This window comes from Pistacia vera, unplaced genomic scaffold (genome assembly GCF_008641045.1).
Source record: "Pistacia vera cultivar Batoury unplaced genomic scaffold, PisVer_v2 Contig37, whole genome shotgun sequence".
Classification (NCBI taxonomy): Eukaryota; Viridiplantae; Streptophyta; class Magnoliopsida; order Sapindales; family Anacardiaceae; genus Pistacia; species Pistacia vera.
Genome location: NW_022196190.1, coordinates 439147 through 511235, shown reverse-complemented (window position 1 = coordinate 511235; position 72089 = coordinate 439147). Strand labels below are relative to the sequence as shown.

The window sequence follows — 72089 nt, the reverse complement described above, 5'->3', positions numbered from 1 at the left end:
TGCTAACCTTAATAAAAAATCTGTGCTACCTCAATATTTCAAAAGTTTGTCTCACATGCATTAAATTTGATCCCAATCTGGACTATAGACCAAAATATCATTAAAAAAAACTATTATGAATTTTCGAAGATGGTGTCAAAAGATGGAGTTCATGATAGCTTGGAATGTTGAGGGTGCATTACATAAACCAAATGGCATAACCAAGTATTCGTAATGTCCATTATGTGTTTGAAAATCAGTTTTATGGATATCACCTGGTTTAACCCGCACTTGATGGTACCCCACTCTAAGGTCCAGCTTGGTAAAATAAGAAGCACCATAGAGTTCATCCAGCATATCATCTACGGTGGGGATTGGGAATCGGTCTTTAATGGTTGCGACGTTGAGCACGTGATAATCTTTACAAAAGCGCCAATTCCCGTCCTTTTTTTTACCAGCAATACCGGCGAGGAAAAGGGGCTAACGCTGGGTCGCACCGGTCCAGATTACAGCATATCTTGGACCTGTTTCTCAATCTCGTTCTTTTGATAATGCGCATACCGGTAAGGCCGTACATTAATTGGCTCGGTTCCTTCCTTAAGGTTAATGTCGTGGTCGATTTCTCGCCCTGATGGTAAGGTTGAGGGCTTTGTGAATAATTTTGAGAATTCCTACAGTAGCTCCCGCATGCTTGGATGAAGCTTCTCTAGTGGTTCTGTTTGGCTAACCTGGAAACATAATGCAAACAGTGCTTGGCTTGGGCGCATTTCTTTGGTTAGCCCCTAGAGTGATGCTGCTCGGATGTCTTGCCCATCAATGCCGATCAATTTCTTGGTTTGGTTTTCCCACAAGAATTCCATGGTCAACTGCTTCTAGTTGCAAACTACGGAGCCCAGCAACTCGAGCCATTGAATTCCCAACACCACGTCTAACCCTGTGAGAGGTAAAGAGTAAAGAGTTAAGGAAAAAATAGTGCCCTGTAGATCCACTGGACTTCCTCAAACTGTCCTTGGCATCTGAGATTTTCTCCATTGGCAACGCGAACTGTGAAGGTCTTCGTCGGCACTACCGGTAACCGTAGTAAGTTGGCAATGCACTCACTAATGAAATTGTGAGTTGACCCACTATCAATCAATATAATGATGTCGTGGGAACCGATTCTAGCAGCTATCCGCATAATCTTGGGTGTTGTCCATCCTGTTAATGCATGCAACGTAATTGCTGGTTTGGTAGGCTCCTCATAATTCTCCTGGGCTGGTTGTTCTTCAGGGTCATTATCACCTAAAAGAGTGTCGCTGTCATCGCACCCTTCTAGCATAAGTATCCGCAACCCCTGACATTTGTGCCCTGCAATAAATCGTTCATTATAGTTAAAACATAAATTTTGGGCTCTCCTCCGTTGCATTTCCTCCCAACTAAGTCGTCGGATAGGATTAGCAGGGGTTGGTGGTGCGGCTCGGTTGGCAGGGGGAAGAGCTAGGGAAGCTCGTATCGGAGGTGTAGGTTTGATAAATCTCCTTTGTCTACTAAGTTGATCATCTTTCATCCGTCCTGAGTTGATGGCATCTTTTAATGTTTGAGGCTTAAACATCCGTTTACCATCCAAGATGTCTAACTTTAAGCCACCCATAAAAGTTCCTACAAGAGCTTTTTGCGTCCATCCTTGAACTGCTGCTGGTAATCCCGCAAAGAACCCACCTACTTTATCCTCGAGAGCGCTTCATTACAATCTTCGCACTCCGAAGGCCCAAAACAAGTCGAAAGTTCTCCTTCAAAATTTTCCCATGAGAGAGCTCGTCCTTCCTCTTCGAACGTCCTACGGATCCATTGCCACGATTGGTTAGCCTCTCCTTCCAAGTGATAGGTGGCTAAAGAAACTTTTTGGGCTTCAGGAGTATTCTGAAACTCAAAAAATTGGTTCACACGATTGAACCACTCTGTTAGATCATCCCCTAAAAATCGCGGAAATTCCAGTTTTGCTGTTTTGAAAGATACCACTTGTCGTCCTCCATCGGCGCCTTCTCGGTGTTGGTTGCCTTCTTGATGATGGTTGCTGGGGTTGGAGTTCTCTTTCTTTGTGAGCAATACTTCGGATAAGCGGTTGAGTGTTTCTTCCATTTGACGAAGCCTGTCGTCCACGCTGTGTAACTCAACCTGTACTCCTCCAATTCCAGCTTCCAACTGCTCGATGCACTCTTTATTGATTCCTATAGGTAACCTGGCTCTGATACCAATCGATAGGAACCCACTCCAACAACTCAACAATTTGGGCTGGGCCATAGGTCTTTCATGGGCTTGAGTAGAACTCTCCTTGGAAAACTGGCTTGCCAAAGGAGGGTGCCCAAGCCTTTATAACCCACATGCCCACCCTTTTCCCTTTCAATATGGGATCTTAACATTCCCCCATGCTTCGAGACCCAATGCCCTCGTTGGTCTTCTTTCCAGAGAGCGCTCACCCTCATCGGCTACCCTACCCTCATCGGCCTTTACTGCCCTCCCTTTGGGTCTTACTTCGACTAGAAGCTTGTCAGGCCCTAGAAGCTTGTCAACAACTCTCCTTCTCGACCCCTCGGGAGGCCCACTGAGCCCTATTGTGTGGGCTCCACGTCGACCTCTTTACCCCTTGAGTGACTTTGCGGATCCCTTTTCCTTGGGGTAGCAGCCCAGGCCTAAGGTCAGTCTGCCATGTGTGCACAAGATCATGCTCTAATACCAATTAATAGGTCCCAAATGCAGAGAATGAAATGATCAGATATTTTGTCTTCTCTTCGGGTGAGAAGTGTACCACAGTTTGCATAGAAATAATTACTTGCTTTCATTGACGATTGCAGTTGCTTAAATAAAGCAAAGCCTCGTACAAGTAAACCGAAATAAAGGGAAACTAACTGAACTGCAATCCACGTAAATAGACACGTAAATAACGTAAACAAAACACTTCAGAAGTTAAGCATAACTCATGCACCTAAATTCGTGCGTAATCCTGCAACTGAAACTCGCACGAAATCTTGCAACTACCTTGACCCATTCCTACTCGTCACGACCAGCTTATCTGCTTGACCCATTCCTGCTCGTCACAACCAGCTTATCCCAAGTATTTGGGATTTGTTCACCTATCTCTTACCAATTGTCGTGGCCTAACACCAAGTTAATCCCACCTTGTTGTTTCTCCCTTTTACTTCTAGGTTATAGTCAAGTTCCTTATAGTCATTTTGTATACTTCGTGATCGATTAGGACAGCCCCAATGACATATTAAAAACTTTATTGTATAATTTTAGTATATACATTTGCATTTATTATAGTGTCATGTAGTATTGCTCTAAATCCACATATTAATTTTAACACTTCTTGCTCTACAAGAGATTTTCTTGTTGTACTATATATAATCATGATACGTGTATACTACAGTAGAGATCACGAGACCACCATGCTTAATGAATAGTTGTGATTTATTTTGGAAGTGGATTTGAACTTGTAGAGATATTTAGAAGTCCCATCGCAATATGATTTGAAGATATTTATAAGTGTTCTATTTTTGTCAAAGCTCGGTTGTAAAGTCCGAATATAGGGGAAACTTTGTCGAAATTTGTTATATTATTATGTTTGTAAATGTCTATGTAGAACCCATAATAAATCTTGGCAAACAGTTAAATTAGACTTGGGTATGTCACATATAAACGTAATTTCAAGTTAAATAATCACAATGCTTATCAACTATCTCAATCAAGTAAAACAAACATGAAATTTGTTGGAAGCAAGATGGGCACAAAGCTCACAAGGAAAAAGGAAATAGAAAAATTCTCAAATCAAACTTCTTATTTTTCATGTGTTGAACATAGTTTGAGTACATGGCTATATCTATTACTCAAAAGAAAACTCAAAAGTCCCATTTAGGAAAATATAATGCAATTCACATCCACAGGACGTTTCACACACCAAAAGATACACACTTTATGTTTTATACTCCAAAAGACACATACACTGAATAGTTAGTAAGAAATTGACTATAACTTATTCAATAAAAATTCAATTGATAAACGGTTTACAACTTTGGAAACGAGACAAATAAGGCTTTAATTTGATATAATATAAGCTGAATTTGGATAATTATAAACCCTTCAAATGGTTGTCTAAAGTTACCATTCCAGCAATAAAGTCAAGTTTAATTTTCAACAAAACTAATCAATTTGTTAGTATTATTTAAAAGAATTCAATATTTTCTGTTACTACAACACATTAAGTAAAAAATTAATTGTATTTTTTATTTGTCATGAAAATTCTTACCCTTATTTACGGATAAACAAAATAATGTAAAACTTGTATTATGTTGCAAGACACATTCTTCCGAAGAGATTCATCCAGCATATTTGATTATAGTATAAAGCGCTTATTGTAAACATCGAATTTCCATGAAGATGACAGTAGAGGCCTCTGTACAAATCCAAAAAGAACAATATCACAATTATATCTTAGAAATAATATGTAAGAAAGAATTGGTTTTTAAACAAATTATCCATATCTTTGTAACCTAGCTTAGTTGAATAAACGGGTGGAATTATATATTTATACAACCGAAGTTTCAAACTATTCATTCAATTTAATCATTTTTAATATTTAAAAATAAAAAGTTAAAACTAAGTCAAGTTGATCAATTCGTGTTAATTTCATCTATCCCTTGAGAGATTGTTTAGTATCAAGTATTAAAGTGATTTTCGAAAACTATTAAATAAGCCTAGATGTTTGTAGTGTTTCAAATGCTATTTTTGGTTACTATTTCTTTTTTTCCTTATGTTATCATAAAAAAAGTTGTATTATGAATAAGTGTGAGACTTTGGGTAAGGTAAGCAAGAAACTGGAACGAAGAGAAGAAAACGAGAGAGAGAGAGAGAGTAAGAGCTGAATATTTTGTAATTATTTTACTACTTTCTCTTTTTTGTTAATAGATTTTGTTTTACTGTACACTTTTATAGTGTTTACATGAGTGTAACAATACTCTAACTAATCTTGTTATAGCTTAACTGAAAGCTAACAGAAACGTAACAACTAACAGCATTGACAAATGACACTTTTACCCCTTTACTAACATCTTCACTTAAACTGAACTTAGGAGAATCATTTTTACTTCTTTACTAACATCTTCCCTTAACCTGAACCTGGGAATCTTGAACCATTGCAGGCAGGTCTACTTTTACCACTTTACTAACATCTTCCCTTGCACGCAAGTCTACTTTTACCACTTTACTAACATCTTCCCTTGCAGGCAAGTCTACTTTTACCACTTTACTAACATCTTCCCTTAAACTGAACCTGGGAATCTTGAATTATTTCTGCTCAAAATTCAACTGAATCAAACTATCAGAAATCTTAGAAATCAGCTGAATCAATCCTCTGTTTTCTAAAAAATTAGCTGAATTCATCCTCTGTTTTCCTTCCTCTGTAGCTTCAGTTTTCAGTTCAAGAAAAATTCTGAATAAAAAATTCTGACTCAAACATTCCTTCTTAATGATACTAATGAACTCAACTGAAACACCTAAACTGATACAGGCAACTGAAACAACCAAACTGATACTGAAATACCCTTCTTTCTGTATTTTCCAACACTTCAGTACCACACAAAACATACAACTCCATGCATCACAATACTCATGAAGCAGCTCCTTCATTATACCACAAAACATACAACTCCATACATTACAATACTTCTAAAGCAACTCCTTCATCATACCACAAAACATACAACTCCATGCAGCACAATACTTCTGAATCAGTACTACTGCAGTCAGATCACAGACAGCAACTCAGTCAGATACATAAAAAAAAAAATTCAACAAAACATACAACTCCATGCATCACAATACTTTTGAAGCAACTCCTTCATCATACCACAAAAAGCAAATCAGTCAAAAGAAAAAAAAAACCAAAGAAAACATATTTATCCACAGCTAACTGTGTTGCCAATTTTTGCATTAGCAACAGATTTATCAGCAGCAGTAGCATTATCATTGGCAGATTTAGCATCTATATTACTGGAATGGCAAGTCACAATAGTCAGTTTGTCCCAAAGAGCCTCAAACTTGGTGGTTGATAATGCTTTGGTGAAGATGACAGCTTTTTGGTAATCAGTGGGTACATATTGGATTTTGAGATGGTTGGCTGCAACTTGCTCTTGAACATAATGAGCATCCAATTCTATGTGTTTGGTTTTTGCATGAAACACTGGATTAGAGGCTAAGGATCCAGCACTTTGATTGTCACACCAAATGATGGGTGTAGTGTGAAGAATCAGTCCCATTTCAGAGAAGAGACTTCTAAACCAGGCTATTTCTGTGGCTCCTTATGCAAGGGCATGATATTTAGTTTCTATGGAGGATAAAGCGACAACTTTTTGTTTCCTTGAACTCCACTGAAGCAGATTTGGACCAAGAAATAAACAACAGCCACTTGTGGATCTTCTATCTTGGATACAACCTGCCCAGTCAGCATCTGTAAAACAGTCTAACTGAAATCTATGAATTTTTTTAAATGTAACACCAAAATCCATAGTCCCTTTGATGTATCTAAGGAGTCTCTTGTAGGCCTGCCAGTGAAGCTGAGTAAGGGCCTTAAGAAACTGACTTAGCTTATTTACTGAATAAGCAATGTTAGGCCGAGATAATGTCAAATATTGCAGGGCCCCGATTGTACTTCTATACAGGGTTGGTTTGTCAAAACATTCACTATCTTCAAAAGTAAGCTTGTTGCCTATTGTCATAGGAGTGGAACACTGATTGTAGTCCATCATTCCTGTTTTGACTAAGAGATCTCGAGCATATTTTTCTTGACTCATGTGAATGCTGGAGGCTATTCTATGAACTTCAAAACCCAGAAAATAGTTGAGATATCCTAGGGTTTACAATGCAAATTCAACTTTCAATTTTTGAACCATAGTTTCAACCAACTCAGAATCACTTCCTGTTATTAGTATGTCATCCACATAGACAACAACATACAGTGTCTAACCATTCAGTCTATAAACGAACAGGCTTGAGTCAGCTATAGAAGACACAAAACCCCATTGAAGAAATGCAGTTTTTAGTTTTTCAAACCAGGCTCTAGAGGCCTGTTTTAACCCATATAAAGCTTTAACTAACTTGCATACATGCAGAGGTTTTTGGGTATCAACAAAGCCTGTAGGTTGGGTCATGTAGACTATCTAACTTAACTCACCATTTAAAAATGCATTGTTAATGTCCAACTACTGAATATCCCAACCATAGGTGATAGCTAAGCTCAACACAACTCGAATTGTAGCTGATTTAATAACCAGGCTAAAAGTTTCAAGATAATCAACTCCAGGGGTTTGTTGGAAACCTTTAGCAACTAAGCTTGCTTTATACCTTTGGATGGAACCATCTGAATTCTGTTTGACCCGAAAAACCCACTTACAGCCTACTATGTTCATGTTAGGTTCAGTAAGGACAAGTTCCCAAGTATTGTTTGATTGCAAGGCATCAAACTCACTCTGCATGGCAGCTTTCTAGGAAGGATGATTGAGAGCTTCTAGGACACTAGTAGGTTTAGTTGAATCAGGAGGAGAAGAGGAGACTGTGGAGGAAGCTAACATGGAACTATGGAGTTTGGCATTAGATCTAGTGAGCATAGGGTGAATGTCGAGAGATTGGGAATCAAAAGGAAGTTCAATAGTGAGATTTATACCCGTCAATGAGTCAGCTAAGTGAGATAGATGAGAAGGCTGTGATGGTGAAGACTGAGGGTCAAAAGGTAGGTCTACTATTAGATGGATATTTTTAGAAGCATTGTCTAATGAAGGTGAGGTATTTGGGGACTGATCAGGGTAAGAAGTAGACTTAATGAGGCTTGGATCATAAGCAGAAGGCTAAGTGGATATAGGTGAACTGTGATTTTGATCAGAACAAGGTAAAGACTGGGCAGATTGTGTGACAGTAGGAGGGGACTGAGTAGATACAGACTTGGTATTTACTGACAAAGGGCAAGATGTTGACACAGTTGAATATTGCTGATCACATGTAGGCAAGGCAGTGGGAATAATAAATGCATTAGAAGAAATAGAAGAAGGACATGTTGGTGATGACAAAGGAAGACTATTTTGTGATGAGGAAGAGACATTGTGAGCAAAAGGAAATGTAGACTCATCAAATTTAGCACTTAAACAGACATAAATCTTTCCATTTGAGTCCATACACTTGTTCCCCTTGTGATGCATACTAAATCCAATAAAGGTGCATTGAGTTGTATGAAATGCAAATTTATGAGTTATAAGGTCGAATGAATGGGTAGACTGCAAACCAAAAACTTTTATAACTGAATAATCTGGAATTTGTCTAAATAGAACTTGAAAAAGGCAGGAATTGGACAGAACAAGCGTGGGTGGTCTGTTTGTGAGATAAGTTGCTGTTTGAAAAGCATGCCACTAGTACTTTAGAGGCATGCTGGCTTGAGCTAATAAGGTTAACCCTTGCTCAACTATTTGCCTATGTTTTCGCTCAACCCTTCCATTTTGCTGATGTGTATAAGGACATGGATGTCTTACAACAATACCATGATTAGCAAAATAGGATGTTAGACTTCTAAACTCACCCCTCCAATCTGTTTGGACACTTTTCAGAGGCTTATTAAACTGTCTCTCTACAAGTTTATGAAACTGCTGAAAAACTAGACTTGTTTTAGACTTAGTTTTTAAGGGAAAAATCCAGGTAAATCTATTGTAATCATCTAGAAATTGGATATAATATTTAAAGCCTTCAAGAGATGAAATGGGTACTGGTCCCCAAAGGTCTGAATGAACTAATTCGAAAGGTTGAGAAGCTCTAGAAGCTGATTTGGGAAATGTAGATTGATGAAGTTTTCCAAATTGGCAAGCTGTGCAGAATTCTAAAGAGCCTTGAACTGAGCTATTGATGTTCAAGGAATTCATGACTTTAGTAAGGACAGTAGCATTGGGTTGTCCTAATCGTTTGTGCCACAACATGCAATTGGTTTTTTCTACTGGAAATGATTGAAAAATGTTGTCTTTATTACTATTAGTAACATCATTACAAGCAGATACAAGATTGGACTGACTAGATAGAGCTGAACTAGTATTGACAGAAACTGAATTAGTAGATTGTTTGAAATCATACAAAGAACTAGCAACATTATTTTGACTACAAAATGGTAAAGGTTGCTCAAGATGCAATAGGCTTGAAGTCTTGGCTGTTGTGTTGAAAGTTGAAGATGAAGAAGTTGACTGACCAGGAGACATATTTGAGTTTGAAGAGGATGTATTGGTTGAAGTTTGGAGTTAGTATAGTCCAGCTTTAAGCTTTCCTTGAAAAAGAATAGCTTTGGAGTGCTTGTCCTTAACCACACAGTAATCAGCAAAAAATTCAACAATGACATTATTATCTTTGGTGAATTTGGAAATGCTTAACAGGTTTTTTGTAATAGAAGGCACACATAACACATTTTTCAAATGAAGAAATCTAGATTGACATGAAAATGAAGTAAAACCAGTGTGAGAGATAGGAAGAAGCTCACATTTTCCAACCTGAAGCTGCTCATTGCCAGTGTAGTTTGAGTTCAGTGTGAGTTGAGATACATCAGAGGTCACAAGGTCTGTTGCTCCAGAATCCATGTACCATGAGACATCTTGAATTGTGGTTGGAGTAGCAATGTAATGTGCAGCTACATTAGGATCAGGAGGAGCATGTGGTTGAGACAGAAGTGCTTGATTCTGAGGATTGTGCATAGATGATTGAGACTGCACAGGAACTGACTGAGGACTGCTTGAAAATCCAATTGAATTAGCACTTGAACTGTTGGAGAAGTCAAGCTGTGAATGCATAGGCCCATGTGAAGTGTAGAATTGTGGCTGAAAGTTCTTTGGTGATCTGATATAGTTATGAGAAAACTGATTTCTGCCTGGTATATTATTTGCTCCAGTAAAATTAGCATCAAACCGATGATAGCAGTTTAATGCTAAGTGACCATTTTTTCCACATACCAAACATACCAGCCTGTTTCTTCCAAAACCTCTACCTCTACCTCGGCCACCCCCAAATTGAGGAGTAAGATGGGTTGAAAGCTAATGGGTTAATAGGGTGGTTAGGGTTGGGAATGGATTGTAAAGGGATGTATGGATGAGGTGTGAAACCATGATGAAAGGCTGGACTGGGAATTTGAGACTGTCCAAAACCAGATTGCTCAGAATTGGTTTGTCCAAAACTGAACTTAGATTGTAATTCATTATGATATTTCTTATCAGTTTCATTTGTAAAGACAATAGCAAGATGCACTGACCCCCCACAAAACTCAGTGTTGATGACAGAATTCAGGGCCAGATTTGCTTTTTCTAACCTAAGTTCATATTTCTACAGAATGATTTGTGCTTCCTGAATCGTTAATGGATCTAAACGGGACTCTAATCTGGTGGTTATATTAACTATGGCAGGATCATATTCAGAGTTTAATCCTTCAAGTATATAATTCAAAAGCTCCTAATCAGTAAAAATAATTCCACTACCAGACAACATCTCTACAAATCCTTTCATTTTGACAAAATATTCATGCATATTTAGATTGTCCTTTTTAGTATTTTGCAACAAATTCTTAATATGCAGGGTTTTGGTTCTTGACTCAGTAAGAAATTCTTTTTCTAAGGTAATCCACATATCAGCAGAAAATTGACACTTTGAGACTACATTAAACATAGATTCAGAGATTGAGCTAAGAAGCCAGCTTACAAGTATTTTGCCGGTTTTCTTCCACTGATTATACTCTGGATTGGTTCTTTTCTCCACAGTCCCTTCTGAGTTTTCAGCTTGAATCTTGACAAACGGGGTTGGGCATGAGACTAATCCAGTAAGGTGTTCTTCTAAATCGTGAGATCCAACTGCGAACAGAATTTGGGATTTCCAAAATTTGTAATTATCCCTAGTTAGTTTAGGGGAAATTACTGGAAGAGCTGAGTAGGTCATTGACAATGAATTCGTGCAATCGACTGAACCAGTGGGTATTTTGTGAGCTGAATTAGCTGAATTAGAAGAGAAATGTGTTAGATCTACCATCTTTGATGCTAGTCAATGGCTCTGATACTATGTGAGACTTTGGGTAAGGTAAGCAAGAAACTGGAACAAAGAGTAGAAAATGAGAGAGAGAGAGTAAAAGCTGAATATTTTGTAATTATTTTACTACTTTCTCTTTTTTGTTAATACATTTTGTTTTACTGTACACTTTTATAGTGTTTACATGAGTGTAACAATACTCTAACTAATCTTGTTACAGCTTAACTGAAAGCTAATAGAAACGTAACAACTAATAGCATTGACAAATGACACTTTTACCCCTTTACTAACAAGAAGGAATGACATTAAATTTTAAACCATGGAAAGATAAACTCACCTGCGATAACAGGCCATTAGAGATGCTCCATAAGCAATTTTTCTGAGTAGCACTAATATTATTGTTAATTTCTTCAATCCTTCCATGAATTAAATCAAGTAAATAACCGTATGATAATTGTGGGTGTTGCTTAACAGCCTCCACAAAAAGATAGGTCAAGGCACCATTCATTGTCTTTCCGGCGAAAGCCTGCTCATTTTTATGTCGACAAATTCGTTTAGAACAATCTTTCAATATTAAACATGTTGGTATCAAAATTACTATGAAATTGGTATCTAAAATGATGCGATAATAATCAATTATTTACATTTCCTTCACCATATTATTTAAACTATAAGGTATGCCTATAAATTTACTACGCATTAAAAATATACATAAAAAAGCAACAAAATAGAAAAACCTTACAAAGGTATCAAAAGCTTGCTCATTATCTTCACAAGCACTGAGACAGATTGTCAATCCACTACTTGTGGCTTTGTTAGCACCAGATGCTAGTTTGTTATCCTCCCACGCCCTCCTGTTTAATTTCAAAAGAGAAAAAACAATGTCATCAAGTTGTTTTATTATCTATTTTGTTTTATTTACTTTTTATATTACTAAAGAAATTTAACAAATTGAACTTTTAAATGTGATTGACATACAGAAGCTAATGTATATTGGTTGGGAAAGGAAGTGATATCACTAAGGACGCAGAAATTAAATTCAAAAGAGCAAACGACATGTTCTCATTGACGTTTATCGAAATCCTAAGTTCACACCCTTGGTTGGTTTTACCCATAAACTATCATCGTTTCTTTTAATTTAATGGTAAAAGCGTCAAAACCCCGTTTCTCTCAACTCACCACCATTGTCGGCACCAGCGCTGCTCGTTTTCCGTCGATCCCTACCGGATTTCTCACCCAAACTGTCAGAAATCACCAAACTTCATACCGCATCACCTCCTCCTTCAGCACCACCACCACCACCAATAACACAAACAATTGCCCCTCCTCCTCCCATCTTAATGCAGGCTGCGCATGCAACAGTAAAGGATGGCACTGGGTTGGCTAGGCTAGTTACACAACAAGGATAAAATCACAAATAACACTTCAAAAACAACAAACCCCACCAATTAAACACCGAAACCCAACAAAAAGCAGATGAGAGGGCCCCAAAACCGCAGCTGTCTTGCGGTAGAAAGTGTAGGTCACGAGCAATGGTGATTAGAGAGGGTTAAAGGAGAGATGCGTTTTGAAGAGGAGAGGAAGGGGAGTTGAATGGTGCAAACAAGGCTAATTTTCGGTGTGAGAATCGGTCAGGTTCTGGCCTCAGAGGCTGCGACAGCACTTAGGGGCGGAAACCAAGAAGATGAAGGGTGGTACTTTAAAGGTACCAATCTGGAATAAATAAAACTAGGATACCACTTTGCCACTTCGCTGAACCCCGGGTGGGAACGTGTCACTTACTCAATTCAAAATAAAATAATATAAAATATGGAAAAAACATTACTGCAATCAAATTTGATCAAATTTAAAACGTTAATAAAACACCACCCAATTAAAAGAGAAAAAACAAATTAAATTTTAAAAAAAATAAAAAATTAAGTGGGGTCAGCAGTCCTCACTCATTTTTATGTCGGTTCGTCTGATGATGTGATGCTATTGTGTTTTGTGTTAATATTGTCTATTTTTATTTGAACAATTTATTTTAATTTCATCTTTATACATAGCAAACCAGTTCTTTAGAACAATAGTGATAAGTTAATATTGGATAAGTACACCCATGATGAAGGGGCGTGAGAAGTGGAAACTGCCAAAGGCAGTTTCTCACAAACCGCTCCCATATAAAAAGAAAGTTTTTCCTTTTAGTAAGGGTTACTCACCAATATGCAAAGAAAAACACGCTCTCTCTCTCTAAAATTGAAAAGAAAAATACTCTACGCAGTTTATTCTTCCAGGTTCAATTTTTTGCTTCAGAGATAAGGAGAAGAGATATTTATGCTGTGTAAATTCATTGTAGTTCATTTATATACAAAATGTGATTGCAATAGGTGACTATGATCTTGGGATTAGTTTAGGATATATGTTATTCTATGTTTTTCCAACATTGGTATCAAAGCTTTTGGTTTATATTGTTTTAAATTCGCATTGTTAAAGCATGTTGCTTGTTGATTAATGCAGTTCTGAATTTTGAATTTTTGTACGTAAAAAGTTGTTTTTTTGGCTATAATAATTACACTATTAGATTCCTTATGAAATTATGAAGAAAATTGTTTTTGAATCATAAAAAATGGAGTTAAAATGACTTAGATATGCCTCTTTAAAGTTTCGGGTCTCTGTACGGGTTAATTTGCGGGTCGGGTACCAAGTTGCAGACCCGGATGGAGGTTGAAGATGACTAACGACCGACATGTCATTTTAACTCCAGATTTATATATGACATGTCATTTTTCTGTTTTATTTTTTTTAAAATAAAATGCAAATAAGCGTGGTTGGTGAGACTTGAACCCAAGTCTCCAAGGTTAAAGCCCAACACTCTAACCACTGGGCTACCTGTTTAATTTGTGTTAGCCATATTTTCAAACCATATATATTCAACTCCGGCCCAACCCAAAACCAAAATTAAAATGGGTCAAGTTGACCTGCGGATCTGACCTAGTACATCAAACGGGTTAGTCAAACCCGACCCATAAGGTCAAACGGGTCAGTCAAACCCAGTCAATGCCTAACCCGTAAGACCAAATGGGTCAGTCAAACCCGATCAACACCCGACCCATAAAGTCAAACTAGTCAACAGGTCAAACTCAGGTCAAAATTGACCCAGTTAAATATGAAACGGGTCGACCCGACCCGAATCTGTGTGAGGCACGTGACAAGCATGTGGAATGCCCTGCCGGTTCGTGAGGGTGTCTGGCTTCTCTGGGCGGCGCGTGAAGTATTCTAATTTTTTTTCTTTTGCTGTAAAGAATTAAATGCATACTTGGTATGTTGTTATGAGTCTAATTTTTGTTATTAAGCCATAAACACGTATATATATTATTTATCAAATATAGTAAACCTTTATTTGATAAATAAATGGTTTTTTTTTTGTATTTGTTACAGAAAAATGTTACGTTATAGACGTGCAATGGTTACTAGAACACCCGCTCAAAAGGAAAGGGTTATGAACATGATTAGAACTCTACAAACTCACACATTGATATTAAAAGACACAGAGGATGAGTTGGTGCAACTTGTAAATCATTTCATTCATGTGAATGAAAAGATTCAGGAAATAGTCTGGATAGGGGGATTAAAGGAAGATGAGTCGAAATACAAAGTCCTAAGAGAGACTCTTGATTACCCTAGTCTCGTTGGTTTCCTTGATATGATTTGGAACAAGCTGAAAGTTCAAAACTTTAAAGATGACAATAAAAATTATAGACGTTTAGTCAACAACTACATCAAGGAGTACATAGATTGGGGTGCCAAAAAGACAGCTGGTGCATCTATAGGAGTATCCACTCGTAAAGGACATCACAAGAAACTGGGAGTTCCCCTGCCTAGGGTTAATTACAAGTTAGATAAAGACCTTAGGATAAGGATTATCAGATCTTTCCCAGTTTTAGGAATGTGGCAGTACACTTTAATTTTTTTTTTTCTTGGAAATTGTTTGTTTTAATTTCATTACATGTTGAATTATATTTACATAATGGAATTAGTTTTATTTATTTATTTATTTTTATTAAAATTTAAAATTTTATGTTAAATTATACTTATATGATTGTGTCTTAATATAATTTTAGAATTGTAATTAATTATATCTATAATAATTGGAAATTGGAATTTTGGATGATGATTGTTGACATTGTTAACTTTTGAATTCAAATCTAATATACAATTATTATTGATATAATTAATTAAATGTATATGTATGTTCCAAGCATTGAATAACATGCATTATCCAATATGTAATTTTTTTTTAGAAATGGCATCTGCATCTAAGAACATTGTCGCCGAACTTAATAAAGGAGAAAAATTTAACGGCGACAATTATGAGATATGGAGCATGAAAATCCAATATGTTTTGGATGAACAAGAGGTTCTTGAAGCTCTTACTACAACCATGGAAGAGCCTAAAGAAGGAGTCACGGCTCAACATAGACGAGACCGTGCAGCTTATGACATATGGAAGAAGAAGAATTCCACTGCTCACATCACTTTGTTGAGTAGCATGAACAATGATCTCATGAAAAAGTACCGGGATTACGAATTAGCAAAGGACATGTGGTCTGCCCTTGCTACAAAGTTTGGCGGTACGTCCATTACCAAACTCCGGTCACTCACTTTCAAGTTTGACACATATAAGAAAAAGCCTGAACATACTATGAGAGTACATTTATGGCATTTGTCAAACATGATAAGTGAGTTGAGAGATGCAGGTCATGTCCTAACTGATGAACAACAGGTTCAAGCTGTCATAAGATCATTGCCTCAAAATTGGGAACATATGAAAATACACCTTACCCACAATGAGGGCATCAGAAATTTAGAAGATGCCATATGCCATTTGGAATTGGAAGAAGCTCGCCTTAATGCGAGTAAGGCAAATACTGATGTGTATATGGCTAGTTCCAATTCACATGGTGGGAAGGGAGTTAAACGTAAAATCCAAGGTGGATCCCAAAGAAAAGGCAATACTGATAAGGCTCGAGGGAAGAAGAGAAAGTTTTTTAAACACGGAAAAGGAAAGCATCCTGCCAGGAAGAGAAATATGGCAAAGGTGAAATGCTATAACTGTGGTAACAAGGGACATTTTGCTTGCGATTGTAGCGAGCCGAAGAAGGTAAATTACTTGTTTGCACAAGTAAGTTATATAAATGTTTCCAGTTCTATTTTTCTAACTTAATCTCATCCTTTGTGGACTATAGATTCAGCAGCAACAGACCACATAGCGAAAGACATGAGTGCTTTCGTGGAGTTTTGACGAATACCACGGGAAACAAAATAGATATATGTAAGTAACAATTCAAAAGTGGAAGTTAAAGGGATCGGCACATGCAAATTGATCATGCATGGAGGTCGAATCCTATACCTACATGACGTGTTATATGCACCCGATATTCGTCGAAATTTGATTTCCGTGTTAGAACTTATTAAATTTGGTTTTAATTTAAATTTTTCCAATACTGGTGTCCATTTATTTTTTGACACAACATACTATGGTTGTGGTTATTTTTCTGATGGTTTTATAGTACTTGACATTGCTCATAATTATAGTAATGTTTGTTTTTCCTTTGTTACATCTTCCAATAATGATGATGTGAATGTATGGCATACAAGGCTTGGCCATATTGGCCAACAACGAATGAATATACTAGCAAGAGAAGGCTTATTAGGATCCTTAACAAAAGTAGACTTGATTACTTGTGAACATTGTCTGGCTGGAAAAACAGCAAGAAAACCATTTGGAAAAGTGATAAGAGTTGAAGTTCCATTGCAACTAATTCATTTTGACATATGTGGTCCAATGAATGTGAGGGCTAGACATGGGGTTGTGTATTTCATCACATTTATAGATGATTTCACTCGATATGGTTATGTTTTCTTGATTTCTCAAAAATCAGAAGCTTTAGAATACTTTCAGAAGTTTAAAAACTTAGTTGAAAATCAATTAGATAAAAAATAAAAGTTCTACGAACTGATCGAGGTCGTGAATATTTATCTGATCAGTTCAGAAATTTTTGTGATGAAATGGGAATAGAACGTCAATTAACTATTCCAAGAACTCCGCAACAAAATGGTGTTAAAGAACGAAGAAACAGAACCCTACTTGAGATGGTGAGGTCTATGATGGCACAAGCAAACTTGCCCATCACCTTTTGGGGTGATGCTTTATTGATTGCCACTTATATCCTCAATCGAGTACCATCCAAATCTATTACTACTACACCATATGAGTTATGGACAAATCAGAAACCCGATTTGAGTCTCCTAAAGCCATGGGGATGTGCTACCTATGTTCATGATCCTTCCCATAAATAAGGAAAATTAGGTCCAAGGGGGAAGAAATGTATCTTCATAAGATACTCAGAACATTCAAAGGGATACATCTTCATAGGAGAACAAGAAAGTGGTAGCATCACTGAGTTTGAATCACGAGATGTCACATTCTTAGAAACCGATTTTCCTAAGAAGGGTAAGATAGGTAAAGACTTGTTTCTATATGAAACACAAGACCAAGGCAATTTTGTTGCCAACAATCAGTTGGTTATACTACATCCCAGTGGGAGCCATATGGAAGTTGATGAGTCAGTTTTAGATCCTCTATCATTCCCTACTGGCGATCCAACTATGATAGCTAGTCCAAGTGGGAGTAACACCAATCAATCTCCAATACGTCGATCAACCAGGAAACAAGTTCCACATCGACGATTTGAGATTGAGGGGGAAATTTTTCTAGTTACTCCACAAGATGAAGAAGAGTCAAGGAATGTAAATGAGGCTCTCAATTGCCCTGCTAAGGAAAAATGGATGAAAGCAATGGAAGAAGAATTGGAGTCTATGAAATCAAACCAAGTATGGGAATTGGTTGATTTACCAAAAGGACGCAAAGCCATTGGGAACAAGTGGGTTCTCAAAATCAAGCGCAAAACTGATGGCAGTATTGAAAGATACAAAGCTCACTTAGTCGCGAAGGGGTATACACAATAAGAAGCAATCGATTATGAAGAAACATTTTCGCCTGTTGTGCGGTTTACCTCAATCTGACTTATTCTAGCTATAGTTGCTAGCATGGATCTTGACTTGCATCAAATGAATGTAAAGACTGCTTTTCTCAATGGAGAATTACAAGAAGAAATCTATATGGACCAACCAATAGGTTTTATTAGGGAAGGTCAAGAACACAAAGTGTGTAGACTTTTAAAGTCAATTTATGGCCTCAAGCAATCCTAAAGACAGTGGTATATTCGATTTCATAATGCGATAATGTCGTATGATTTCAAAATGATAAATGAAGATCATTGTGTATATACAAAGAGATCCAATAACAAATTTGTTATATTATCATTATATGTTGATGATATACTTATAGCTGGAAATGATAAGGGATTTGTCAATGAAATCAAAGGATGGTTATCATCTCATTTTGAGATGAAAGATATGGGTGAAGCTGCATATATTCTTGGAGTCAAGATTTCAAGAGATCGCTCAAGAAAATTAGTATCTCTTTCACAAGAATCATACATTAAGAAAATTCTTGAACGATTTCATATGCAAGATTGTAAACTCATAGACAACCCTATCGCAAAAGGCGAGACTTTAAGTCGTAAAATGTGTCCGAAGACTCCACAAGAAAAGGAACAAATGAAGAATGTTCCTTATACAAGTGTTGTTGGAAGTCTCATGTACGCCATGATGTGCACTAGAGCCGACATCTGTTATGCCGTTGGGTTGGTAAGTAGATACCAGTCCGACCCAGGACAAGCACATTGGAAAGCAGTGAAGAGAATCTTAAGATATCTAAAAGGGACAGCTGATTACTCATTATGTTATCAAGGAAATGATTTACACTTGAGAGGCTACACCGATGCTGATTGGGGAGGAGATTTAGATGAGAGGAAATCTACTTCCGGATATGTTTTCTTACTAAATGGCGGGGCCATATCTTGGAGCAGTAAAAAACAATCATGCATAGCCTTATCTACAATGGAGGCTGAGTTTGTAGCATTTTCAGCTGCAGTGCAAGAAGCCGTTTGGTTGAGACGGTTCATGAATCATCTGGGAATAATTAATGTTGCTATTGAACCAGTAAGAATAAACTGTGATAGTCAAGCAGCAATAGCATACACTAAGGATCCCAAATATCATGGTAAAACGAAACACATAGATATCAAATATAATTTTGTGCGAGACTTGGTGGCACAAAAGGAGGTGAACATGAAGTACATATCTACGCATGACATGGTTGCGGATCCATTCACAAAGCCTATACCGAGAGATACTTTCAATAGACATGTTAGATCTCTAGGCTTACGTAGGTGTTGAATGTACTCATACTTTGAGATTTCCCAAAATTGTTCACATTTGTCTTATCAATATTAAATAACAATATTGTCAATGCTCAATTTCGATTATTATGGAACATACATGAAGGAGCATATATATACATATTAGTTATGTAAATATTATATATGTCTATTTTGAAAAGCATGTCGGACAGCTAAAAGATTGGCCTTCTCACACAGGCAATCGCCTCCATTACTTCGTAGGAATGGAGATGAGACGATTTTAAGCTTATTATCTAGGTGATAATAGAGAGCCAAGCTTAAAATGTTTAACGTCACCTAGAAAATAGAATTAAAATAATGTCATAATGAAATGTGACCACAAGTGATAAATGATCACTTTATCTGTCTAATTGCCAGATTAGAGTTCTGATGAATTAAAAGTATGTAAAGTGAACTCAAGTTAGACATTAGGCATGTCTGAACTAAAATCTGTACAGCATTTACAAGAAAAGAGACATGCACTCCATGGGAAAGGAGGAAATGCTGTAGCATGTGATTCATACCACATGTGCAAAACATTGACCAAAGGGGTAATGAAAGTCAAAATCTCAACTTTAACATTGTGTGAGACCCTGAGTTTTTTTTAAGAATAAAATCTCAAAGAATACCCTTATTACTCTATTCTGTTTCTTGAAAACTTCATTTAATGATTGCTATCTTAGAGTGTTACCAAAGGATTAAGATAAATTCAATCTGCTGGGACATTTCTAGAAAAGCAAGTTAAATGAAAGTTGCAAGAATCGAGAAAAGAGGAATATTACGATTTTGAATTATCACACTATAATCACGTGTATTCATTGGTCGACCAATTATGTTTTACTTTTATGTAAAGACAGAACATAATTATGAATACAACGGATATTTATTATAAATGAGATTGTTAGAAAAATGTGATAAGTAATCTAGGGTATTGCATACAACATACAACCTGAGTTTCATAATTCGAGAAGTTATATATTCCTAACAGATATATGACTAACGTGCTCTCGAAGTATGCATGGTCACACGGCATATTTACTAAAGTATGAACCTTAAAGAAGCACAGAGAGAGATAGTTCCATCATGTGTGAGTGGGAGATATTGGATAAATACACCCATGATGAAGGGGCGTGAGAATTGGAAACTGCCAAAGGCAATTTCTCGCGAACCGCTCCCATATAAAAAGAAAGTTTTTCCTTTTAGTAAGGGTTACTTACCAATATGCAAAGAAAAACACGCTCTCTCTCTCAAATTGAAAAGAAAAATACTCTACGTAGTTTATTCTTCCAGGTTCAATTTTTGCTTTAGAGATAAGGAGAAGAGGTATTTATGCTGTGTAAATTCATTGTAGTTCATTTATATACAAAATGTGATTGCAATAGGTGACTATGATCTTGTGATTAGTTTAGGATATATGTTATTCTATGTTTTTACCTGTTTCTGTCGTAGACATATACCAAATCGAGAATAGTTCCACTATGATAAGCATCAACAATGGCATGAAGAGTAACACCCTCTTTCAGTGGCTTCACGGTGGTTGAATTAATATCATTATCAAGGATCATCCCTTCTTTCATAAAATCAACGGGACAAATTGTTTCATCAAACCCATCAAGCTCATCACCGTTGAAATCAGGTTGTCGTAGGCCATGTCCTCCAAAGTAAAACACAAGTGAATCACCTCGTTGGCTACCCTCTACAAGCCATTGCAAGGCCTTCTGAATGTTCTTCTTTGTTGGTTTGTGTTGTTCTTCAGCCTCCTCTTCTGCAGTTTAATTGGTTTTATTAATTTTTCAACAAATATATACTTTATAACACCTTCACTCATTGTCAGATATTATCTTCAAAGTTGTCTATTACCCAGTTTAAATAATGAGGCTCATAGCGCGTACCCTTCATTCATTGAAAATTAATCAAAAGCACCAATTGAATTAACTTTTACTAAAGTTTTGAAAACCGAAAGGTTTTAAGGTTGAATTCTTCATGACATCTAGGATTTGTGATGTATGAAGCACACACGACAGGGCCGGGTTAACAAATATAAAAATGTATAGAAATTTGCAATCAGCTTGGAAAAGTAATGCGTACCTGTAAGAACAAGAATTGCTTCCACCTTAAATCCGAATGAATTAATCAATAATTCCCTCATGTTCTTCACATCATTGATAGTTCCCTTCAGCTTGTACTTCGCCTTGTTGTAGGTAACTCCGATTAGCACTGCACGCTTCTTCGGTGGAGCCGAAGGTCGCGACATCAAAGGAGAGGGCTTAATATTCAGAGAACTTTTAGGGCTTGAATCATTTCCTCTCCAAATGAAGTTAAAATCAAAGATTCCCTTTTGACGTAACCCTTTGTCTGGAGGACCAAGGATTTCATTTCCTGTACTTGAATAATCGAATTTGTATAATCTTCCATAGTTTTCTTGCTTCTTTTGGAGTTTGCATCCTGGGCAAATAACTACACTTTCATTTGGTTTCAACCACAGTCGTTGCCTGCAGTGGTTGCACTGAATTGGTCTTGCTTCCATTACAGCCCTCATGTTGCAGATCAGCCAGCAAGCTTGAGACTTAAATGGGAGCCATGCTTACTCAGCGTTGACGGAAAACGGGAAAAGTTAATCGAACTTTCATGTAGTAAGGAACAGCCTTCAACTTAATTAATCTTTGCATATATGTATAGTATTATTAGATTCTATTGCTAGAGCTTTAACATAAAGGTTTAAGAGCTTTAAAAAAACATGACTATTAATGTATTTAAGAAACTTATTGACTAATAACATTTTCGTTATTATTTTGGTATTTTTAAATAGAGTAAATAACTTTTTCCCACCAAAGGTTTGCTTTAATAAATTTTCCACCCAAAATGTTTCAAAATACAACTTTTCCACCAAAAGTTTATATTCCGTTAATATCTAAAATACACTTTATTTTCTCAGCCAGTGTTCGGAGAGTTACCAAGAGCCAAGATAAGAGAGTTTTGTAGAGTGGAGGCCATTGGATTGAATGATGGTGACCGATTGAATATTCGTCTCCGGAATCAGTCAAAAATCAATTAAGAACAAAAAACTCTAACTTTTCAGTGACCAACAATCGGAGAGAAATCAAGTGCTATAGTAAGAGGGGTTTTGTAGAGAGGAGACCAGAGGTTAAAATGGTTCTGACGGAGAGAATTTTCATCGTCAGAATCAACCAAAATCGGCTTTGAGTAATAACGGAATATAAACTTTGGGTGACAAAATGGTATTTTGAAACCTTTTGAGTAGATAAGTGTCATTAAGGCAAACCTTGGGTGGTAAATAGTCGTTTACTCTTTTAAATATATATTATAATGTAATATTTAATCTTTGTGATAAGAGGAACGGATAATAGATCTTAAGTTCTTATATAGCTAGGATTAGTGTTATCGCTAGTTAAACAAGATGTATAATGTAACTTCCATTTAAAATTTAGATTGTTAAAATTCTGTATTCTCACATGGAATAAAAAGCTTCAATACAATATTCTAATGGTAGAAATTTGTGGGTTTCAATTTTCAAAACTTAGGGCTTGCTTTCCTGAGTAAATAATAGTTATGACCTTTACTAATTGTGTATTCTTAATGAAGAATTGGTTTACGTTATTTGAATTTAAATATTGTTGATCATGTTTTTAGTATTTAAAAACTTTATGTATTTTTATATTCGTGTGCTTCAATTCCACATCCACTATTGCAATTAACATGCAGCCATTGATGATGAAGAGGATTTTTAGTTTATCAATCTTAAATCTTTCCCCTTTTAAGGAAGTTTCTTCTTCCGCGCGAGGATTGAGTAGTAGGACTGCTTCTTGTTTTCAGTTGATGTTAATATGACCTCTCTTAAAATTTGTATGGATATGTTTGTCAAATTGTAAATTCTATTTGAATTTGAATTTGAATTTGAATTTAAAAATAATAATGTGATCACTATAAACTTTAAAAGATAACCAAATTACTTGTTATTATTAAGTTAAAATAAGTTAATATAATTCTTTACTTATGTGAATTATAGCACCCAAAATTGCACTAAGTCATTAATTAATACGCCTTCCATCACCATGGGTTTAATCAAACCACTATTTATCGGAACCTTGTTTGCCAAAGCGAAGGGTACACTTTTACCAGTGGGAGGTTAAATTTCATTGAAGTTTTCCTTAATGATGATGGGTTGACTTAAATGATATGTTTTGCTTGTTCGCCAAAGTGAAGGTTGATAAGCATATTATAGGCATAGTAGAGAAGTACACTTGTTGTGTGCACATGGCGACATGTAGTGTCTAATCTACTGATACTGAGAATCACACTTGAGGACGATGGCTTCGACCATTGAATTGTGTGATTGGTTTGTTGGCTTGTTTCGCATTTGAGGTTGATAGTTGGAGCTATCAACTGGTGTAAAATTAAGTTTGTTGGCCTACCTAATCAACCCATTTTGGCTTGTTCACCAAAGTGAATGTTTGAAATGAGCCAGATGGGATCTCAGTCTACTAGGAAAGCCAACGAGTTTTCCCGGCTTGGGGAAAATAGTAGGAGTGATTATTTAATAAAAGACCTTATTAATATTAATAATAATAAACATTGTAATTTTGCACTTGCAGATTCATTAAAATGAGCAATATGAACCCATCATCACTGGACAAATCATCGAACTGGGAAACAAATGGAATGGTGAGAATTTTGTTGACTAGTATAGACGTATAAACAATATACTTCAGTCAATCGATAGATTATACACCATTGAGTAGGCTTTTGTTAGGAAACGACCCGGTTGCGCAGCGGAAAACAAAAAATTACAACCATGGATCGTTCCTTAGAACCCAAAATCAGGGCATAGAAAATTACAGTTTATGTTTTATAAGAATCTGCAGAAAAATAAATCCAAAGGTTTAGATTCATACCCACGTTTGGAGGCTCCACCAATATTGTCTCTGATCGTGTTTGCTACCGATCCAAGTGTAGGATCGAACCGTAGAGATCCACACGAAGACAATCAACAAGAACCAATGAGGGATTTGCTAGATCCTCCTTGGCCTTAAGAAATCAAGAAGAAAAACAAAAGTGTTTGTTTTTCAATGGAACAATGAAAGGGGCGTGGGAGAGTGTATGGGGTGTTGTGTTTTCATTGTTTTTCAAAAGGCAAAACTGAATTTTTTTCTTTTAAAACACACAAACACTATTCTTTTTATAGGCAAACCAAGTTGCCCTATTCCCACATGGAATGGGCTTGGGCTCCAACCCAAACAGCCCATGTTGCCAAACACTCCCAATTAGATATTTTTTTTTTAAATTTAATTCATCATTATTTCAATTAACATCAATTAATATTTAATTAACATTTAACAATAATGATGATTCAATTAAATATGTGCGAACACACATTTAACCGTAATTTCACTTATTTAATTTTTTAACAAATTAAATAATAGGCTACGACCTCAGCAAATTTAATTGCACTGTGAAATTACCAAAATACCCTTTCGCCTAAAAAGACGAAAACGCCCTTCTTTCTTCTTGGCTCTTAAATTATCTTCTATGTGTGTGACCCATAGGCTCCTCATCATACCGGTAGTGTATAGTATCGCGATTAACACCAATTAATCGTCTCACTAATACACAGACCAAGATTGGCCCCTAGCAAGGCATCATGGCCACCCGATAGATTCGGATTCAGCAAAGTAGCTACCTGTCAACGATATGGTTACCGTACAATACGATCCTTTCATCATACGTTATCTCGACGAGACGAAGGCATAGAAATAGTGTCAACCTTCGGTTACTCTCGATATTATATATTCAGTTTCTGGACCAATGACCCGTATTATAATCTGGATAGAGCAACAACTCAATCCCACTGTGGCCACAGTTTTAGTGTCATTGCCATATACTGAATTGCGCCGTGAGATAACTTCTCCCGTACCCGGGAGTGATGAATCCTTTGTCAATCCACCATAGTCTTGATACACTCCTTGATATAGCCAATCACCACCGTACTGACAGCTCTGAATAGAACTGCGTTAGGCTAGTGTCAAACTGTACCAATCGGTGCACAAGGCGCTCCGGTGATCTCAAGTCTAAGGATCACATGCACCACCATTCGTTAGAGGATTTGTTCCATAGACACTGGGGTTACCATCCATATGGAATCCTCTGGTGGGTCAGTCCAGTGAACTTGCTGCGGTATATCCGCCTACAACAAGCACCCATGTGTTGCACCAGGTTGTCACCAAACAACCTTGACAAGTGAGATCAGTCACTGCCTTTCGACAGGGTCGTTCAACACTATGATAGCCTTACCGTATTATCTGTGCCCTTACTTCAGAATAATACTGGGGCTACGGACGTTTCTAGAATGGCCACCATATGTGCTCATAGGGTTCTCACTATCAAGATTTGAAACACTTGATACCCTCGTCACGGTTCTACCATTCTAAGGACATATATCAATACATATTGCAATAATAATGATTTACGCGATATAGAATAAAATGCCTTTTATTATTGATTAATGAACATTATTACAAAGAGTCAATTCTACAATAATTGATTGGCTCTAGGGCATCTACTCTAACAGCTTTGTCACCAGAGCTTGCTGATAGTTGTATTCATCAGACTAGGTATGTATATATGAAGCATACACATGATGCAAAAGCACAAATGACAAGATACATTGTGCTTGCATCAATGACAGCATTACTACGACAGTAGTGCCAGAATATAGACTTAGCTTCTATTCTTTATTCTCTCCAGAGAAATGCAAAGCATATGGTATCTCGGTGACTGTTAAGATGCAAGATGGAAAAGGGTACCAAAATTGGCGATCATATACTCAAGTTGACCGAGTATATGAACAAGCTTGAAATTTTGGGATGTAGACCTAATGAGGGTTTAGCAATAGACCTAACATTATAGTCTTTGCCATATCTTACTCTCAATTTGTCTATGACTTCATTGAGGATGATAAGAAGAATTTCGTTTCCAAGCTTCTAGATATGTTGAAGACTACTAAGTTAGGCATGAAAATGTCAGAAACATTGACGTTGGTTGAAGCTAACTCAAGTGAGAAGAAAAAGGCTCAGAAGTCGTTGGAAGAAACTATTATAGATAGGAAGGGCGTTTGTCCTCCCTGTGGGAATCCTAGTCACTAGAGGAAACATTACGAGGCCTTCCTAGCAAAAAAGAAGAAGAATGCTACTTCTTCTGTATGTTCATGATTGAGATTAACTTCTCCCTTCAACATCTTGGGTCATTGACATAGGATATGGTACTCACATTTGTACTAATGTGTAGGGACTACGACAGAGTAGATCGCTCACCGAGGAAGAGGTGGACCTACCAGTTGGAAATGGAACATGTGATGTTGCATTAGCTGTAGGATTTTATCGTCTGAGTTTGCCTAAGGGCTTGTCACTTGGAACTTGTGGATTATTATGATTTTCCTTTAGTTTCTAGAAATGATATTTATGTGTCCACTTTGGACAAGTGAGAATAATGCTTAACTAATGGATTGTTGTCTTTTAGTATAAATAATATTCTTTATGGAATTGTTTCATAATAATATGTTTTTATGATAGACAAAAAGGATATTCTCAAAATGACAACTATGCCAAGTGTGGCAAGTTGAGTTAAACATATTTGAAGGAATGTAGAACAGTATCAAAACTCACCTCTCCGTATACACCCCAACACAATGGAGTGTATGAAAGGAGGAATAGAATCTGAAATGGTTAGGTCCATGATGAGTTTTTGCCCACATCATTCTAGGGTTATGCCCTATAGGCTGCGACTTATGTACTAAATTGTGTGCCATCAAAGTTTGCAGATAAGACTCCATATGAATGATGGAGTGGACGAAAGCCCAACTTGTCTTATTAGAAGATTTGGGGTTGCAAAGCTTATGTCAAGAAATTGACTTCGAACAAGCTGGGCCTAAAATCTAACAAATGTATATTTGTGGGGTGTCCTAAGGACACCAAAGGATACTATTACTACCACCCAGAAGAGCGCACAATTATTGTCGTTCGTACTAGTGACTTCTTAGAAAATGAATTTTTCCTAAAAAGTACTAGTGGGAGAAAAGTAGAACTCGATGAAATTCTAGAACCATAAGATACATTAGACGAAGGACGAGAAGATGTGCCACAAGAAATGGTTGAACATCGTGAAGAGGTTGCTGCATAATCTGCGGATCAAAATGAACCACCTCAAGTAGCACAAGAGCTACGTAAGTCTGGAAGAATACATCATCAACCCAAAAGATATGGTTTTCTCATGACTCAACATGGTGACGTATTGGTCTACTAAGACAATGAACCCAAAATCTACGAAGACGCTATATCGAATCCAGATTCTGTTAAATGGCTTGAAGCCATGAAATCTAAGGTGGACTCCATGTACCAAAACCAGGTATGGTCTCTGGTGGATCCACCTGAAGGGGTAAAACCCATAGGGTGTAAATGAGTCTTCAAGAAGAAGACTGACATGGATGGCAAGGTGCATACCTATAAGGCATAACTGGTTGTCAAAGGTTTCAAACAAATTCATTGTATTGACTATGAAGAAACCTATTCGCTGGTTGCCATGATTAAATCCATCCAGATTATGCTTACGATTGCTGCATATCATGACTATGAGATTTGGCAAATGGATGTGAAAACGGCTTTCGTAAACGAAAACCTTGAAGAGGATGTGTATATGACACAAGCCGATAGTTTCATTCTTGATGGACAAGCTAATAAGATATGCAAGTTGTAGAGGTCCATTTATGGACTCAAGCAAGCTTCAAGGAGCTGGAACATTTGTTTTGATGAAGCCATATAAGAATTCGATTTTATCAAGAACGAAGATGAGCTCTGTGTTTACAATAAGGTAAGTAGGAGTGCAGTGGCATTCTTGGTGTTGTATGTTGATGACATACTTCTGATCGGGAATGATATACCGAACTTACAGTCAGTAAAGACTTGGTTATCCAAGTGCTTCTCCATGAAGGACTTAAGAGAAGTAGCCTATATCCTCGGAATAAAGATCTATCGTGATAGATCGCATAGGTTGCTTGGCCTAAGTTAGAGTACATACATAGACAAGGTACTGAAGAGATTTGGTATGGAAGAATCCAAGAAGGAATTTCTTCCGATGTCACATGGTGTTTATCTCTCTAAGGATATGTGTCCTAAAACACACGATGAGAAAAATAGAATGAAGAGTATCCCATATGCGTCAGCAATTGGATCCATCATGTATGTCATGTTGTATGATCGGATTGATGTCTCATGTGCATTAAGCACTTGTATTAAATATCAATCGGATCCAAGTGAGCGATGTCATGTTGTATGCTTAGATTGATGTCTCATGTGCATTAAACACTTGTAGTAGACATCAATCGGATCCAAGTGAGTGATGTCATGTTGTGTACTTTGATTGATGTCTCATGTGCATTAAGCACTTGTAGAAGATATCAATTAGATCCAAGTAAGCGATACTGGATGGGTGTCAAGGACATCCCCAAGTATTTGAAAAGAACTCAAGATATGTTCTTGGTTTATGGAGGGGAAGATGAGCTCACTGTAAAAGGATACAGTGATGCTAGTTTCCAAACGGATAAAGATGATTTTTGCTTGCAATTCGGGTTTGTAATTTGTCTCAATAGAGCTACAGTGAGCTGGAAGAGCTCAAAGCAAAGTACTACAACTGATTCCACAATTGATGCTAAATATATTGCATTCTCTAATGCAGTTGTGCAGGCGATTTGGATCAAGAAGTTCATTACTGAACTTGATGTGGTTCCAAGCATTGCCGATCCAGTAAAGTTGTACTGCGACATCATGGAGCCATTGTTGTGGCTAAGGAACCACGGTCTCACCAGTGATCCAAACACTTACTTAGTTGATTCATTTTGATCTAAGAAATTGATCATAAAAGGGGATGTGTGGATTTACAAAATACCTACTAAACCACTGTTAAAGTTTCTGTTGCAGTATGTAATAACTCTTTCTAGCTAATAGACTTTGGAGAATACAATATGAAGTCACTAAATATATCATAAAAATTATATAGTATATAAGTAAAAGATAGTGGGCCCGAAAATTTTCTTTACTTTTATTTACTAAATTCTTTACAACAACAAAAACATAAACTCAAAGTACAATGGACAATAGTGTCATTCCCCTCCGCTTCTCGACATTCCATCCAACCGCTTCTCACCTATTTCCTACAAAAACATTGAAAACAATGGGGTGAGCACTAGTTGCTCAGTAAGTAAATCCGCTATGTCACCCTTTTATCTTCGTTGCTCACATTCTGAATTTCTTTCCTTACATCACACTTTTCTATTCTTCTCAATTCTCTCTTGTTCTTTCTCTATTTCTAATTATCTCTGTTCTTTCTCTTTTCTAATTTCTTACTTCTCACTACTCATGATAGTATGAATGGTATCATGCATAGGTATGATGCAAATGCACAATGCATAGGATGTGCATTTTTCTTTCTGCTTTTCTATTTCTTATTCTGTTTTTCTTTCTATTCTTTCTTTTTCTTTTCTTTCTTATTCTTCTCTTTCTATTATTTTCTTTTTTTCTTTCTTATTCTTTACCGATTGGACTCGGTTGAGGCATGGATTCGGAACCCTAGCCATGTGAGTGAGGATAGTCCTCATCTACATGCACTTCTTACAAACTGTACAAATTCTTTTTCTTCTTAGGCCGCTCACTAAAGGTGGCGTGCATGTAGGTATATTCTTCTAGGTACAGTCCTCATCCACATGCACTCTTACGGACTGTACAAATTCTTTTTCTTATTCTTAGGCCGCTCACAGAAGGCGGCGTGCATGTGAGAATATTCTTCTTCTTGTCACTCACAAGTTCCCCATCACAAAAACCTTCTTTTCTCTTATCTTTCTTTTAGAAATTAGTGTTCAATTTCTTTTCTTTTCTTTAGTAGTTTTCTTTCTTTCTTTGTTCTTTGATATTCTTATATGCATGTATGCATGTAGATGGACTTTTCTTATTGTTCTTTCTCAATTCAAATGTTAAATGCAAGAATGCAATATGGCATGTAAACATGTCATTCTCTACTTTCTCTACCATCTACAAGCTCATATCAAAATAATAAATCAACATACTCATACATGCACTTCTCTATGAAATTTCATCAAACACTTTGTATGCACAAATAAAGCACTAAGGTGATTACACTCTACCATCTACAAACTCATATCAAAATAATAAATCAACATACTCATACATGCACTTCTCTATGAAATTTCATCAAACACTTTGTATGCACAAATAAAGCACTAAGGTGTTTACACTTCCATAACAATATCTAACCACCAAAATTTTGAAGCAAAGCTCCCTAAAAACAACTTCAAACCTGGCCAGGAAAATACACTTCATAACTCTACTCAAATTCTTTCTTAACTCATCCAAACTTCCATCAATTTCTATACACACATTCATCACTCCTCATGGTGGAATTCTAACCATGGATCATCATCAATTCCATCATCAATTCTCAACACTCAAGCATATAAATACATATAAGAAAATTCTCTACTCAAGTATTGCTCAAATCATGACTAAGAGTTGGATTTACTTACCTTGAACTTGGGTAGTTCCACACTAGAATCTCTCTTTTTGGTAGATTTCCTCTTCTTCTTAAACCCTAAGCATATAAACTATAAGAATTCAACACTTTTAAAAAATTAATCTCGCATCTTATTGCAAGAATTCTTACCTTTGGATGCTTAGGATTGAATATCTACCAAAATCCAACCAAAAATCCTCTAAATTGCCTTGGAAATTTGATGAAGAAATTGAGAGAATTTGGAGATGAAAGTGGCGTGTGAGGGGTAGAGAATGGTACGGTTTTCATTCTTGAACCCTTAATATCTAATTTATTACTTAGTAGAAGTATGATGGGCACTTAGGGTCATTTGGTGTTGAGCACATGAATTATTGGCTATAGTGCAAGTGGAAGATTGTTAGAGTAGATGCCCTAGATCCAATCAATTATTGTAGAATTGACTCTTTATAATAATGTTTATTAATCAATAAAAGGCAATTTTCTACTCTATTGTGTAAATCATAATTGTATGTGTTGATATATATCATTAGGATGGTAGAACCATGATGAGGGTATCAAGTGTTTCAAATCTTGATAGTGAGAACCCTATGATCACATATGGTGGCCAATCTAGAAATGCGTAGCCCTAGTATTATTCTGACCAAGGACACAAATAATACGGTAAGGCTATCATAGTATTGAGCGACTTTGTCGAAAGATAATGACTGATTTCACTTGTCAAGGTTGTTTGCCAACAACTTGGTGCAACACATGGGTGCTTATTGTAGGCAAGTTCACTGGACAGACTCACCAGAGGATTCCATATGGATGGTAACCCCAGTGTCTATAGAATAAATCATCTAACGAATGGTGGTGCATGTGATCCTTAGACTTGAGATTACTAGAGCGCCTTGTGCACTGATTGGTGTAGTTTGACACTAGCCCAACGTAATTCTATTCAGAGCTATCAATATAGTAGTGATTGGCTGCATCGAGGAGTGTATCAAGACAGTAGTGGATTGACAAAGGATTCATCACTCCCGGGTATGGGAGAAGTTATCTCACTACGCAATTCAGTAAATGGCAATGACACTAAATCTGTAGCTACAGTGGGATTGAGTTGTTACTCAATCTAATTTATTGTTTAGGTCATTGGTCCAATAACTAAATACAAAGATATCGAGGATATCTGAGGTTGACACTATTTTTGTGCCTCATCCTTGATGGGATAACGAATGATGAGAGGATTTGATTGCACGGCAACCATATCGTTGATAGGTATCTATTTTGCTGAATCTAAATCTATTGGGTGGCCATGATGCCTTGCTAGGGGCCAATTTTGGTTTGTGTGTAGTAAGACGATTAATTGGTGTTAATTGTGATACTACTCACTATCAATATGATAAGGAGCCTACGAGTCACACACTTAGAAGATAATTTAAGAATCAGTCTGTGAAAGGGGTATTTTTGTCTTTTAAGACAAAAGGTTACTTTGGTAATATCATAATGCAATTAAATTTGTTGAGGTTGTTGCATGTATTCAATTTTAATATTGAAATTAAAATTAGTGAGATTATATTTAAATGCATGGGCGCATATATTTAAATGGATTATTATTGTTAATTAAATGTTAACATATTGTTTAATATATTAATTGATTTTAATAATAATAATAATTAATTAAATTTAAAATACCATTAAAGGAGTGTTTGGTTACAAGGATGGATTATGGTTGGAGCCCATGGCTATTTCTAAGTGGAACAGGGTTTTTAATTGGTGCATTATATAAGTGCAACTTAAAATTAAAAACATTAAACATTATTCATTATATCAAAAACCCTAGCCACCATCTTCTTTCCCTCTCACGTTTTTGACATTGGTGGAGAGAAAATTATTTTTCTCTTCTTGGATTCTTGAAGCGAGATCAAATCAGAGATATAAGGAGCCTCCAAACGTTGGTAACATATAATGAATCCTTGTATGGATTTAGTTTTAACATGTAAGACGTTATAGTCGTTGCCCAAATTTTGGGTTTAGAGTAATGATCTATTCGTTTTTTTTAATTTTTTTTTTTTTTCTGCTACGCGAATTTGATCATTTACTTATAGCTTTTAATTCTTAAGGGCCCAAGAATTGAATAAATTAATAGACTAGGTTGAGATCGAGAGATGATACTTAGTTGGTTTCGGGTAATAAAACCATAGGTTAAGCGAACACTAGAGATAGGTTACTACGACTTGTGAGATTTTGGTAAACTCTATAGAGCATAATAATCTTTTAATACTTAAATTTGATTTAGGGATATCTCAGGTTAGTAATTAGGAGTTAATTTGGTAATTATTTGAGAGAAAGTTATTGAAATTCTAGGGAGTTTAACCTGTAGAAAAGGCTTAATAAGGTTAGCATAAATTATCAATACGTATAAGTAGAGTTGGTGCCAAGTCTATGCCCTAGGTTTAGTAATCTTGCATTAAAAATCAAGGGTTTTGTTCAAAGTCTATCTTTCTTTTAATTTTAAATCGTTTTCGATTGATTAGTTTAGTTTAGGTTTTTCTTCATAAAAATTTGGTTAATCAAATAGCAACAAGATAGTCAATTTTGGTAATTGGTAGTTAATAATTCCCTAGGGTTCGACATCCGTTACTTGTGAAACACATGTTAGTACCGTTGATTGTGGTCCAGCAACTGTTGTGGTATTCCATCATTGTTCCTTCTTAATTTTGAATTTTATAAAATAAATCTTTAATTAATAGTAGTTTTAATTATCAATATAAAATTCGAATAACATTTTCTATTATTATATAAGGGTATTAATATTGTACATGTATAAAATCATCCTTAGAAATACTCTTATTTTTAAAAACTATATAGGTAGCTTTTGGAATCCTTTTATAAATGTGATTATTATATAATCAGCTTCAAATCTAATCAGTTTTAAAAGTTGTTTATCAAATATTTTTATTATTGTAGCTTAAAACTTGATTATTTCTTAAGCTACAACAATCCCAAATGCACACTTGGTTTTGGTTCTGTCCCAATATAAGGTAAGGCCTAAACTTATTGTCTCATTCTCTACCCTTAATTTAACTCATGATGTTCCTCGGATCATTTGTATTTCGCCATCCTAAAATTTAATCAAATCGGGGGTTGATGATAAATTCCTTGTTAGTATAAAAACATCAAATCCTAAAATTTAAGATCTTACCTTTACACAAGTAATAATCGCACAAAAAATGGCCCGCGGCCCGGTGAAGACTTTATTGCTTTGAAAAACTTGGACGAGTGTCATTTCTAGTATATCATCAACATGCGCCGCTCAATTAATGAAAACAAATAACTCTATTCAGAAGAAATGAAAAGATTCCAGCTTGATATGTTTCGTAAATGAAATAATTCTATTCTTTCTTTATCCCTTGCTTGTTAGTTGACATATGGGAAGATTTGGATTCCTAGTTAGACTAATCACAATTGCACGCATTGATAGCTAGAAAGCATTTGAGAAAATTGTAAATTTGGTTATGCAGTTATTTGTGACGGACTCTTATTGACTCTAAATTTGGGTATAAACGTATGCAGCACTTCATATGTATAGTTGTTTAATAAATGTATGTTATGTAACATCTTATGCCTAAAAAGTCACACTGATGTAAGCTCAACAAATGTCTAAAAGACAAAATGTACTAGCTGAAAAGCCCATAACACCTCAAAGAAATTCATTCCAACACTATTTCATTATAAGAGATTGACGGATGACAGCTCTCCATGTGTCAAGGAAACTTGCAAAACACTCATTACATTGACCTCAAATGTGTATAAATAGACACCTCTCTTCATGAAAGAAAGGGTTGGGCATATGAGAGCTAGACATAGATTTGAGTTTTATTATCTTTCTCTGTAAACCAAGCATATCTCCATTCTTTGTACGTCTTACCGACAATATGATAGAAATAGTCAGAGAATAATGAAATAACAGTGAATGTAGGATTCGCTTTTGAGCATTCGAACCACTATAAAAATCGTCCTTGCCATTCTTTTATTTATGTTTCTACAAACATATATAATCTCATCTTCTGCTTTATTTCCTTTCATTTCCATTTCATGTGTAATTCCTAAGTCACCTTAGCGTTTTACACATGCGAGTCGTTGGTGTCAAAATCAAGCATCAATAGTTTGGTGGCCCATGCAGGTCTCGAACCTACGTCTAAGTTCCCAGATTGCATGGCTAGATCGCAAATCACATGCATCAGAGTGCTCGGATCACGTGGTCAGATCGCAGATCACATGCATCAAAGTTCTCGGATCACGTGGCCAAATTACAGATCGCACGCATCAGAGTTCTTGGATCGCGTGGCCAGATCGCAGATCGCACGCATCAGAGTTCTCGGATCGCGTGGCCTGATCGCAGATTGCACGCATCAAAGTTCTTGAATTACGTGGTCACATCGCAGATCGCATGCATTAGAGTTCTCAGATCGCGTGGTCGGATCGCAGATCGCATGTATTAGAATTCTCAGATCGCAAATCGCAAGCATCATAGTTCTCGGATCGCATGGTCAAATCGCATGCTCAGATCACGCGTTCTAGATCATTGAGATCACGTGCTCAGATCGCATTAGAGTTCTCGGATCGCGTGGCCATATCGTAGATCGCAGATCGCACGCTCAGATCACGCGTTCAAGATCGTTGAGATCAAGCGCTCAGATCACCCAGATCGTAGATCGCACGCTTAGATCATCCAGATCGCGCATTCAAGATCGTTGAAATCACACATTTAAATAATTTAGATCGTGCTTCTGAGCGGCCAGATCGTGCTTCCGAGCGCTTAGATCGCTGATCTTAAGTTCTTAAATCAAGCTTCGCGCTTTCTGATCGAACTCCTTCTGTTCTCAGATCAAGCTTCACGTTTTCTGATTGAACTCCTTCTGTTCTCAGATCAAGCTTCATGCTTTCTGATCGAATTTCTTATGCTTTCTGATCGAGGTCCTTATGATCTCAGATTGAGCTCCTCTCAGATCGCGATCAGCTCCTAGCTCTCAAATCATGATTAGCTCTTAGCTTTGATATTGCAAACAGCCTCAAGTCGTGTTCTCAACTTTCAGATCGCAATCAGTTCTCAGTTCTTAGATCGCGACCAATTGCCAACGTTAGAAAAAACGCATAAAAAACTCAAAACAACCCCAAAACATGCCAAAATGGACAATTTTGGCCTCGAAAATGGCCCCTACCAGGTTCTCCTATTGCCACGACGTAGAGCTCGGAATAAGCTTTCCGTAGATATCTTATGGGCTCCAAAACTGTTCCCGGATCAAAAGTTATGGCTGTTTTAAGTTGGTTTGTCCGTTTAAGGCCTCTAAGCCATGTGTTTCGGCTTCTAAAGTCAGCTCTCTCCAAGAATTCATCTACTAGACATTTCATGTTAGTTATCAGATCGCGCTCAGCTTCAGATCGCTCCAAGCACTCAGATCGCAGTCCTAGCTCTCAGCACCCGATCGCGCCAGCTATAGTTCGAGCTCTTTAGTTTGAGACTGCAACCTATTGTGCGACAACCATTCAGATCAAAGACTTAAGTTTTTGAAGTGCGATTACGCACTCCAAAAACTGAAAGGCTTCTGTTATGCCTAAAAAGTCACGTTGATGTCAGCTCAACAAGTGCCTAAAAGACAAAGTGTACTAGCTGCCAAGCCCATATCGCCTCAAAGATATTCATACCAATCTTATCTCATTTTAAGAGATGGACAGATGAGAGTTCTCCATGTGTCAAGGCAACTTGCAAAACACTCATTACATTGACTTCAAATGTGTATAAAAGAGCATATCTCTTCATGAAAGAGGGGGCTGGACATATGAGAGCTATGCATAGATTTGAGTTTTATTATCTTTCTCTGTAAACCAATCATTTCTCTATTCTTTGTACGTCTTACCGGCAATATCATAGAAATAGCTAGAGAATAATGAAATAATAGTGGATGTATGATTCGTTTTTGAGCATCCGAACCACTATAAAAATCGTCTTTGCCATTCTTTTATTTATGTTTCTGCAAACATATATAATCTCATCTTTTGCTTTATTTCCTTTCATTTCCATTTCACATGTAATTTCTAAGTCACCTTAGCGCTTTACATGTGCAAGTCGTTGGTATCAAAATCAAGATTCAACGTAACGTATTATGTTTCTTTTATTTATCTCTAACACCAACAATATGATTATGTTTTTATATAAACGTTTACATATACTACAAAATCTCTAACTTAGATTGGTTTTAAAATAATATCTTCTTCTCATGCGAGCTTTTAAGGATCTCACCACGTTTTCGTATTTTCATTTGTTTGTAATTTAGAATTATTTGTCTATAACCACCAATCACAAACAATTATTTATTTAGATAAAAGTTTAAACCAATAAATGATTCTATCCTTTAATTAAAAGTTCAATTCTTCGTGTTCTCTTGTATATTAATGTGTTTGTTAATATAAGACGTAGGCGCACGCTTGAACTTATCTAAATTAAAGCAAAAGAGCCTTTTACGCCACTCAATTGATAGTTGGCATCAGGTTCGTCCACTTTACATTGTTGTGGAATAAAGAGATGAAACAGAACAAAACCATAACAATTAAGAAATTATCAAAAGAGAATAAAACCTTTATAATTTATTGGACAATAAAGTTCGCACTTATAAGGCTTTCTAGATTGCTCATTCAGCCGAAACAAAAAAAAAAAAAAAAAAATATATCATAAGTTCATAGTGAAGAAATTACTAGAACTAAAGGAATATAATCAAAGGAGTAATCATCATTGACTTAAGTCTTTAGGGATAAGATTTGGAATACTTCTATAGTTGTATTAAGAAAAGATGAATAAAGAGTATATTTTAATAAAAGCAATAACTTGTATGAAATAATTAAACATATATTTATAAAAGTATTCTCTTATTACAAAAAAGTTTTTAAAGAAACACTTGTCAAGCACTCTATTAAAAAGAATAACAGAAAACAGTCAATGTACGTTTAACTTAGTATATTTTAACCCAAACACTAGCCGTAATATTTGTGACCGTTTGAAAGCACTTTTGAATTAGCTAGAGCAACTGGTATAAAAATAATAATATGCTTTTAAAATATGTTTTAGTTAATTAAACTTATATAAAGCTTTATAAGACTTCTTGTGTGTGTGTATTTATATATATATATATATATACACACACACACGAAGTCTTACAAAGCTTTATGATACAACCTTCTACCGAAAAAAAAAAAAAAACAAAAGCTACAGAGGTGTGTAAAGAATAAGCTTAAAGCTCTTCCATATGTTCATATATCATGAAAGTTCAATTTGCCTTTCCGCCAACGCCAAGTATATATGCTTGTCAATTAAATCTGAAGATTGCTCAACCATTACATGCAACATGCTTTAATGGAAACGAGTCGACCAATTCAGTGCTATTACTGCAGGCAACGAGTCTCACCACGTAATTCAAATGAAAGACTAGTTGTTTGCCCAGGTTGTAACCTTGAAATAAAAGTAGAAAGATCAAACATTTTCGATAATTCAAGTACAGCAAATGAAGCGTATGGTCAAGTCAAAGGCTTCTGTCCAACGAAAAGTTTACAATATATGAACTTCATGAGAAAAAGAACTGAAACTAGCCCTAAAAGGACGTCTCTGAATAGTAAGCCGTCTCCTCTTCAGAGGTCGCCCCCGACTCGACCAAAGAAGCGTGCTGTGCTTTGCGGAGTCAGCTACAAGGAAACTAAGTACAAGCTTAAAGGAACTATCAATGATGTGAAGAACATGAGGGATCTGTTGATCACCAAGTTCGGATATCAGTCCGAGGGCATTCTTGTACTCACAGGTAAAATTCCTTTTATTTAATTTTAAGCTTTTATATTTTGGATATACTTATTTCTCCTTAATGACTTTTGATCTTTACATTTATGATAATATTAGTCTAATATTCTTGGAAAATTAAATGGCCCAGTGGATGGCAAAAATAAGTTAGTGGAACTCTATCGCTTCCCCAACCAATGCCAAATGCTAGTTGGTCTTAAACTTAAGCTAGCCCTAGAAAATAAAAGTAATAAAGCATTAACGATGCAGCCTGGCTTGCGTAATACACATGTTTCGAAACTATTATACCATGTCATAATTATGGGAAAAGTACAAATTTACCTTTAGGTTTAGGCCCATAGTTTCTTATATTATTCATTAAAAGTTTAGAGTTATTATTAATGTAAGACCATTATTTTCATTAAAAAAAACTTAATGAAAAAAGAATTCAAGTTCTAAAGTTAGTATTAACCAGAGTTAAATTAGTAATTTTATCATTGTTACTATTACTAAAGTCAAATTTTTTTTTTTTATTTTTTTTTTTTTAAGAGTGATTCTATTATCAGCTTGGGTTTGCACATATATAGCTAACTTGATAATTATAATTTATCAAAATGTACAAGTTTTATTTAAAAAACAAATCTAGTCGTAAAACCTAATGGCTTCTCAATTATACTCATAATGGAAAAAAAAAAAACTAATATATTCATAATATTTAACGTAGATTTAGTAGTTTAACACATTTCATCTATTTTTGTTTTTGTTTTTGTTATTTTTACTAAGGGCAATTAGATTAAGTCATGTGATTTGATAACTAAATCTATCTTTTAAACAAATCCTTAACATTTTGGGAATTAAAATTAGTAAAAATAGCTATATATGTAAATATTTCTTTGTCTAATTAGATTCATTATGATCAATTTTTTTTGCCTAACTACAATTTTATCCTCTTCTAAAATGATTAAGTATGACAAAATTAAAAATAATAACAATCTAGGTATACAATCATTAAAAAAAAAAAAAAAAAAAAAATTTCCCCATTCCATATTTCAATCAAATAGTTGAAATTTAATGTAAACTTCGTTAGAAAAGGCCTGGAGATTTATAATTCCATGGTTTGAAATTAAAGATCCTAATCCGGATCAATGTATTTATATATTTTGTTTGCAGAAGATGAAGAAGAAGAACACCATCCAACGAAGAAGAACATCGAGAAGGCCTTGAAATGGCTTGTGAAGGATTGCGAAAAAGGTGAATCACTTGTATTCTACTTCTCAGGCCATGGCTTACGACAACCTGATTTTAATGGTGATGAAATTGATGGGTTTGATGAGACAATTTGTCCTGTTGATTTTATGAAAGAAGGGATGATTCTTGATAATTATATCAATACCACCATTGTTAAGCCTCTCATTCAAGGTGTTACGCTTCATGCCATTGTTGATGCTTGTCATAGTGGCACAATTCTCGATTTGGTATATATTTACAATAGAAAGACGTAAGTTTTTCATCCACTTAATGATACTCATTCTTGTCATTTTTCATACTTTTTATGCACTCTGAAATTCTTGGTTAAAAATATTCAGGAGAAAATGGGAAGAAAATATACCTCCATCTGGTGTTAACAAAGCCACAAATGGTGGCTTAGCAATTAGTCTCAGTGCTTGTGAAGATGATCAAGTGGCTTCCGACACTTCTGTAAGTGATGTTATTAATTTTAGCATTGAAATCGAAACATAACATTTATTTTTTTAATAACAAAATTAGTTAAAATGTAGACTCCCTGAGGTTGAGGTACTAACAAAAATTCCCTTGAAGTTTCTAAAATAAAAAAAATTTCTCTACAATCAGGGAATGTTAGTGAGCTGTTAGAATTTATACTATTATGATTTAATAAATATTTACCAATTTGCCCTTAACCATTTAGTTTAACACCTAAAACTTAATGAAAGGGGAATTTTCATTATTTTATAAACATCAGGGGTTTTTTTGTCATATTATCGTACCTCGGGGTGATTAATGTTATTATATCTTACAAAATTAATTAATTAACCTAATAATTATAATATCAAACATATTTTGTCATAGCCTTTTACCCCTTTTGAGCATTTAAAGTGCATATCATTTTCATAAATGTACAACATTCAACATTTCTCAGCTAACTTATGTATTAACAAATATATGCAGGCATTCACAAGAAAGACAATGAATGGTGTCTTGACTTTCATATTGATAGATATAGTCAAGAAATATCCAGGATTAACATATGGAGATTTACTTGACCTGATTCAAGAGACCATTGATGAAGTTAATAGTAGTCGATGTCTTATTAGCTCTAACTTCTTCAAGAAATTTTTTAACAACAGAATAACACAGGTGAGCTTTCTTTCATAAGGTTTGAACATGTAGAGTACATTAAAGACTTGCTTTTCCCATCTTATAATAGAATAAGAACAAGTTGCACAAGCCAAATTTTTTTCTTTCAACAAAACTCTCTATCAAATATCATGGATTTAATATATGTTGTAGTTCATTACATTTTCATTTATTTTTTATTCATTATTTCCTTAAAAATTATGGTATTTATTTCTTTCATGGATTTACACAGAGGGTTCAACTTTCATCTTCGGAAATATTTAATGTTTCTAAAAGAACATTTAGACTCTGACGTACATGCTGGATAAATTTTCAAGAGTACAACATGACATAAATTGTTCGTTGTTGTTCAATAAACAAGATGTATGGTTGGATGTACTTCAACTCTCTGAACGTACAAATCATGTCTAGAATAAAGGTTACAAAAGAAATTGTATCTTTAAATTCCCATTTAAATCAATAATGAAGTTATTGGTAATCTTCCAAAAAAACATGTTTGATGCTTATAGGGCGACTTTATGGATTCGGTTGATGATCGTTTGTTTCTCTTAACTCATGTTGAATATTTATGCAGATTTTAATTTAATATAAATTGTTAAAATCATACCCTTGATCTTGGCTCAAGTAAACGATCCTATTATATTATTTTTTTGTTTCCGCTGCGTATACGGGACCGTTTACTAACACTTAGGATGGTAGAACCGTAATGAGGGCATCCAGTATTTTAAATCTTGATAGTGAGAACCCTATGATCACATATGGTGGCCATTCTAGAAATGTCCATAGCCCAGTATTATTCTAACCATGGACACAGATAATATGATAAGGCTATCATAGGGTTGAACGACCATGTCGAAAGGTAGTGACTGATCTCACTTGTCAAGGTTGTTTGTTGACAACCTAGTGCTACACATAGGTGCTTGCTGTAGGCAAGTTCACTGGATAGACCCACCAAAGGATTCCATATGGATGGAAACCCCAGTGTCTATGGAATAAATCCTCTAACGAATGATGTTGCATGTGATCCTTAGACTTGAGATCACCAAAGCGCATTGTGCACCGATTGGTGTAGTTTGACACTAGGCCAACGTAGTTCTATTTAGAGCTATCAATACGATAGTGATTGGCTACATCAAGGAGTGTATCAAGACTATTGTGCATCGAGAAAGGATTCATCACTCCCAGGTATGGGAGAAGTTATCTCACGACGCAGTTCAGTAAATGGCAATGACACTAAAGTTGTGGCCATAGTGGGATTGAGTTGTTGCTCAATTTAATTTATTATTCCGGTCATTGGTCTAATAATTGAATACAAAGATATCAAGGATAACTGAGGTTGACACTATTTCTGTACCTCAGCTTTGATGAGATAATAGATGATGAAAGAATTTGATTGCATGGTAACCATATTGTTGATAGGTAGCTATTTCGCTGAATCTGAATCTATTGGGTGGCCATGATGTCTTGCTAAGGGTCAATCTTGGTACGTGTGTAGTGAGACGATTTATTTGTGTCAATAAAGATACTACTCACTACCGATATGATAAGGAGCTTACGGATCACACACTTAGAAGACAGTTTAAGGATGGTGAATTTTTGGAAAGGTATATTTGTCTTTTAGATGAATTGGCATATTGGTAATTTTGCTGTGTAATTAAATTTACTGAGGTCGTAGCCTATGTCCAATTTTATTATTAAAGTAATTTAGCAAAATTATAAATTTAATTATTAGAATTAATATTAATATTTAACTAAATAATTAAGTTGTGTTAATATGGAATTCTACCTAATGTTGGGTTGATGCTAAACCTCAGGGGTGGAATGGATATTTTACTTTATTATATAAGTAAAGAAAAATTAGGTTTTCTAACCCAATTTCATTCTTGGCCGTGGAGAGCCTTTTTTAAGAGAAATATTTCTCTCCTTTTTGTTAGGAAACGATCAAGTCATGACAGCGGAAAACAAAAATATATAATTGTAAATCGTTCCCTTAGAACCAAGATCAGGGCACAAATTTTACAGATTATACGTTAAATCAAAATCTGCAATAAAATCATACTAGAGTTAAGAATTCATACGCACGGTTGGAGGCTCCTTCAAACTTGTCTCTGAATGAGCTTCTCTACCGATCCAAGAGTAGGATCGAACTAGCGGTAGTCCACATGAAGATAACCCGAAGAACTAAAAATGGATTTGCTAGATCCTCTTTAGCCTTAAGAACCAAGAACAAGAATCAAATGAAAATTTTGATTCAATCAAATGTGAAGTGGCGTGGGTAGAGAGAAAAAGGGGCTGGAGGGTTTTTTTTTTCAATGAATATAATAAGACTTAATCAAGAATCAATTAATTCATGGAACACATGCACTTATATGGTGCATGTGAAACCCTATTCCACTTAGGAATAGGCTTAGGCACCAACCCAAACAGCCCCTATGTCCAAACAGCCCCATTTAGATATTTTTATTTTAATTATTATTACTTCAATTAAATTCAATTAGTATATATAAAATATATTAACATTTAATAATAACAATAATTTATTTAAATATATGCGTACACATAGTGGTTTGATTAAAGTCATGATGATGGAAGGCATTTCATGTGACTTAATATACTTTATTTGAGGGTTTTTATTTTACGTCTCACCAATTTATTATCTTTATTAGAATGTCATTTGATCGGCATGTAATTAAACATTCAACCTTAGCATGCATTATAAACAAAAATTAAACATGCCAGTACATGGCCCACTAAAATCAATTTCCTCAAACCTAGAGGAATCGGTAGGTCAACCTAGGGTTTAAAAGATAAAACTTGGGTTTTCAAGTTATTCCTCTTCATTGCTCCTTCGTTTCTTCATCACGATCATTACAAAGATTTTCATAAAAATCCTATTCTAATTTACATCAATAAAATAGAAACCTCGCGTTACATACGAGGGGAGTGAGTGAGAAGAAGAAATACACGGAGATATAAGAGAGAGGCAGGACACGCAGGTCCTATTTGTTTATAAAATTACAAAGAAACCCAAAATAAAAATAAACAATAGGTCTAAGGCTCATGTACCGGGCACCATGCAATTATCAAACAATAACATTGCATACATTCAAGAACATCAATTTTGAATTGGGTGGGTGAAATTATTAAATTACCCTCTTGGATGTGCAGAATAATTATTGGTTAAGGTTTTGGAATATTGTAGTTTCGTCCCATTGCGTAAAAACGCGACTGCTCCAATAGCACGCTTGCTGCAGCGAACATCAAAATCATCACGATCGCCGCGGCGAAGGTTTAATTCGCCGTGGCGATCGTGAATAGTTAGCGAGCTTCAGTATCACTCGTTTATAATCAATATAGGAAATCAATCAATTCAATTTAATTAAAACATATATTATCAAAACCCTAGGCTTTGATACCATTGTTAGTAAATCGATGATATATGGCAGCAGAAAAACAAAAAAAAAAAAAATTGTTCATCGATTACTATTATTACAAAGATCAGAGTCTAATGAATATATATGTTTTACATGCTTATAATCAAAATAATATAAAATCCATACAAGGATTCGTTTATACCTGCGTTTGGAGGCTCTTTCTCTGGATACTGAAATTTTGCTAATCAATCCAAGTAAGGACTACACGAACGTTGATCCACACGAAGACATGATCACTCACAATTGATTTAATTTGCTAGATTAAATCAATGCTCTAAAGATTAATGGTGTGCCAAATTTTAAAGAAAAATTCACTCTTTTCTCTTTAGCGAAAACGTGGGGGGGCTAGGGTTTTAATTGTGTTGTTTTGTTTTATTTTAATTGCACCTTTTATAGTGTAGCTAAAATAAAACCCTATTCCTTTACTTGAATAGCATCAACCCAATAACCAAACATTTCAATTATGGTATTTTAATTATTAATTATTATTATTATTATTATTAGATACCACAAATATTAATATATTTAAAATATATTAACATTAATAATAATAATAATAATAATAATAATAATAATAATAATAATAATAATAATAATAATAATCCATTTAAATACATGCACACACACATATTTAAATATAATCTCACCAATTTTAATATCAATATCAAAATTGAATATAGGCAACAACCTCAACAAATTTAATTCCACTGTGAGATTACCAAAATACCCTTTCGTCTTAAAAGACAAAAATGCCCCTTTCACACATTAATCCTTAAACTGTCTCTTTATGTGTGTGACCCATAGGCTTCTCATCATATCGGCAATGAGTAGTCTCGCGATTGGCACCAATCAGTTGTCTCACTAAACATAGACCAAGACTGGCCTCTAGCAAGGAATCATGGCCACCCGATAGATTCAGATTCAGCAAAATAGCTACCTATCAATGATATGGTTACTGTGCAATCAAATCCTTTCATCATTCGTTATCTCATCAAGGTTGAGGTACATAAATAGTGTCAACCTTAGATATCCTTGATATCTTTGTATTCAGTTGTTAGACCAATAACCAAGATAATAAATTGGATTAAGCGATAACTCAATCCCACTGTGGCCACAAATTTAGTATCATTGGCATTTACTGAATTACGTACTGAGATAACTTCTCTCACACCCGGGAGTGATGAATCCTTTGTCAATCTACCATAGTCTTGATACACTTCTCGATGTAGCCAATCACTACCATTCTGATAGCTATGAATAGAACTATGTTGGGCTAGTGTCAAACTACACCAATTGGTGCACAAGGCGCTCCGGTGATCTCAAGTCTAAGGATCACATACACCACCATCCATTAAAGGATTTATTCCACAGACACTAGGGTTACCATCTATGTGGAATCCTCTAGTGGGTCTATCCGATGAACTCGCTTATGACAAGCATCCATGTGTAGCTCTAGGTTGTCAACTAATATCCTTGACAAGTGAGATCAGTCACTGTCTTGCGACAAGGTCGTTCAACACTATGATAGCCTTACCGTATTATATATGTCCTTGGTCAGAATAATACTGGGGCTATGGACATTTCTAGAACGGCCACCATATGTGCTCATAGGGTTTTCACTATCAAGATTTGAAACACTTGATACCCTCATCACAGCTCTACCATCCTAAAGACATATATCAATACATACAATTATGATTTACATGATGTAGGAGAAAATGCCTTTTATTGATAAATAAACATTATTACAAAGAGTCAATTCTACAATAATTAATTGGCTCTAGGGCACCTACTTTAACATGTGTGGCATGATGTATGGTATCCTTTAGGATCGTTACATGAGTTTGTACCTTTAGAACTTTTTATGAGTCCAGGTTGGGCCATAGAGTCAGGGTTAGTGATGTAATTGAGGATGGATAGTGGGTATGGCCAGAAGATTTTCAGGAGACCTTTCCTCAAGTGGTTAGTCAAGCTCCCCGAATTCCTAAGGTTAATTTCTAAGAGTTGGTTACTAGAGGACTAAGGATGGAAGGAAAGTAGAATTCTCTTCTTGGCAGACTTGGTGTGATATTTCCTTAGTGAGGACTCTGATGCCTTAGTGTTCCTTTCTTTGGACATGAACTTGTATCCCTCGCCATTTGTTCATCTTGTGGTTAGCTAGCAAGTGCAAATTACTTGCATAAGACAAGATGAGGGCTTGGTTGGGTTCGAAGGGTCTGAAGTGTGCACTGTGTAATGGTTCTCTGGATTCTCATGATCACCTCTTCTTTGCGTGTTTGTTTGCTAGTGTAATTTGGTGCTCGTTCAATCTAAAGGCAATCTTTGGATTTCCCTAGATGGATGGGACAACATAATTTCCTAGTGTGTGGAAAATTTTAAAGGTAAAAGTATAACCGCAGTCATTCAGTGTCTTTTGTTTGGGGCAGTTATCTATTTTGTGTGGTAGGAATGAAATTTTTGGTTTTTTAAGGGCAAACGAAGGAGTCGTGAGTGTGTGGGTGGGTGATTAGTGCTTGGAAGTGCACTCATACTTAGTGCTTTTTAAGGGTATTTTGTGAGGGAATTAGGTTTAATTGGTTAATTTTACTTAATTCTATATCTCTTTTGTTTTCTAGAATCACAGGTAAGTTTTGTGAATTTTTAGGTGTTTAGGTGCTTAAAATGATGATTTCAATCATGGACATTGAAGAGGAAAGAATCATAATCGTGTAGGAACAAACGGTTCGAGAATTGGAGCTCAAACGAAGAAGTTATGAATTTTTGAAGACTGTTTGCCGCAACATAACTATTCATGCGCTGCAGTGGCACTATTCCCATGCTGCAACATAAAAAAGTTTCAAAATGGACAGAAACTTCATGCCGCAGCGCCACTAAATCATGCCAAGGCAAACTTCATGAATTTTATGTTCGGGAATTTTTCTACCAGAACGCGCTGCACACAAATTTGCATAAATTGAGTTACACAACTCCGATTGACCTAATTCTAGTGGCGTTTATAGATAAGAGACAAAGATAAAAAATTTATGTTTTGATTGTGATCCAGTTCGACCTATAAGATTGTTAAAAAGTGATCCGAAAGTTATGTCAGACAAGTAGTTCTAGAACATGTTTCAATGTTTCTACAATAACTTGAGCTATAGACCTCGAATTTGGATGATTATTGAAGAGTTGGAAAGATTATTTTAAGACCACAATTAATATGTTCACAACTTTTCCAGATTCAAAAGCTATCTTGTTCTATTTTGGAGACCTTTTGCTGCTCGTGTGAAGGAATCCTAATTTCATTAGGATTCTCTTATTCTATTTTGCCTAGAACTGAATTTTATTCTCCTATTTTGTCTAGGATTTTTCCCCTAACTTTCCTACAACCCTAGCACTATAAAAGGATGTCTTTAGGTATTTTTAGAGAAGACTTTTACTTCAACTTTGAGGGAATTGGAGGCAAGGAGAAGAGATCTACCTAGGGTTTCATCTTTTTCCCTTGTACTTCATCTTTTTGAAGGGTTTGAGGTTTGATTTCCCAATTAGTATGTGTAACTAAACTCTTTACTAGGCATCCAATGTAACCTAATTTGAAGGCTTTATGCCATTATCAATTCTATGTGTTTATCAATTCAATGTTATTCTTGATTCATTCATTTTGCTTAATTCAGTCTTTAATTGATATTATTGCTTGATCACCTTTAATGTGGATTAATAGGTTGTATGTATTAAGATTAGACATTATGTGTTAATCTTAGTTAGCTCATGTGAATGAATGATTTGTATATTGTGCATACACCCTGATAGAATGCGAATTGGTTCATGATTTCATGAATGATTAGTATTTGTGCATATGCCCTGACAGATGCGCCTTCATTCATGATTTGAGTGCTCTTGTGTTTAATGGAATTTTAGTCATTAGGCTAGACTATACACTCTAGCTGGTCTTGTGTTAAAGATACTAGGTTAATCTCGAATGCCTTACGGTAATACCTTAATTAAGTGAGTGCGAACCCTAGAGAATGAATTGAGATACAATAGGTTGATGATTGACATAAGGTTGGATAATTATGGTGAAACTGGATACCTAGGTTTTAGTTAATTGGTTTTTAAATCAGCTTAGTGTTTGTTCTTTGTCAGTTTGTTTAGTATTAGTTATTTTTACTTTAAGTTGGTTACCTAATCAATGCTTTTGAATTATTTAAGTTTATTTGTCTTAATTAAGGCACAATTAATTATGATCAATTGAGTGCTTACAAATCTCTATGGGATCGACCCTTGCATGTGCACACTTTATTGTAGTTGTGATTTGTATACTTGCGAGGATTAAAATTGTTCATCAATGGGGCAACAGGTTTTTGAAACTGTGAGACTTAAACTATATAGCCTCAGATTCAAAGGCAATGCCAAGGGCCGCAAAGTGGTGGAAGATTGGGATTTGCCTTTGAATTGTATTGATGATGGTTTGCGAAGAAATTCTTAAGATTTTGATTATGTGTGTTCCAATTTCTACGATTTGTGTAGGGAATTGTGTGAAGTTTATGCTTTTTACAACTTGTGCAGCTTTAATAGTGTTTTGTGTAGCGCTTTTCCAAGAGAATGGGGTAGTATGCGCTGTCTATTGTATTCTGAGTAGGGCTTCCTTTTCTGAAGTAGCAGCTAGAATGGTGCACTGCAAAATGCATGCAACCTGTACAGTCTTTAATGAGTTGGAAGTGAAGTCTGTACAGTTTGCAATCTAGGTAGTTTTTTTTGTTTTCTATGCAGTTATTTGTGTTGGATGAGAAGCTTGTTTTTGTGGCTCCGTGGGTGTGTGCAGTAACTGGCTATGGTGCAAGGTCAAACAATTTCAAGACTGTTTGGAAAAGCAGCACAGCAGGAAACTGCATTCTTCTTGTTTCTAGGAGATCCTGTGTAGGTAGAGATGTCAGGTTTTGGTGTCTGGATCCAACAAGGGAGATCCAAGGTAAATTGCGTATATTTCTGGAGTTACAAATCAGCAGATTGTTCTCCTTAGCAGTCTCCAGGGGGTTGGGTATGATGGGCATGGAGATTGGGCCTGTTGGAGTTGCAACAATTGGGATGCTCTTTAGGATGTTGTAGATGGGATATTTTTGGGTTTATACAGTATCTCAGGAGTTGCAACTAGCAGATTGCAGGTTGACCAGATTCTTGAAATATCTGTGCAATATGTGTTTCAAACAAGAGAAGTCTTGAGGGAAATACAGTATTTTTTTTAGATGTGTGTAAAACCCTATATGGCAAATACTCCTAGAGGGGGGTAAATAGGAGTTGATAAAAATAAATGCGGAATTAAAAACTTCAACTACCCCAAGGATTATGAACAAAGAATATAAATAAATAGATATGAGCAATAAATATGCACCACAATGCTTAAATCAATAATGTGCAATAAATGTAAGAATTCAAAGAGCAATAAAGTAAATGAGATAAGGAAAGAGAAATACTCAGAGATTTATAGTGGTTCGGAGCTTTGATCAAGAGCCTCCTACATCCACTTCTTCAAGGCAACCTCTTTGAAGTTTCACTAGACTTGAATTTCACCAATACAATAGTTCTCATAGGGTTTCACCTCCACAATAATTTGATAGGATTTTGCCTCTAGATTTATGATGAACAAATTTACTTCCTCGAAAGTGCAAAAATCTATATCATAGTATAGATGCAAATGCAAGGGTCGATTCCATCGGGATTTGTAAGCCAACCAATTAACCAAAACCTAGGTATCCAATTTCACCATAATTTGCCAGCTTTATGTTATTGATCATGCTATGGCTATCTCAATTCTTTGTCTAGGGTTCGTACTCTTGTAACTAAGGTATTACTGTAAATCGTTGGGGATTAACCTAGTGTTTTTAACACTAAACCAACTAGGGTGTATAGTCTAGCCTAATGATTAAAAACACATTAAGAATAAGAGTACTAGAAATCAAGAACCAATTTGCATCTGTCAAAGCGTATGCACAAACACAAACCATCCATTCACAAGAGCTATCTAAGCCTAGCATATGGCGATGCCTAATCCTAACTCATACAATCTATCAATTCACATCAAAGGTTGTCACACAATAATGGTGATTAACAATTGAAATTAAGTGCAATGAATGAATCAAGAACACAATAGAGTTGATAAACCAATAGCCTTGATTAAACCATAAAGCCTTCAAATTAGGCTACGTCGGATCACTAGTGGAGAGTTTAGTTACACATAATTAGCAAGAAAGCAAACCTCAACTTCCCCTAAAAGCATGAAGATCAAAGACTTGATTACAAACCCTAGGGAGAGTCTCCTCCTCTTCCTTGAAAACCCTCTCCTAATTTTAATTGATATTATAAACCCTAGGTCCCCTAAAATATTGCTAAGGTCCTTTTATTTATAGTAGTAAGGTCGTGAGGGTATTATGGTAACAAGTCACACTTCCATTAAAAACACATAATAACACATATGCTTGTTTCCATGCATTGATGTAAATTTTGGATTAATTTTTAACCATCTACCAGGTCGAACTAGATCACAATCAAAATGTGAAAGTTGTAGCTTTGTCTCTTAGCTTTAGAACGTCACTAGAATAAAGTCAATTGGAGTTGTGTAGCTCAATTTATATCTATTTTCGTGTAGCATGTTCTGGCAGAAAAACTCCCAAGCATAAAATTCATGAACTGTGCCAAGGCACATGAATAGTTCCACCGCTGCATGAACTTTCTACCCACTTGCCATTTTGCAACCTTTTACACTGCAGACAATCTTCAAAAATTATAACTTCTTCGTTTGAGCTTCGATTCTCGAACCGTTTATTCCTACATGATTCTGATTCTTTACTCTTTAATGTGCATGCTTGAAATCCTCATTTTTCAGCACCTAAATACTTGAAAATTCACAAAACATACCCATAATATAGAAAACAAGAGAGATAAAGAAATTAAGTAAAATTAACCAATTGAACCTAATTTCCACACAAAATGCCCTTAAAATCACTAAGTGTGAGTGCACTGTCAAGCACTCATCAATTTAAAGGATTTCACTCTTAGTTTTACAGGACGTCGCCCATAAGATGAATAAAAATGTTTTTTTGTGAATGACTGCCTCTAAGCTAGGTTGATACACAATATGGTTTCAAGTTTCTCTCTAAGGATATATGTTTTAGTACAATGAGAGAGTAAATGATGTTCAAGAATAAGCCTTTTTATTTCAAGGTTGATTTAATGTTGTTTGCTCTGTTCCCTCTCCTTCTTTCTTCTTCAAAGTGGAATTTTATACTTTGATTTGAAAATATAGTCGTTTATAGCCATTGCTTCATTTAATGCACTATTGCAGCTTTTTGCAAAACTACACCAGTGGAACGAGCGTTCCACTATCGCGAACGATCATTCCTGACACCAATGGTCATTTTTCTTTGAAAATTAGGGTTCAGGATGGTCATTCCCCTACTTGGAATGATCGTTCCCCTACTTGGGATTATCGTTCCCCTATCTCAAACGGGTGTTCTTTTTACGAAACGGCCGTTCCAACTTGATCACCAAATCTTCCAGAATGTGGAGCGGGCTCTGGAACAAGGTTATTCTTCTGCAATGACTTTTCGTCATTGATGTAGAATGAATTAAAGTGCAAGCTATATATAATTAGAGAGCTTTTTCAGTCAACTTTCTTACGCATTTTACAGAGTTGAATTTGGAATTGGCTAAAGAAAGTTATAGCCCAATTTTTACAACCTGTCCAGATTTTCCAGAAGTGCGAACGACTTCATGGAACGAGGTCGTTCCTTCATGGAATGATCTTGATGAAATCTAGAACGGGCGTTCTTCGAGGTCACTCGGATCTGACTCTTTGATTTCCCAAAAACTTGACTTTAGCTCGAATCTTTGAAGTCCAAAGTCTTTGATTGATATGGAACGGTCTGGAGGAACAGGCGTTCCATCTGGTCATTCCATCTTCAATTAAGTGTATGTGCCTTTTGCTTTAAAATCTTCAGATGTGCTTGGAATAGCTTACTGGAACAAGCATTCTCTTTGGAACAGCTTGGCTAGAAGATGCTTCATTTTGGAAAAATGTTGAACGGAATCATGGAACGATGTCGTTCCAACTTGGAACAGCTTGACTGGGAGTTATTTTTCGAAATAACTAAATGGAACAGGCGTTCCATTTGCGTGAACAATCGTTCCATCTGGAAATCTTCATTTTCATTTTTTTTTTTTTTTTTATGACTTATCATATGTTTGCACATTTTGTTAGTTCTTAACCAATCTTTTGATTAGTTTTGGCACATCAAAACATATGAAGACTCAACAATGTAGGGCAGTAGCAGGCTTAGCCCCCTTTGCAATATGCAAGTTATGCAGTTGGTGTAATTTGCAATTTGGGCAGTTTTATGCAGTTGTTTGTGTAGTGCCTTTCCTAGGGCTGCAGCTAGATGGATACACTTTTTGCAGATTCCGGGAGATTTGTGCAACTGGTGTAGAGGGTTGGGTGCTGGATATGCAGCTTGGGAATACTGTAGACTATGCTATGTGCATATTGACCAGTTGTACATGGTGCAGACTGTCTTTGCAGTTTTCAGGAGTCTTGGGCAGTATGTACAGTTCCTAGGAGATTGTATAGACAGGGAAAAATTTTGGGCTTGTGGGAGCTACAGCAGCTGGGGTGGTGCTTCAAATGTTGCTACTCTGGCTGGTAGTGTAGATTTGGAGGTGCAATTTAATTACTACATGATAGTGGTTCGCGGAAGAGGTTTACAGGGGTTTAACTATTGGAAGAGGCCTGCTGGTGTTGTTGCATCAAAAGGGTAGTACGATCTGGTGTTATAGATGGAAGGCTACATCTTCTGCAGTATTAACTATTGGAAACGACCTGGTGGCGCAGCTACAATAAAAGTGTAGTCTGCTCTAGTGCTATAGATGGAAGGCTGCATCTTCTGCAGTATCCGGGAGTGGAGAGTGGAAATGTTCTATCTGCTAGTTTCTGGAAGGTGGCAGCCTTCACAAGGAACCTCTTGAGTTTGCAGATATGTATGGTGTTGAAGCTAGTATGTTGTAGTTTCAAGTTCTGGGGAGCTCATTTGCAGTCTGTTGTTACTTTAGAGGAGATCAACGGGAATTCTCAGGTGGTTTACTGCGATTATCTGCTGCATCTAGAAAAGTGCTACAGTTTGTGTTGTGCTCTGGATGATGGTAGCAAACACAAGGGATTTTTGGAGAGCAGCAATAGCATTATGCATTTTTTTGTGCTCTTTTGGGTTGGTTCATTCAGGTTTGTGTCTACTATAACTTATGATGCCCTTGGATGAGTATTGCAATTAGGATGGTGGCTAATTTGTAGGCAGAGAAGGCTAGGCAAGATGGAGCTGCAGTTTGAATACTACAGTTTTAGCTGTGTTTGGGAGAGATTGGCAATGGTCTGTTGTGGCATGTAGATATTCTAGAGGTGCTAATTCATTGCTGATGTTTTTGCTTTAGTGTTTTTGTTTGCATGACATAAAGCTTTTAAGGTTGTAAAGTTTGGTCCTTTGTTAGTGGGTATAAATAATTAAGATATTTGGTTAAGAATAATAAAATATTATCGACAGAGGCTTTTATTGAATTACCCTTCCTTTTTAATATCATTATAATAATAATAATATTATTATCATTATTTAAATAAATTCTTTTAACCCCCTATATTTGAGAATTTAGCTAAAACACCCCCAACAACAAAGTTTAAATTTTAACAAAATACCCCCAACCACCGAAGCCGACTGTCAGCCACTAGTATCAGTCATCAAAACGATGCACGATCAGCAAGATTAGGCTAGTCGTGTGCCGTTTTGGCTGTTTTTGGCCAAATTGAAGGCCGAAAATAGCTAGATCACTATGGATCTAGCTGAAAACAACTAGATCACTGTGGACCTGATCGGAAACAGCCAAAATGGCAGATCTATTTTGGCCGTTTCCGACAAGATCCATGGCGATATGGTCGTTTTCAGCCTTCGATCTGGCCAAAAACAGCCAGATCGATGCACAGTCGGCTAGATCCCACCGGTCGTGCGTCAATCTAGCGACTATTGCCAGTGGCTGGCGGTGGTCTTTGGTGGCTAAGAGTATTTTGTTAACTTTTAAACTTTTGTGACTGGGGTGTTTTAGCTAAATTTTAAAATGTAGTGAGTCTGCGTTGATTGTTATTTAATAGACATTTGAGGAAAATTGTGTCTGGAATGGTATTTAATTAAGGGTAAAATGGGTATAAAATTAAGATTACCCCGATAATCTTTAAATACCACCCTCTCAGGAGGTAATCTGATTACCCCCTATTTAACCCACAGTAATCACTATTGGTATTGAAAGATTACCGAAATCTTTTATTACTTGATAACCAAACAAGGGAATGTTCGGAATTAAAGATAAATTAGTGGAGTTATCTTTCTAGAGCCCTAACCAAACACACCCTGAGAGTTAAAAAAAGTGGTGAGTTTATCAAGACAATGTTCAATGACTAAACTCAACAACTCAAGAAAGATAAAGATGTTACTAAACAATATGATTTGAAAAGAGAAATAAATGCATCCAACTTGTAAACAATAAGTGTGAATAATAAATCCAAGAACAAATGCAATAAATTATGCTCAACGAACAACAATGCAATGTAATAAAGAGTTGAGAGAGACAGAGACAGAGACAGAAATGCTTAGTAATTTATAGTGGTTCGAAGCTATATCCGCAAGCCTCCTACATCCACTTTTTCAAGACAACCTCCTTGAAGTTCTACTAGAATATGATTTTGCCCATACAATAGTTTTCACAAGGATTTTCACCTCACACACATAGATTTACAAGATTGCACCTAGTTTTACAGGATTTCGTTACTAAGGAAAGGATTTAAAGTTGTTTGTGACTGATTTCCTCTTTCAAGTAGGCTTTTACACACAATAAGAACAAATGATCTTTCAAAGGTTTACAAGATGAGTACAAGTGAGATTATTGATTTGGATTTTAAGCTCTAGGGATTATGTTAGGATGTTTTTCTTATTCTTCTCTTTAAAATAACCCAAGAGCATTGAACTTTTATATCCCAAAAAGAATTAGCCGTTGCATCATTTAATGCATTTTTGATAAAGCTGCAGAACCCAGAAGAACGGTCATTCCATAATTGCGAACGGTCGTTCCTGATACAACAGTCATATTTTTCATATCCAGGTCAACTTGAACGGTCATTCCTCTATTCCGTATGATCATGCAAGACCACTTCACAATCATTCTACCACGCAGAAAGATTACATCTAAATGTTCTTCCAAATCTTCTTAAATTTCCAAAGGAATGAACGACCTCTTTAGAAACGAACGGTCATTCCACCATAAGGAACAGTCGTTCCAATGTTGAATTTTGAGTTTTGACTTGGACCTTTGAGATGAAGTCAAAGCACGAAGTGTTCTAGATTTGAATTATCTTAACTTTTAAACTTGGACACGGTCGTGCGAGTGCAGTCTGGTCGTGCGAGTGCCACTTCAAATTGGCAGAGTGACTAACGACCAAGAGGAACGATGTCATGCGATATTTCATAGCAACTTTCTCTTAAAGAACGGTCGTGCCTTGATGACGCATGGTCGTACCTAAACAGAAATTTGCTTATGCACTATTGAACCACATGTTAAACCTGTTTTGGTTTGATTATGACTTGAGTCATACCTTAACATGTTATGGTTAGTGTTCAATCAACTTTTTAGATAGTTTTGGCACATCAAAACATATGAGAGGTCAACATATATCTTTATTTTTTTATTTTATTACCGGGTTTACCCAAAAAAAATTAGGGTTTATGAAATAATAGTGGCATGTCAAAAGTATTTGTAAATAATAGAAAATTAAAGTTAATTTTAATAATTTAAATTTTATTAAAAAGTGGGGCTTCTTTAGTCCATTAATGTGATGCCCATAGATCCACTCTTTCTTAATTTTATCTTATCTTTTAAAAATTAAAACTAGATAACTCACATATTTCTTTTTCTTTTTCTTTTTCTTTTTCTTTTTTGTTAGTATAGATATTAGACTAGGAAAACATTTTTGTTAGTCAATTACCTATTATTCTTTAGCTTCAGTTTATAATGATTTATAAAAATTATTTTAAATCAGTTTATTTTGATTTTATAATAATCATGCTTAATTTAATTAGATTCATCTATAAATTATCATTTTGGTTCAATGATGATAAATCTAATGACATACAAGCATGATCCTTGTAGGAGAATAAAAAGACGTTCTTACTAAAGAATTAATTTGCGTGTGTTCCAAAATAATGTTCATGTTATGAATACAATTAATTTAAGTTAAGTAAAAAAAATTAATTAAAAAAATATATTTGAAATGTATATGCTTGTAATTATAGATTAAATAAAAATAAAATATGAATCTACATAAAAAATTCAACAACATTTTTCTGTTTTTATGTTTCATAATCTAAAATTCTTGTTCTATGTTTATGGCTACACGTAATACTACAATACAATGTCTGATGAGGGAAAAAAATTAGCTTAGGTCTAATGTTTTTTTTTTTTTTGTTGACGGGAGTGTTCGGGCCAGCTTGTGCGCGCCTCAACTAATCCCTTAGGGCCCTAAAGTTGACAACCGAATAAGCTTCCAATAATCACTCTTATTAGTAGCAGGGTTAAATCGAACTCAAGCCTCTTGAGTAATACATCTAAGAGTCTTAATTGACCACTCTACTGCTTAGTGGTGGTTTAGTTGACCACTCGACCACCCAATAATGGTTGCTTAAGTCTAATTTAATGAAGCCTAATGAGAGAATTTATGATAAACGAGGCTAAAATATAAAATCAAGTTTCATAATGAATAGAAACATCAAACGGGATAGACCAAGGTAATCAAGTCACTCAAAGCCAAATCCTGAGAAGACAACCCAAATATTTTGATTTGAGAGAACAAAGGGCAAAAAAACATAGCACATAGAGATAAAATCTCTAATAAACCCATTATTTGCTTGGCTTCCACTCCAAGTTAACTTCTCGTTATAGGAAATTAACTTATCCACCATCCTCATGTTTTAAGGTTGAACCTGACCACCAGCCACCATCTCAAGCACCATTATGCCACCAAAATTATGACAATATAGCCCCTAAAATCCTCCTCACATCCAAGCGGTAACACCTATATAAACCATCTAAGGGGATTGACAAAAATAAGCGCACATTTCTCACATAAAATCCTCTCTTTTTCAATTGTTTTGGTTTTTACTACATGAATTAGGCATCAAAGGTGTCATGTCAACAAAACCCACCGAAGCACTTTAAGGATAGTGAATTTTCTTTTGAGTTATTGCAAGGTAAACAGGTACCTCCCACTTTTAGTAAATATATTATAGATAGATCTCTCACACAACAGAATTGCCCTAGTCATTTTTTTCACAAGTAATGTTAGAAAAACAATTACTAGTAAATTTTTAAATTTTATAAAAGGCATTAATTAGCATGTCTTTTTTTTTTTTTTAAAGAAAAAAAAAAAAGAATAACCCATATGATAAATAAGTAAAGAGTTTCACATTGATAGAGGAGGAGAATGGGACCAAATGAAAAGTTTGATACAATGTAAGTGAAGAAAAAGGACACAAAAACCTTTCCCCACCAAAATTATGGACTTTGAAAGAAGTAGTTGATACTATTATTGTTGATAGTGCCCTACCTTCACCTTTGTCACCATTCCATCTCTAAATAAAAGTTGTTTAGCCCCACAACATGATGCATCAAAATACACAAAACACTATTAAAATCACCTTTATAAAATGCCCCACTAAGCTGAAAAAGATGCCCCAACTCTTTTTTTCTTTGCACTTGTCCACACTTTCTATTTCTGCTTCTATTTTATAAATATTAGGCTGTGGATGATGAGATAAGGACTCAAACGTGCCTCACATGTCCACCCTACCGACATCACATTGCCCAAATTTTTTTTTTTTTTTTTCTTAAGATTATGATCACATTACTCTTCTGGGCATCTTCCAACTATAACAAATGATTCTTATTTCATACTTGAGAAATCAATCTCAATCATCACTTGAGGAAAAAAAATTGTACTACGTTATTAAAATTCATTTCAATTCAGACTAATTTTTTCTTTTTATAAATATAAAAATCACCCAACCTTGTTTCGCAAGCCAAACCCTGCAGTGTTTGGGAAACGAAAAACAATGGCCTAATTTAATTATCATAATTTAAAAGAAATCTCTACTTGGATCATCTTGGGAGCACTTATAGTAGTGAAAGGAGAAGGGGGTAGTGGGGTTAGGTTCTTTTGCCAAAAACTAAGAACACAACAAAGAGTATTGACATTTTCACATGACAAATTTGATTTCCACATGCTACTAAATCATGTGCCAAACTGTTAGTTTTAGGTATGTTTCTTTATCACTTTAAAATTCCCATACTTGAATGCCTCGTCAAACTTCAGAAAAATTCAAGTTGAATTCCACAATTAAGTAACCTTCACCTCGCTATAAATTGACTGCTATAACTAAATATTGAAACAAACAACTTCCATCACAATCAATAGATCCTAATAAATATTTCCATATTTCATAGCACTTAATATGTGAAAATATATCTTATACTTACAGTATTAACTTATATATCAACTTTAAACTAGAGTTAGGTGGCTGTTGCCACCTCTACACGGATTGAAACACAGTAACATTACAGAAGAGAGACGTATCTTGACCGGTTAAATTGTTCAGTAGTCCAGTGACCCCACCGAAGTTATGCCGGTGCTCAAATTTCTTGAGTCCTGCCGGCTTGCATAGTCGTCACAGCTGCTGTTGGAGAGCCTCTGAATTGGAACTGAATTCAGAAGCTCTATGCCTCGTTTGCCCATTTGCTGCACTTCTGGTGGTGAAAGTATTTTGATACACCACACACTATTTACGAATTCCCTGGTAATAGAAGAATGAAATATATCAACTAAAAGGCGACAAGAATGAATATTAACCCAAGGAATGTCCAAATTAAGAACCTGGAATCACAGCACCATAACATCAGTATAACCAAAATATGAATGACCTTAGACCATCATATTTCACCAAGTTTGTTTATTTTGGTTCTATTTTCTTTTTCTTTTTCCTGTTTTAAAATTTCTAGGTAAGATGCCGGACTTTTATAATCAAACGATCAAAAAATTTAATCCATGTCTTACACTAAGAGATGTAAATCCATTCTTAAAAATATCCAAGATATGGTTGAAAAAAAAATAAGAAGAAGAAGATATAAGAAAGAACTATTTGGAGAACTCAAATAAAATTCCATTAACAAAACAATGAAGAAGATTGGAACTTACGGCCAGGGGTCATCACCAAGAAGAAGAACATCATTCTCCCGGTCAACGAATACAAGCTGCCAGCCTGATCTCAGAGGGTCCTCTAACTGGCCTTCAAGGCCAAACATGCGAGCAAGCTCACTGCGTAGCTCGTGGTAGCTGCTGAATTTGGTTATATCCAGTGATCTACCAAAGGACCCTGACTTGTAAACCTATCAATGCAAAATTGAGATTAACCAGAAGACATTGCAAAAGGCCACTAATAAATCAAATATTGTGGTAAAACAATTTTAAGACTGTAGAGGCAACTGACCTTAACAAAGGTTCTGGTTGGTGGGTTTACTTGGCCCACGTTTTCTGGAGACTGTAGGAACCCTGATTCATCAATACAACCGGAAGGTGTAATTGCTGGATTGATTGAAAAATCGGTTCCTGCAGTGCTCATGTAATTTGAGGAAGCAAAAGGTATGGTTGTGGAGTCACTGTTGCTCCCAACTCCCCCAAGGCTTGACATTTCATTCTGCATCAGAAGAGATGAGGGCTCTATATTAACCCCAAATAAAAGATGGCTCTGTGGATCGGCACTCCCTTCTTGGTCAATTGAACACTCCCTGCCAGGAAAAGGCGGCAAAGAAATAGAATTCTGAGAGATATTTGTCTGAGGTGGCACCAATTGTTCCACTTGGGACAGAACACATTGAGGAGCTCCAGAAGTAAAAAGAGGTTCAACTGCCGCCCGTTTAGAAGGCCAGGTAGGAGAAGAAATCAAGGGATTGCTTCTGGGCAAGTTAAGTAGATGGGATGATTCATCCTGGGGAAATGTGCCCAATAGACTATGCAGGGGAGAAACAATAGGGCTTGATACAGGGTTCCCATTTGAATCGGAGAAACTCTGCTGATGGCAGAGTGAAGAGATTGCTTGCAAAGGTGATGACTGGGATTGAGAGACTGACGCAAATTGTGACATAGCAGAGACAGCACTTGAAATCTGCTGATGGTCAACCTGTTGCTGTTGTTGTTGTGCCATTGGCTGGTGCTGCTGCTGTTGGCTATTGAAAGAGTGCGAATGCTGCAACTGTGGCTGAAGTAGGTGTGACTGAGTTTGAGCCTGGGACTGAGAGTGATGTTGGTTTTCTTGAACACCTTGAATAAACGTCTGCTGATGATGAGACTGCTGTAATATCTGGGGCTGCATTAAAGCAGCAGTCCGACTGGGGAGATTTTGGGGTTGTTGGAATTGCAGAAGGGATGTCGGAGTAGCTTTGGAAGGATCAACAGCCCTCATCTCCCGAAGTGCAGCAGCAGCCATAGCTTGATACATGTCAGTTTGTAAACCAAGCATTGAAGCATCTAACCTTGGCTGCATCCATGGTGTAACTCCAAGTCCTTGAAAGTTCATAGACTGAATTCCACGATCTCCGTCACCTCGGAGCCACATAAGTTGAGAATTCATTCCTAGATCATCATCTTTAATACCTAAGAGCAATAAGATAGGGATATCAATCCTTGATGTCTAAATGATACATGGAGAGATTAGGAACCACAAAACGAGTTCAAATTTGAGGGCAATGTCAGAAGAGTATGGATCATGGCCCTCGAGGATAAAGTAGACAAGCATACCATGAAAGGCAGGTAGTCCTGCTGGCCATGGCCGCTTCAACCTCAGTGGAAATGGAGAGGGATACATTGGGAATGTTGTTAATGGTTCAATCTCCCACAAGGAAACTCTTGGCTGCCTCTCCCCTGCTGTTGATTCGTCCCAGCCAACCTGCATTGATTAAGGTTCATTACAATTTACTTCAGTCATGGTAAAAATAGGAAATAAATGAAATTGTATTAAATGAAACGGGTTTAAATCATTGTCATCAAAAAGACCTTGACAGAGCGCCAATGTGAATTTGGCCACTTTGCAGGATCTAAGTCGCTTATGCCAGTTATCGTGCCCATGTAGCTGGACAAAATCATAGAATGTGAAACAAAGAAATTGTTAGGTATCAAGATTATAACAATTATAACTCAACTTCCTTATTGAATTTTATGGTCTACTAAATAGACTTGTAATCCAAAAACAGAAAATTGTAATGAAAAAACCAGATGTTGTCCGTAAACTGTTCCCTTGCATTTCATAGATGTACTGCCCCAAACATTCGTCCTGATTTAGCATATGCATCATCTATTCTTAAACAATATTTCAGCCCTTTCTAAATGGTTTCCAGTCTTGTACTTAACTCCCACTGACTATAACCTTTCATGAACAATCAGCTCTACTATTTTATGTATTAATTAATATTTAAATGAATAGATTATGAGTACAAATATGGCCCCCAAACCATCAAAGGGCAACTAGAACAAGAAGCTTTCCTCACAATGCAGAAGAGATTGTAAAAGTATACAAATAGGAAACTACCAAATACCCAATAACCATATCAATTTCGTTCATAGCCATTATAGCGAGTCAAATGATAGAAAGTCTCAAACCTACCGTCGCACACTTGATTCCTCTGTTTCAAACAGCATCCTAAATCGCATGCCAACAGAAACACGAGTATGATAGACTGCTTTAACATACTTGGCCAAAGGTATGACAAATTCTGATGGACTAGCCCTGAAAGAAAGTAGTGAAAAATTCAAAGGCAAGTAGTTGATCAAAAACTTCAATGTCTACAAACAAACACAAAGTCAAACCTTGGGTTATAAAATATGGTAAAGCGGCTATTGGTTGCAGCTGCATGAGCTGCAGCAGCAAGAAGCCCCAAGTGCATACTGTCGCTTGATAAAACTGATGAAGGCATCACAGTTGGTGGTCGATTAGCACGGCGGATACCAAGAAGCAATTGATTCTTCTCATTCCTGATGAAAGAACCATATTTGTCAAAAAATCAACAAAATACACCAGGACCTTTGCCTAAGAATTTTCTAATAACAAAATGCTTTAAGAGTGTAATAATAAAATGAAAAGAAATTGAAAACACCATTCATTAAAAATAAAGAAATAAAAAATGAAAGACCCAAAATGAAATTGTTCTCAGAGGGAGTGTAAAGGATTTAGGGCCTGTTCATTTCCATATTCATTTCGTTTTTCCTCATTTTCTCTTAAGCTCAAACGCAAAGTACTTGTCACATGTTTTTATTTCTTGTAATAATAAAATGAAAAAAATCTTGTTTTCCCCATTTACAGCTAGGATGTAATCGCACAGTGTGAATAAACATTGTATTATTCCCTCAATTCTCAAGATTTTATTTGTCAAAACCAAAAACACTTTTGCACCGATTTATTTTTAATTAATATTATAAAAGTAATTTTATATTTTTTTTTTTTTTAATAGTAAGATTGTCAAAAAAACATTTTAATAATTCTTTATGAGAAATGTATTTTTATCACTTTCAAAAATCTAGAACAAGCAGCATTTCATTATTTTCATTTTCAGAAAGTTGTATTCAAAAAATGATACCAAAGATGTTCCCAAATCTTGAAGATACAAAATTTGATTTCTTGCATTCAGTCTGTCAAAACAGAAAACAAAAATCAAATTGAATGAAACCTTAATAGCTAGAATCAAAAGGATGGCATGCACCTGAAATAATATGTTAAACCGTTCAAATGAATATATGCCATATCTTGGATGACTCACCAAGAAGAAAATATAGGTTAGATACCTAGAATATTATCCAAATAAGGCACAGTTCTAGCATAGGTCAACTAAAGCATAGAAAAAAAAAACTAAAATTTGTTATGTAATAATGCAAATAGAAAAGAGCCACTATTGGTGGATTAATCAGCTCCCTACCAGATAAAAAGCACTGAATCACCAGCAACGAGTCTCTTAGCACTTACAAACACACTCCATCCTGTAGTAAGGAGATGTCTTTTGGGCTGGCCTGCGTGATGAGAAGTCATGATCATTATCAAAATGTTATTGTTTAATTTAAAGGTGTGTATGAAACTACCTTCCTTTATGCAAAATAAATATAGCCTACAGCAGCTGAAATTAATAGGTGTCCTTGAAACACTCACCCCGAAATATATGCCGAAATTTCCATTCATTATCATGAAGATCCCTGGCAATCAACTCTTGAGCTGGGGGCTGCTGGGAGAAGTCCTGCAAACAAGTTCTTAAATTATAGAAGCACTTGAAATTGATGGTCATATCTGGTAACAAAAGAGGTTTACCAATGGAGGAAACACTTTTTCAGCTGCCCGCCGAGGAACAGAGAATCCTCCATGAGTACTTGTGTCACTGGCTGTCAATGTTTTACAAAAATAATTGGTCGGCTGTTTGCTGGAGTTGCCTAACTCTGCTGGAAGATATGTTTCCTTTTGCTCTTGCTACACAATAAGGGTGTTTTATATAAGAGACCATCCAAAAAGCAGGCTATTAAGATGCAAAAACTGATTAAACTCCAGCAAAACAACATACCGGACTCAATGGCTGTAAGGTCATCTGTGCATATACTTCATCTGTCTCAATATCGGCCTGAAGTTGATAAATTTTGAGATTTCAGTAACTAGCCCAGCGGAATGTTTAGAATCACAAACAACAAAAACTGAAAAGCCCTTACATGCATGGTTACATTGTGCAGCTGACAGATAAGTTGTGGAGGCAAGCTTGGATAGTTAGGGATATGTGCATCCACCTCTTTGTTGGTTGATGCAGCAACCTTCAATAATTACCATAAAGATAAAATTGAAAAGAAGTAAGATTAGTTACAGATTACCGTATCTGATTTCTGTGCATTGTTCAAACTCAACAGATTACAACACCACTAAATCATGACAACAAGAGTCGATTAAAGAACCTGCCCTCATAAAACCGCAAAAATAGATAAATAATCAGACATTACTCTGGTAAGTGTGAACTTACAATCACAATGATCAACTCCAACTACGGCAATTCTTAGTAGAAATCAGAAACATTAACCATTTCAAAGTTGAATTTAGAAAATAAAAGAAATTAAAACCACTTTATGTTTCCCAGATTAAGATTATAAAAATAGTGATTATTCATGCTTCATTCAGCAAAACCAAGTAGAGATATTACCTCTAATACACAAATAAACTAACCTGCTCACTATGGCCTTGAGGGAAATAAACAACGCGGCTTCCAACAGCAGGTAGAGAAACAAGAGGACCGGCACACGCATGCCAAAGCTCAGAGTTCAACACCCTCTTCTCCCCTGCAAAAAAAAAATAAAAAAAATCATACAAAAATACCCTTTTTCAGAATAAAATCAAAGAACCTCAATATGTCCAAAAAGAAATGAAGAAAACTGTGGCTTTTCTTGAAAAAGACATAAAAATAAGAAGATGAAGCTAAAAATCAGTGTTTCTTGATTGAGAAAATTGAAAACATCTTAAGAATTTGATACCTTCTTGGGTTTGAGGACTAAAACCAGCTGAAGCAAGTCTCATTTTTTTGAGTGGTACAAAATTGAAGAGCTTGAAATCCAAACTTCAAAGAAAGATCCACAACATAACAAAACTTCTTCACTTCACTTAATGTGATTCATGATTCAACCGAAACCGGTTTTGCTACAAAACACTATGGATTTGTGCCTCATATGCTCCACCACATTACACCTCAAATCACTCTTTTTTCTTTATAAACTGCAGATCTCAAAAACTTTAACTTCATACAAAAAACACCCAGATCTTACCAAACCCCAGCAAATACTTATGTGCATGCAATAACAACCATCAAAAACTTAAACTCAAGAATCATAATATATAGAGAGAGTGTGTGTTTTGAAGTTACAAAATTTTGCAGAGAATATATCATTAAAAAAGGGTGGTTCGTTTTAGAAGTGGAACTGGGTTTGGTACTACTGGTACTGAGTCTATGAATATCTATGAGCTGCTGCTGCTGCTGCCACTTCTGCTTCTTCTTCTTCCTCTCTCTCTCTCTCTCTCTCTCTCTGTGTGTTTCAATCGATCAACAAACAACTGCCATTAAATTTATTTATTTATTTATTTTATTTCTGGTGCTTTTTTATAGTAGTGAAATAAATAAAAGCAAAAAGTATAGAGTGTAGAGGAGGGTGTGTTTGTGTGTCAGATTTTTATGTGGGAAAGAGAAAGAGAGAGGTTTTCCGTTTTTCCAATTTTTTCTGCACTTTAGGTGCTAATTTCAGACAACATAAACACAAATAAGAATACCCTCAATACTTGAACCAATTACTTATATGCCATTATTGTAATTATTATTGCAAGACAACCCTCTTTTCTTATTTTTTTCTTTTAAGATTTTATAATATCATTATATTAAATAACCCATTATTAATATTAAATAATTTTCTTTTTTAGTTAAGAAATAGCTCATTCATAAAAGTTTCTTAGAAAATAGTCTTATTTTCAAAATTTCAGCAATGGTTAAATCAAAATACCATTTTTCTTAATTATCGATTTTTATTCGATCTTTATAATCGAGTTTCTCTATTTCTAAATCAAACAAGTCTTGAAATAAACAAACTCTATCTGTATAAAACACGGTTACGATAATGTTAAATCATTTCTAACCAATTGATTATTGATCACTTTGAATTTTTTGGTTAAAAAAGAGTAATTTGGTTCAACGGATGCTAAAGTTTAGAATAAAATATTCTTAAAATGTTTTTTTAAAAAGGCTATTTTTTAACTGAGTCCCAAAAAAAAATAGTTTATTTAGTATCATTTCCCTTTTTAAATCATATTTATATCCTTTATTTTCAAATGCCAAAAGAGAGGCCTTATTAGTTTTTGGATTTCATAGTAAAGAATAATAAAAAAAATAAAAAATACATATATTTAAGATGCATGAAATGATTCGAAGAGAAAACCATGAGAGTATAAAATGGCGATAGATATGTTCCAGTTGCATATTGCTTCTCATGAGAATGAGGTGGCCCATTTTATTTATATAAACTTCATGCAATGTCAAACCCTTTTACATTACTAATTGCTACCCACTTTCAAAATTTTAATTTCACTTCATAATAATTAATTAATTAAAAATATATTAAATTAATTAATGTGAAAGAACAAAGCGAGTGGTTATAGTTTGAATGTAAATGATGGGCAATGATTCACCTGAATGTGTAAAATTTTTGCATCCATAAGGAGGTTTGCATTGCCAAAATGGTAACCATTAGGCACTTTCTCTTTTTATGTGGATTGACTTTAAATTTGACAAAGTTTAAAAAAAAAAAAAAAAAATAGTTATTAAATTATAATTTGGAAAGAATGTGATTGGATGAATGAAATTAGTTTAATTTTATGAAAGTCTTTGGTTAAGTTTGGTCCACCTACTGTCTCTTTTTCCTTTTAACTCTACTATTAACTAATGCCATTTCATTCGTACATAAAATTAAGACAAGTCATCTATTTCAACTCCTAACATCAATCTTAATGGCCCCCTCTAACTATTTTTCTTATTCCTTTTATCTCAAACTATATTTATGAATTTTACAGATCTAAAAAAATCATACATTAATTGGTGTTATTCCCTCTCGTTTGAAAAGATGAAACTTCCAAAGATTAATCCTGATTAGGCATAAAACAATTAATGTTAGGATTTCAATATTGTTTTAGTAGTTAGTACTACATTAAACAATAAGAGAATGGAAACAATCATGAGGATATAGTATAGAAATACAAAACGTTTCGAAGCTCTAAACATACTTAAAAAACTAGAAATATTTTGGTTTCATAAAAATATGTCAATTTTAAATGAGTTATTACGTAACCGTAAGTTAAAAATGTGGTAACAACCTCAAGCATAAATTATTATCTCAAATAACTAGATAAATATTTTATTTATTCTTAAACATTTAATGTAACATAACATATATTTTTGTAATATATAGATAATTATTATTCGTAGGATAACTTTCTTAGACGAAAATCAAAAATTATAACTTATTACAAATAAAGTTTTTTCTTATTTATAACTATCTCAAGCTGGACATATTATTTTATGACTTAGAAGTTATTCATAAGTATTACTATACAAATGTTTTACTATAATATATGAAGAGAGGAGAGAAGAGAGAGAGAGAGGAGGAGAGAGAGAGAGAGAGAGATGCAATGGGTCGGGTCAGGACCGAGATCCCCCTTGCCTTGGCCCAAGCCCGTGCTCGACCCTATGATCCAGGCCCCCCCATGGTCGGAGATAACAATAATGCCCAAGCCCAGCTCGACTAGCTTTTTGTGACTCCTAGTCCTGACCCATGTTAATTTCTATAATTTATTTTCTTATAGGGCAATCTTTGATAAATTTTCTTTGTCTTTCATATTAAGTTAATTATATTATCTCTTGTTTTATTCACCAATTTGTGTATAGATTAATATGGTGACAAAAGATCATGGGTTTGACTAAAATCGCAATTAATTGTTATCTAATCAAATAATAAATTTTTAATTTTTTTTATTGATAAAAAACTGGGCCTGGATCATGCTCGACCCTATGGATCCAGGCTTAGGCCCTTGGTGGAGATAACAAATAATGCCCAGGCCCAACTCGGCTAGCTTTTTGTGACTCCCAGTCCTGATCCATGTTAATTTATATAATTTATTTTCTTATAGACATCTTTGATAAATTTTTCTTGTCTTTCGTATTATTAATTAATAGTATCTCTTGTTTTTATTCACCATTTTGTGTATAGATTAATATGGTGGACAAAAGATCTTGGGTTTGACTAAAATCGCAATTAATTGTTATCTAATCAAATAAAATAAAATTTTAATTTGTTTTATATATAAAAAAACTGGGCCTGGATCATGCTCGACCCTATGATCCAGGCCCAGGCCCATTGCGGAGATAACCAATAATGCCCATGCCCAACTCGGCTAGCTTTTTGTGACTCCCAGCCTGACCCATGTTAATTTCTATAATTTATTTTCTTATAGACAATCTTTGATAAATTTTTTTCTTTTTCTTTCATATTAAGTTATTAATAATATCTCTTGTTTTATTCACCATATTTGTGTATAGATTAATAGGGTGGCAAAAGATCTTGGTTTTGACTAAAATCGCATTATTTGTTATCTAATCAATAAAATAAATTTTTAATTTTTTTTATATGATAAAACTAGGTTTGAGCCAGGCCGGGCCTGGAGATGGCTATTATGTGGCCCAACCCGTACCCGGGGAGCCTTGAAAGGCTAAACCAATACCCAGGTATGTGCCATCCCCGAAAACAGCGAGTATATCTAGCCCGTACAGCGATCGGCTGAAATCTAGTACAATTGCATATTATATATAGTTTTGGATTATATTTTTAAAACTAGTTAATTCTCATGGTCCTTTGATCTTTTACTTCTATAATTTTTCATTATACTACTTAAATGGTTGGATTCATATCAATTATAATTATATATTGTTTTTATGATAAGATTATTATTACTCATATTGTTGACAGGTATTGATTGAATATCAATTTTAAATCAAAATCTAATAATAATAATAAATTATATTTCTAATGCGTACCCCTAAAATTTTTTACGTGCGGTTAAAGGTGAGCGTCTAGTTAGATCACTTTTAATTGTAAAGTTTGTGAAGTGAGTGAATAGACGCTCACCTTTAGTTCATAGTTAGACTTTAAAGATATCTATATTAAAGAATGACTATACAGAGCGGTGGATGCACACTAATTAAGGGTGAGCCATGACCCTTCTCAAATTAAAAAAAAAAAAAAAAGAAATTAATATGTACAATTTTTAGATTTTGTCTTTATTTTAACTACCCTAACAAAAATTTGTAGATCTACCCCTACTATATATATAAAATATATGATTTTCAAATATTCATTTGTTTTATAAAGTATATGTTAATAAATCTTAAAAGCACATGAGTTTGAAGAAAATTTGTATTATATATATAAAGTTGAAAAAAATAATGACATTCTTAACATTTACAAGGGAAGATGTAGGTCGTAAATGTGTGATTGGTAAAGATGACGTGATGCGAATCTTATGATCCGCACGTACCATAAAACAAAGGCAATCGTGACCATTGGTTAAGGAAAAGCGGGGTCCTATAGAGTATGATGAGACTTGACGTAAATCACTGTTTACCTTTTTTATTGGTCGCGGTCAGAGACGTACGGTGCCGACGCTACACGCAACTATATTACCCCACACCTACACTCATCTACATCTCCATGTTCATGTAATATATTACCCCACACCGACATCTACATCTCCAGTGTCATGTAAATCCCATATCCCCATCCCTCCTCCCCCCCCCCCCCCCCACCAAGCCCAACTTGAAGAAGTTGATAATAAAAGTGATCAATATCTATCCACTGTCCTCAATTATTATTTTTTATTGTGTATTAATTGTTTGTATCTTTTTCTTTACCCATTATGAAGAAAAGATTCGTTTAATTTTGATTTCAGTGACTCTGAATTTGGAAAGTAAATAAACCTTTTGTATTGATTATGCATCAAACCTGAATAATTATGTGCCTTTAATAATCTAAAATATAAAGAGTTTGAATATTGATCGAAACAATTAATAATAGAATAGTCATACACCTATACAATATTTTATATGACAATTCATAGTGCATCAAACCTGAATAATCTATGTGCCTTTAATAATCTAATTAAAAAGAGTTTTGAATATAGGCTCCCGTTTGGTTCAAAAATTTGGGTGTTGGGAAAAGTTTTTTTTGCAAAAAGTTAAAAAAAGTTAATTGGGCGGGTATTGAACTATGTAGGTTTATAATTAATAAAATACTCTATATATTTATTTTTTTACAAAATACCCCCTATAATAAAACATTAAAAGTTAACAAAATACCCCTAACCTACTCAAACACCCCCATCAGCCACCACCAACCGAGGTGGCCAAGTCACCTTATGGGCGCATGACCGGCTGGATCTTGCCAGTCATGCGTCGATATGGCCTTTTCGGCTAGATCCACGTGATTTGGCCGGTAAAGGTCAGATCTACGCCAATCTGGCCGTCAACCGCTAGATCTGGCCGTATTTGCTCTCACGACGGTCAACAAACAGTCGTCGTTGATGGTCAACGACGACCGTTTATTGGCCGTTGTGACCGACTGTTACTGCTCGCCAGATCTTGGCCTTAGTCTGGCCTTTTCCGGCCAGATCCACCGTGGATCTGGCCGGAAAAGGCTATCGCGCACTACTGGCCAGATTCAGCAGGTAGTGCGCCATCCTACAACCATTTCCGTCATTTTTCGTTGGTGGCCGGAATCTGGTAAATGTGGATTATGGGGTGTTTTTATAATTTTAAAAAAATATTTAGGGGTATTTATTAAATTATCAAATTTAAGGGTTTAAAAAAAGTTGAATAATATTGGGAGTATATTCCCAAAATCTAAGTTTTTGGGTATTTTACTGTTTAACTTTTTGGGAATACTAAAGTAGTATTCCCAAAACTGAAACAAACGCAGCCATAATGATCAAACAATTAAGAATAGAATATCATACAACCTTACAATATTTTATATGCCAAATTCATAGTTAATATTGTCAATATAATCTTATGGTTCACGTATTACAAGAAAAATAAAAATTTGATATAAAAACAGTTAACTTCCACTCATATATAACTTAACTTTATTTGTAAACTAAAACATCGGTTATTACATTTGAAAAACCCTAATACATTTAAAAGAAAAGGGTATCCCCTCATTAGTTGTTGTGTGATTTCTAGGTAATGGAACTTCAACAATAGAAATCTTCTTCTCTATTGCTTTAAAGCTCTTTACTAATAGTTTTAGGACAAAGATCCAGTCCCACACCAAAAAAATATGTAAAATGGCTCACATTAGCAAACTGGAGCTCCTACTCTTCTCACACTGTTTTATAGATCAAGGAATAGCAAAAAGTTGATAGCTTTAAAAGAAGAAGAAATCTAAGTTTTATTTTCACCGTCTTTCACTCTAAACCCCTTTTTAAGTGTTATATTATTAATAGGAAAAAAACAAAAATATATTTTATAAAATAAAAAAGACGTATATAATCATTTAAGTGAAAAATAGATTGTAGGAAGAGAAAGAAAGCATAATAAAGAAACTGAAATTGGAAGTCACCTCATGTAATTATGAAAAGCGATGAGGAACAATGTTGAGTCTGAATTATACAAGAAACATCCCCCTCATTAATGTAAATGACAAACACAATAGCTTGAAATCAACTGTCATGTGAACTCAATAATATTAATTTTGTTCAGAGATCTATCAATTTCACATCATTCCTTGTTTGG

General features: G+C 35.4%; 2 protein-coding genes across 3 annotated transcripts; one reads left to right on the top strand and one right to left on the bottom strand.

Moving 5' to 3' along the window:
* Nucleotides 1-38175: 38175 nt before the first annotated feature.
* Nucleotides 38176-41680, top strand: LOC116140333 (metacaspase-1-like). Of its 2 annotated transcripts, none has more exons than XM_031425978.1 (5): nt 38176-38806; nt 39955-40279; nt 40368-40479; nt 40969-41157; nt 41390-41680. In XM_031425978.1, exons 1-5 carry the CDS (start codon nt 38353-38355, stop codon nt 41447-41449), a joined length of 1140 nt encoding a protein of 379 aa, XP_031281838.1. In that variant the 5' UTR covers nt 38176-38352; the 3' UTR covers nt 41450-41680. The 2 variants fall into 2 exon arrangements, with proteins under 2 accessions (XP_031281838.1, XP_031281837.1); XM_031425977.1 differs by having other exon boundaries at nt 38177-38806; nt 39952-40279.
* Nucleotides 41681-59089: 17409 nt separating this feature from the next.
* LOC116140321 (auxin response factor 6-like) lies at nt 59090-65954 on the bottom strand. Its single transcript, XM_031425967.1, has 14 exons — nt 65245-65954; nt 64940-65052; nt 64438-64536; nt 64296-64352; nt 64049-64204; nt 63893-63977; nt 63666-63756; nt 62563-62727; nt 62360-62482; nt 61753-61828; nt 61498-61645; nt 60191-61353; nt 59899-60089; nt 59090-59497 (listed from the first exon to the last, which is right to left on the bottom strand). The coding sequence occupies exons 1-14, from the start codon at nt 65285-65287 to the stop codon at nt 59299-59301; spliced, it is 2709 nt and encodes a 902-aa protein (XP_031281827.1). The 5' UTR covers nt 65288-65954; the 3' UTR covers nt 59090-59298.
* Between the last annotated feature and the right edge of the window lie 6135 nt (nt 65955-72089).

Coding starts and splice junctions, on each gene's coding strand:
- LOC116140333 (XM_031425977.1), top strand. CDS start 38,353: ATGCAACATGCTTTAATGGAAACGAGTCGACCAATTCAGTGCTATTAC. Junction 40,280..40,367: donor TATATTTACAATAGAAAGAC/GTAAGTTTTTCA, acceptor AAAAATATTCAG/GAGAAAATGGGAAGAAAATA. Junction 41,158..41,389: donor TTAACAACAGAATAACACAG/GTGAGCTTTCTT, acceptor GGATTTACACAG/AGGGTTCAACTTTCATCTTC.
- LOC116140321 (XM_031425967.1), bottom strand. CDS start 65,287: ATGAGACTTGCTTCAGCTGGTTTTAGTCCTCAAACCCAAGAAG. Junction 64,537..64,939: donor CTCAAGGCCATAGTGAGCAG/GTTAGTTTATTT, acceptor TAATTATTGAAG/GTTGCTGCATCAACCAACAA. Junction 62,483..62,562: donor ACCATATTTTATAACCCAAG/GTTTGACTTTGT, acceptor ACTTTCTTTCAG/GGCTAGTCCATCAGAATTTG.